Below are 60,948 nucleotides of genomic sequence, written 5' to 3'. Positions count from 1 at the left end.
TCACGGGCCTCAACACCCAAAATGTCAGTAACTCTATTAAAAAGTGGGCGGAGGATCGGAACAGACACTTCCCCAAAGAAGAAATCCATATGGCCAACAGGCACATGAAAAGATGCTCCACATTGCTAATTACCAGGGAAATGCAAATTAAAACCACAACGAGGTATCACCTCACACCAGTTAGGATGGCCACTATCCAAAAGACAAGAAAAAGCAAATGCTGGCGAGGCTGTGGAGAAAGGGGAACCCTCCTACATTGCTGGTGGGGATGTAAATTAGTTCATCCATTGTGGAAAGCAGTATGGAGGTTCCTCAAAAGCTAAAAATAGAAATACCATTAGACCCAGGAATTCCACTCCTAGGAATTTACCCAAAGAAAGCAAGATCTCAGATTCAAAATGACATAGGCACCCCTATGTTTATCGCAGCACTATTTACAAAAGCCAAGATGTGAAAGCAACCTAAGTGTCCATGAGTAGATGAATGGATAAAGAAGATGTGGTACGTAACACAAAAGAATACCATTCAGCCATGAGAAGAAAACAAATACATGTATGGAGGAGCTACAGGGTGTTAGGCTCAGTGATATAAGCCAGGTGGAAAAAGACGAGTAACCAAATGATTTCCCTCATTGTGGAGTATATAACAATGAAGGAAAACTGAAGGAATAAAACACAAGCAGACTCACGGACTCCAAGAAGGGACTAGTGGTTACCAAAGAGGAGGTGTGGGGAGGGAGGGTGAAGGGGATTGAGGAGTATTATAATTGCTACACATGGTGTGTGGGGGGTTCACGGGGAAGACAGGGTAGCAGAGAGAAGACATGTAGTGACTCTGTGGCATCTTAGTACAGTGATGGACAGTGACTTCAATGTGGTCTGGGGAGGACTTGAAAATATGGGTGAAGGTAGTAACCACAATGTTTTTCATGCGAAACCTTCATAAGAGCGTACATCAATGATACCGTAATGAAAAATAAATAAAATAAAATGCCACTTGGCACAGCACCCACCACACAGGTGCTCCTGAAGCCTTAACTGTTTTGCTACGCCTTCCAGATCCTTCCAGGGAGACCCCAGTTTGAGTGGCGGTCAGCCCTCAGACACCACACTGCTAGGTGAGTTGCACCGTGAACAGTATTTTGCCCTGGTGATTCTCAGTCTGCCCACCAAACGTGCACACAGATCCCACCCAGCGGCAGACGGATCTCCAACATCACTTTCCAAACCTAGGAAGGTGCTGCTGTGAGGAAATAGGAAATTTGTGACTGCAATCACCCATCACCCAGTCAACTGAACCTTTATGGCCGCTTTCTCATAGTCGGTCAATACAGAAAATATACTCTCGTGTGCTGTCCTGAAACAGTCACCATACAGATGTCCGCATACCAGAAGCCCCGGAGACCACTGCTCAGTGAGAAAGCCAAGCAACTCCCGCGCCTGGTCCAGGAGTGGGGCAAACAGAACCCAGAGCAAGGGCCTCCTGGCACAGCACAGCCGCTCCACCAGCTGAGGCAAGAGTCCCGGGGGTTCCACCCCCTCCTGGAGGACAAACAGCTTGTCCAAGTGGCACCACAACGAAGAGTCTGCGGAAGTTACAATGATTAAAACCTGCGAGCCATCCAGGAGGCCAATCCGCAGCAGGTGTTCCCGGAGAGCAGCGGCCGGCAGGCCAGGTGATCTGACAAATGCTGGGCACCTGTTACACCTGCTAAGTCACCAGCCACGCCCCGCTGGCAAATGCCCGTGTCTCATCACCCTGGCCCCCCCACTCAGCTCTGCTCTGCCCTGGGGTCGCCTAAACCTGGGTGCTGCCTAACTGCTCCCAAGGCCCAGGCCCCGTTACCCTCCGCCCACCCCATTGTTTCTGGAGAGAGGCTGCAATTCCCGAGGTCCCTCCCCGAGGCTAAATCTGCTGCCTAGGAAACGCCGAACAGAAGGCCCAGCGCAGACCAGGCCTAGAAAGCAAATCCCACTGGGCCTTGACTCCGGGGCCTAGGAGGGAAGGGGCGCCCCGCTGTCGGGTGTGCAGACGGTTTCCTTTCCCACCAGCTTGAGGAAAGACTCAAGTTCATCCTCTGAGCCCAGTTACTCTCCCACCCACAGGTCAGGCTCGCAAAGAAAGCGGGGACCTCGCCACTCACCGGCGGCGCCTGCGGAGGCCCAGCCTCCCCTCCTAACATGAGACCCCACAGAACGGGGGCGCGGGGGAGAGCGCCGCACACACCAGCCGGGGTCCTAGCCGCGGGGGTTCCGTGCCGTCCCCAAAGCCCGCGCCCCCTGCAGCGCAGATGCCTCCACCGCCCCCGGCGCCGGTCCCCTGCGCCCGCCGCGCCCCACTTACCGTCCGGGGCCCGAGGCCGCCCCGAGCCGCAGTCCGGCGGCACACTGTCAGGAACGCCCGGCGCCGCCGGCGGGAGCGACAGGCCTGGGCCCCGCGCACGGGCGCCGCGGGCTGGGTCCGCGCTCGCGAGAGGCCGGGCGGGAGGGGCGCGTCCCGCCGCTCACTGGGCGCCGCCGCGGATCGGTGCGGGGGCGGGGCCAGCGCCCCGGGAGGTGCTGCGAGCCGCGCGGGCTGCTGGGAAACAGCCTCCGCCGCCCTTTCCGGCGACCTCGTTGGGCCCCTCCCGCCGCGCATCCCCGACTCTCCCCGAGGCGTCCTGGTCCGGCTCTTCGGGGGGCAGGGCGGGTGGTCGGCCTTGTCCTGCACGCCAGGCTCCCGAAACCGCTTACAGGCGAACCGGTCCTGCCGGGCTGCGCGGGGCCGAGGGGCCACGTCCAACACTCTCGGAGCCGATGCTTCGTTGCTGGTCCTCCGACCCCACTTTGCAAAGCGGGGCTTCAGTGCAAGTCTCCGGGCCGGCCCCCGCCAGCACCCCCTCTCCGGCGACCGCGGCCCAGCGCACCTGGACAGAATGAGGCCTTCCTGCCCCTGGGTGTGTGCCCATAGCTCGGAGACCTCCGACCTCTTGGCTGGCGATCAGCAAGCTGCAGAAGGGTAGAGTAACAGCTCAAAAGCCCTAAAAAACACCATTCCCCGTCCAGATTGTCACCTTGGGGAGCCTAGAGATCGAACTGAGGGCCAAACCAGAGGCAAACATAATCCCTATAGGGTCAGAGCCGGAAATTCTAGAGATCATTTTATCGAAACGCTTTCCTTAGGGATGAGATGATGCGTAAAAACAAGAGACTGTGACACATTCTCCAGGGCACAGACCACCCTCCATCCCCGCACCCAGCTGAGTGGGACGTGCCTTCTTCCCAGCACACTAGGGAAGTACGGTCTGAATTTTGGAGAGAACACCGTGCAGCTAGAATGTGAAGGTGGCAAGGAACAACAGTGCTCAGGAATGAAAAGGGGCAATAAAACAGCAAGAAAAAACTGAATTGCAGGGGCCTTCTTAGGTTTTATTTGCAACACACAATACTCCGCAGCTCTGTCCTCTACCCTGCGTCCTCAGCATGGCCACTGTGGACCCATCAGGACCATATTTTGAAGACATCACAGTGCCATATGCTCACACCGCTTCTTTCAGTACATGGTGTGTTTTAATTGCACAAGCCAAGTAAAAAGACCCTTCCATTTTTACTAAAATCTCCTAAAATATCATTGATTTCTGCTGAAAGGTTATTTTGCTTTGGGAAGAGATTTTTCAGCTCCTTAACGGTGTTCAGTGACACGAGAGCACTTCAGGGTTATCAGAACAGAAACCGGTTCTCCTCTCAGGAAGGCACTAAGCTAGTGGTACCTAGAATTTCAGCGTGGTGGAGCGGGTTCCAATCTCAGCTACGTGAAGTTAGAGATGCATATAAATGACAGCTTCATTAGTGTTATAAACAGTGAGCATCAGCTCTTAACAGCCATACCAGCTGAGGAAGTCACGGACGTTGATGACATAAGGAGAGTAACGTAAATGACATTTACATGCCTCTAAATCACTATATTCTTTGACTTATTCTTTCTTCGTGACATGTGTTCTCCCTCACTCCCGTGTATCCCCCCACACTTGACATCTTGTCTTTAAATCTCCTTTGTCAGCCTGTGGTTAAGCAGATTAATGCCCTCACCACTCAAAATAGGTAACATTAGTGTATTGTTAAGTTACACTCTTCCATTAAACAGGCATATTCTAAAACTACCAGTGCGTGACAGTGAATACAATGACCACTAGCACAGTTTGGTGGCACCACCTTGATTCATGCCGAAGAGCCAGTGGCATTTCCACCCTTCCTGTTTGTTTGTGTGCTTGTTTACCATCAGTGCATATGTCAACAAAAAGGCAAATAATGGTTTGGTATTATTTTAAAAACAGTTTTCATCCTGTACACCCACTGGTGTCCACAGACCATCTCCAAAAAGTTTCAGATCCAGAATATAAAGAATCTCACAACTTCATAATAAGAAGCAAAATGACCACTTTTACATCGGTTAAACATTTGAGCAGCCACTTCACCAAGGTAGATATGATAGTCCAAGAAACACAGAAAGAGATTTCTGTATCCATAGCTGTCAAGGAAATGTGAATTAGAACCACAGGTAGACACAGCTTTATAAGCACTTAGAAAAGCTGGAATTTTAAAAATAAAATTAATAATACCAAGTGTTAGTCATGATGTACAGCAACCAGAATTCTCACCTATAGCTGGAAGTATCTGAAATAGAAAAACCAGTTTAAGAAAACAGTTTGACACCGCCTTGTAAAATTAAACATCTACCTAATGTATGACTCGGCAATCTGTCACCTAGGTTCTGACCAAGAGTAACGGAAGCATGTGTTCATAAAAAGACTAGTACATGAATTTTATAGCAGCTTTATTCACTCTAGCCCCAAACTATAATAACACAGATGTTCATCAAAGAAAAGAAAAACATTAAAAATCATAAAATCCATAAAACATTAGAATAAAAAGGTATGGGACCAATATTAAAACTATAAAAATTACCAGATTTTTTGGATATTAAATATATTTTAAATATGTTATATATTATGTTATAGTAATATTTCTATTAGTATTAATAAAAAGATATACATGTTTTTAGATAGAAAGATCTTAATTTCAATAAACATTAAAAAAATTACCTGAGCAGAAATAGACTCAAAATTGAAACACTTTCTTATATAGACAGTGACGTGCATAACTGCCAAGCGGGCAAATAATAATAAAATGAAGCAGTTAATTACGATGAAGCTTTGTATCAATGACTGACACTAAAATTATTGTCCCCGTGTGTATCCAATGGCTGCAGGGGAAATATGTCCAATGATAACATGCCAAGAGCTATTAGCCTGGAAATATTTCAGGAAAGAGGGGAAACCGAGGCAGCAAATTGAAAGAAAAAAAAACATCCATGGAGGATCATTTATGTGGCAAGTCTTTGCACATATGTGTCAATGCAGCGTCCTGCTCTACTTTCTCAGTTCCCAGGTCTGCCAGACATAACTTGAGTAATCTTGAAAAGACTTCACCCGTGAATCGGTGACACATACTTAGAATGTAATTAGGATTATTAAGAATGAGTTGGGAGGGAGCATCACAGGTGTGAAGGGCTTGAGGCAAGCGGTGGTGCAATTCCACATCGGTGATTTCACTGCTCCGATTACCTGGCTATCTGGACTCAGCTTAGGATAAATGCATGCCCAGAACTGCAACTCCTGAGGCTCGGCCTCCTCCAGCATCTTGAGTCTTGAGGCCGTTGTCGGCCTGTGCTGCTGTGGCAGAGAACCACCCTCGTGTCAAAAACAGATCCCAGCCTGATGCCACCCTTCTTTGCCCCTAGAAGTTCTTCTAGTTGGTCTAAGAATCAAATTGACATGAGACAGATTAACAAGAAAAAAAAAAACCAAGTTTAATTACGTACGTACTAGGGAGGCCATTCAGCGGGGTATTTTTACTCGCTGGACGTGGCTCGCTCCGAGGCTGCTGCGGCTGAGAGATTCTGGAACCTCAGATGACAGCCGGCAGGCGGCGAGCTTTCTTACCGCATCAGCCTCCTGGAATGCCTGTGGGGTCGATGGAGTGAGAATGGTGAGGGTCTTTTTCTCTCTTTCTAAACTTGGATCAGCAGGAGGAAATACTGTGGGCCTAGCTCCTTGGGCTTGGTGACTTGGAGAGTTCGGCTGAGTGCTCTTGGTTTTTGCTGACCCATTTCCTCCCAGATATGGTCCTTGGTTTTGGGTCTTTTGTGTCATCGTAAATGTTCGTAAATGTGCACGTGAGGTCAAGGGTAAAGCTGTTAATGCGCATGTAAGTTTCCCTTTTGTTTTGTGTGGGTGTCTTGAAAGCTTTGCTTTGTGGCCATTGAGAATATTCTCTCTGGCCTCTGCAACCCAGACGGAGCACATCCAGGGGTGCATCTGGCGGGCAGCCCCTAGAGGCTGTGGATCTGAAAATCTGTTCTTTGTCAGCTCTCAGGGAGTTTGTTCTAAGAGGTCCCAACCCCTAAGGGACTCTTACCATCTCAACCTTGGTTGCTTGTCTGTGCTGCAGAAGCTCCATTCCTGTATCGCCCACAGTTAGCAGGTCTGTGACGGGAGGCGACCCAGCATTTGTGAGACCGGAACACCGTTCCCACCACACCATCCTTACCACCTGTGCAAGCATATCTGCTTTCTTAGGCTATGGGAGTGAACTCTGTGGATTGTGGGGCCTGTGTCATCTATGCCCTCTAGGGACGCCCCTTGCATCCTTAGTTTAAGCCTAGAAAGTTCCTTCTGGGTCCTTCCATAGAAAGGCATATTGGTTTGAGTTGCTATTGAGATCCTACTCATCAATGGCCAGATAATGGATCCTTTAAATTGGCTGAACTTTAAAGAAAAAAAATTCCTTAGGGAAGAGCTCTCAATTGTCTTATTATTATAGCGTCCAACCTTAGGGATTCCCTTGACAATGAAGGAACTGAAATCAGGCTTCAAATAAAAATTAATGTCCACATACAACATAAATTCCCCTTAAAATCTAGCCCCATATGCCTGTTTTAACTTCCTTTCCCTACAGGGAAAACCAACCAAATCTCTCTGCCTGAAGAAGGCAGGTTACTCATGTAAATGCTGAAAGCCGGGGAGTGACTTTAATAGGCATCTGACACTGGCAGCAAGGCCCAGTTTGCTTCCGCTTTCGGGTGCCCTGTCACCCGGCTCTACCAGCGTCAGGCATTCCCACACAATGTCCTTTGCAAACGTAACCTCAACTTTCTACTGAGGAAAAAACTGGATTTTCATGTCCCCTGGACAGCAGCAATTTTAAATTATAAAGCCCTCTTACCTCCACTTTCAGAAGATCCTACCAAATTTAGAGGGGAGTTAAAAAGATCAGTGACTCAGAACCCCATCAAAGAGCAAACAGGTGCTAGAAAGTTCTGGTAGGCCCTCCTGCGAAGATCAATAGAGCACCAGTGTCTGGGGCTGGCTGAGGGCGGACATGGGATTTCCTGATGCCCCTTCTTTTGAAAATCCAGACCCACTGGAATAGCTTTTGCCTTCTTGCTCACCTTGGCTTCCTGCCTGCCAGGCACATGCAGGTTGTGGGTTTTCTTTGGGAGTAACTCAAGATCTTGCATCTTTTGCATCCCCTTTGGAGGGGTCCTTGGGGCTACTACTTCCAGAAATTCTTACTGTGTGTCCCAGCTGAAATCTGAGAATATTTTTAGGGGAATTTAGTAACTATGAAAGCATTTTTGCCAAACTGGAAATTGATATTCAGATACTGAAAGAATTTTTTTTTTTAGGCTTCTCCCTTAAGCTAAATGTCCCCAGAGGGAGAGAAAAACATTTCAACAGAGGCAGATGGATATATCAGTCCTTGTTAATGCAAACCGAGTCCTCAGAAGACATGAAATGGGGAGTCTAAAAGCAATTCAAAGCCCAGGTTATCTCTACCTAAAAATGAGGCCTTGCCTATTCATCTTAAAATGCCTGTTAATATTGTGAAAGATGAGGACATTTGCAAACAAGACTGTCTTGGACTTAATGAAAGGAAACATTCAAATACGAAATGACAGACCTCTGATAATATAGGCAAGTTAAGTCCCCCCAGCTTCCCCGTGCTGCCCCAGGCCTCAACCTTGAAAGGAAACCTGGGTACTTCCTGTACTTTTGTGATACAAATTTTCTACCTCCATCTTCGTAAGGACCTTTAAAATACAAACTTCAGGAAAAAGGTTCTCATCAGAGGAAAAAAAAGGAAGTACTCAGAAAATAGAAATTGGGTAAATATAATCTTCACACATATTAGCAACTAGAAAATCTTTGTTTGCCGCCATTTGTATGTCTGTGTATGTGTCCTTACCTCCGGATGGTATTGCTAAAATTAATTGATTTAAAGACAAGTGCTTGTAAGAACTGGGCATTCCAAAACTACCAAATTCTGATAGAAATGAACACAACTGTTTTTCATGTTCATATGATATGAATAGTCTCTGGTAAACTAAACTAGTTTACGTTTGTTTTAATTAAAATAGACAGGTCTTTAAGGTTATCAGCATTAGAATTTTAAAACTTTATTTTGCCTGGGTTTACTTAAAGTCATTTAAATTGATGTTATCAGTTAAAATATTTCAAAAAAAGGCTTATGAGGAAGGCTGACTTTGAAGACTTAGGAAGCTTTTATGAATAATCTAGACATAGTTTGTTGGGAGCAAAGAAACTAAATAGGTTTAAGAGGTAAACTTTCAGCAATAATTATGTGTTAAAGTATATGTACATAAAACAGCTTGAAAATCTTTTTTGGTTACCAGAACCCTTAAAGTTTTGGTATGCTAATAAGTTCAGAGAAACTAAAGATAATTTGGGTCTGTAAGTAAACATGTTTTGCAGGTAATGAAAGATGGTTCTGCGAACAAGGACGTTTCTAGATATTATGGACTGTATTCATAAATATGCCCATCTAAAGAATGCTCCTGTAACAGTTCACAATTGCTTACTTAGTTTTGGCCAGAAATTAAAGTTTCAAAGGGTTTTTAATTCTAATTAAAGCTATTCAAAATAATAAGGGAAACATCTCCATAAGCAAGAAAAGTTAGGGTATGGGCTTTAGGTATAGAAAGTAGTTTTGTTAATGGTCAAATAAGTAATTTTGTCTTAAAGATGAAAGCCTGGTTATTTAAAGAGGGAAAACTTAGGAAAAAATCTGAATATAAAAAGAAAGTTGTAGCTCTACCACAAAGCCACAGTAACCAAGACAATTTGGTACTGGCACAAGAACAGACCCACAGACCAGTGGAACAGAATAGAGAGTCCAGATATTAACTCAAACATATATGGTCAATTAATACATGATAAAGGAGCCATGGACATACAATGGGCAAATGACAGCCTTTTCAACAGCTGGTGTTGGCAAAACTGGACAGCTACATGTAAGAGAATGAAACTGGATCATTGTCTAACCCCATACACAAAAGTAAATTAAAAATGGATCAAAGACCTGAATGTAAGTCATGAAACCATAAAACTCTTAGAAAAAAACATAGGCAAAAATCTCTTGGACATAATCATGAGTGACTTCTTCATGAACATGTCTCCCCGGGCAAGGGAAACAAAAGCAACAATGAACAAGTGGGACTACATGAATCTGAAAAGCTCCTGTACAGCAAAGGACACCACCAATAGAACAAAAAGGCAACCTACAGTATGGGAGAATATATTCATAAATGACGGATCCAATAAAGGGTTGACATCCAAATTATATAAAGAGCTCACGCACCTCAACAAACAAAAAGCAAATAATCCAATTAAAAATGGTCAGAGGAGCTGAACACACAGTTCTCCAAAGAAGAAATTCAGATGGCCAACAGACACATGAAAAGATGCTCCACATCGCTAGTTATCAGAGAAATGCAAATTAAAACCACAATGAGATACCACCTCACACCAGTAAGGATGGCCACCGTCCAAAATACAAACAACAACGAATGTTGGCGAGGATGTGAAGAAAGGGGAACCCTCCTACACTGCTGGTGGGAATGTAAATTAGTTCAGCCATTGTGGAAAGCAGTATGAAGGTTCCTCAAAAAACTCAAAATAGAAACACCATTTGACCCAGGAATTCCACTCCTAGGAATTTACCCTAAGAATGCAGCAGCCCAGTTTGAAAAAGACAGATGCACCCCTATGTTTATCGCAGCACTATTTACAATAGCCAAGAAATGCAAGCAACCTAAGTGTCCATCAGTAGATGAATGGATAAAGAAGATGTAGTACATATACACAATGGAATATTATTCAGCCATTAGAAGAAGACAAATCCTACCATTTGCAACAACATGGATGGAGCTAGAGGGTATTATGCTCAGTGAAATAAGCCAGGCGGAGAAAGACAAGTATCAAATGATTTCACACATCTGCGGAGTATAAGAACAAAGGAAAAACTGAAGGGGCAAAACACCAGAAGACTCACAGAACCCAAGAATGGACTAACAGTTATCAAAGGGAAAAGGACTGGGGAGGACAGGTGGGGAGGGAGGGATAAGGAGGGGGGAAGAAAGGGGGTGTTACGATTAGCATGTATAAGGTGGGGGGGCATGGGGAGGGCTGTACAACAGAGGGAAGACAAGTAGTGATTCTACAGCATCTTACTAGGCTGATGGACAGTGACTGCAATGGGGCATGTGGGGGGAACTTGGTGATGGGAGGAGTCTATTAAACATAATGTTCCTCATAATTGTGGAGTAACGATACCAAAATTATAAAAAAATAAAAAATAAAAAAAAGAAAGTTGTAGGTTTCTTGTGAAAAAGGAATTTAATATGTGGTCAATCTCTGTGAGAGTGAAGTAAATGAAGTTTTAATGCCACAAGACTAGAATTCTGCTTTCTGTTAAAAGGACAAAGTTTCCTTGATTATTGGTCTACTTTTAAAATATCAATAGACTGTAAAGTTTTCCCAGTTGTTTTATCAGAATAACCTGTTGTGCTTCATGTTGTCTGAATCAGATCTTTGATACTCAAGGAAACAAAAATCTTAACGTTGAAAGAGAAAAGTTTTGCCCAGCTTAATGAATAAGTACTGATTTCATGATAATCTGTGATCTTACTTAGTACAAACCTTTTGATATTGTTGAAAACTTCACAAAATCAAATTCTAAAAGTCCTTTTTAGCTCTAGTTAACTTGAGATTTTCCATAGGGGCCCTGGAACATATCTCAGAATTTTCTTACAAAAGAGAGATTTTAACAAAATTAAGCTTATCTATTTGTTACCTTAAATTATATGGGAAACATTGTCAATTAAATGATGCTAAATTTTGGATTATATTTGTGTAGAAATATGTTATTAAAATGTGTTCTAGAAATTATATGAAGCTCCTAGAAATCTGTTTATGCCCTGGTATGTTACCACTTACAATTATAGTTACTGAAATGTTATATAATAAGGAAATAACCATATTTGCTTGTCAATTGATGATAAACTCCTACCAGATCTTTAACCACCAGTGTCAATGTTAAGTCTTTTGTCATTTACAGTTACTATTTTACTCCAGAAGTACAGGCATTGCAGGAAAATCTGAGGGCAAGTCCTTGGCTGGCTTTCCTGGCCTTTAGAGGCCTTTGAAAGTTAAATCTGAAATTCCTTAGAAGAGTTCCAGCAAAGGACATTTAACAGAGCCTGTATGATCATATTGCTATTCTTGCTGCACTTATATAAACAACAGACCAAGTGTTTTGAAGCTAAACATATTGTACAAAGTCGTCTTCACATGGCTACCTGTAATAAATATGTGGGTGATATTAAAGGGAAAAATTATGTCTCAATAATACACCTTTATGGATTCTCAGTCTAATCCTGCTCACTGTGAACTGGACTGGATCCTGAATTCTAGTTTCCTCCAATGTCTAGCTCTTACTCTCCAAGCTAATGTTTTCAGTTGTTCTCCCATCCTTGTGACTTGGAATCACTGAGAACTAAAACCGCCCTTTTTCCTGAAGCTGTGGAAACTGAAGGTGAATGTTTTGTTATGAAGTTTAGAGGAATCTCTGCAACAGCCTGTGATTAGACAATCTTCCTGCCTGCTGCCGTTTGGGCCATTCAAAACCATCACCAGAGACACTTGAACCACAAACCAGGACCACTGCCAGATCACCACTACCCGTGCTCAGTGTCTGAAGATGCTTCGAGCCTGTCATCCAGAAATCTCACTGGCCGCGTCCGGGACTCAGACACTGGGCTCATCATTTGCTCTAAACATTAACCTTTTTCTTTTGTTTCCATAGAAATCTCTGTTACTTAATACCTGATTACTTGAACCATAAGCCTAATTTAGGGAACATGCCTGCATCATCGTTCAACTGAACTGACCTATTCAATTCAATGAGATTGAACATCTGTCACCTCGATTTTTAATACGAAACTGCCAGGGAAGCTTCAGAGAAGGGAACTCCTGGGACCAAGGGCAGGCCACCCCAGGATGTGCCACTGGGACATGCAGATCATTGAGCTGAAAAACACCAAGGCCCAAAAAGACTCAGAAAGAAACTTTGACCTCCCACTTCCCGAACTGCATAAACAGAATTTAGATAGAGTCTAGCACCTTAGATAACAATATTATAATATAAACTAGGTGTGGTAGAGAGGGAGGGAAGTGGCCAGATCTGTTAAAATTCCTCTCTGTGCACCCCACCCCCGACAGTGTGGCCCATCATACATTTGTTTATCAAGCATTTACTTCTCATATTCCTGTGAATTACATTCCTTTTCCTTTGTAGTCTCATGCCCCTGCCCTCCTTCTCCTTGGTTCAGGATGACACACACACCTCATTCTTTCTCCCTGTCTTTGGAACTCACGTCTAGGGCTTCCCTGTTCTTAAACACATAATTAATTTTTTTTTCTCCTGTTAATCTCAGGTCAATATGATTCTTAGACCAGCTAGAAGAACCTCGAGGGAGGGAGGAAATTTCTTTCTCCCCAACACCAGATCCAGAGTGAATTCAGCATTTGCCAGAAGTCCACTACCTTTGTGTTCGCTGCTAGGTCTGGACAAAAGGCAAGACCCCTGACGCCTGCCTTTCCAGGTATGAGCTGAGAAAGCAGTGTCGTCTTTTCTGCATGCTGGCTCTGCTCCCTAGAGCAAGTCCCCTAACTCTTCTGGGCAGCAAGCTCTCAAAGGGCTGGTATGCGCTGCCAGCTGGGATGGAAATCTGAGAGAGGCGCAGCCCCAGCAAGGGCCAAGAGCCACCAGCCTTAGTGTCTCCTGGGCCAGGTTAGAAAATCAGTTTCAGGCCTCACCCAGACACACCCCCACCACATCATAATTTGCATTTGAAAGAGCACCCCAAGTGATATGCCTGCAATTTGAAGTTTGATACCCCAAAAACAAACAAACAAAAAAAGGTGATTTCAGGACACTGTGACATGATGTCTAGGGAATTGAACAGCTATTATCCCTCCCACGCCTAACAAGTGCACGCACTGCTTGTTTAGTTAGCTCTGCTATAGCTCTCTGTTGTCAGTGCTTACTCGGTGAATGTTCCTACCTCTGACTTGGCTACCAATGGTTTACTTTAAAGATGAGATTCAGTTCAGATTAAGACACCCTTAAATCAACCACCTGGAATTAGAGCGGGCTCTGCAGGAAGTTTAGCCTGGCTCACCGAACACATAGCTGCCTACCTGGGATTTTAGGCAACACTGGTACAAGAGGAAAAGATTTCCAGTCTCATCTCATGTGGAAACTGGTGCTTCTAGTTTTTTCAACAATAGACTTGGCTTTGCACAGAAAACAGCACGAACCTGAAAATAGAGCAATCAGGGATTTAAGTGGGGCTGGCTGGCTCCTTTTAGTAATCTTAAACTAAGCAGTGCAAAGATCTCAGTGCTAGATTTCAGAAACAGTGCTTAGGTAGCCAGGAAGTTGTTAGTAATGAATGATTAAACTCCTGGAGGTTGCACTGGAGACAAAAAAAGCTTTTGTGGGTATACTGAAACTCATCTTCAAATTGTAAGTGTAAATAAGATATATATATACACTGTACCTCAACTTAATGGGATTAATGGGTACCAAATATTTAATCTATAGTCCCCTATGTCCCCGGTGAGGTTGTGAAGAATACAGCAATATAGGGTATATAGAGAGAATCCTCTGGCTTCTAGGAGAGCAAGTCTAGCGTGACCTCAACTTTCACATCAAAAGTAAGTGAAAAAAAAAAAACCCAAATCCTATTTATACATGAAGAAATATAAATATGAATTAATCAGGTTATTTCATTCCATAAAAGCTTCTAAAGCTGCTGGTATTTGCATGGCTCTACCTTTATTTTATGAGCCTCATTCAAACACAGCCAGAAATATATTGATCTCCTGAGCATTTGCTTGAAAATTACACAGCAGGAAAAAGAAAAATGTGATTAGATTTGTGCAAAGGTCACCGGCACTTCTGAATGTGGTTGTTTCAAGGTGTTAAATCGTTTCTGAACCTCTATTTGCTGACTGATGTCTTCTTTGTTACTGTCCGGGCCAAAACGATGCAAAGTCACCCTTTCTCCATCTCCTTCCCCTAAACTTATGTAGGACCAGCCTGGCACTCCGCAAGAGGACCCCGATCCCTCTGGGGAGGAAAACTACAGGAAGATACCAAACCCAACCTGAGCTAACTGTCCGAGGAGTCTGGTTAGGCCACAGGAAGGTCGCCCTCCAAACCAGTTACACGAACGTGTCCTTTGTTCCGACTCCCAACGAGACGCTTCCAGCGACAAGGCTACAGACAAGTTCAAGATTGGGCCGCGGTGGGGCCAGTCCTTGTTCAGATGTAGCCCGGCCCGAGCGCGCCGTCTACAGGTCGGAGTCGCAGGGCAGCGAACCGCGGCAGGTGCCGGCGCTGCTCAAGGAGGCGCCGCTGGAGTCGGCCGCCCTCTCCCCGTGGAGCACGTCCGCCGGGTTGGCGTAGGCCTTGGGCGGCGGCCGCGGCATAGGGAAGCCGGCCCTGGGCTTGCGGGCGGCGCCGAGCTCGGCGGGCCGCGGCTGGTGCTGGCCGCCGCTGTAGTACTTGATGGCGGGCGGCAGCGCGGGCTCGGGCCAGTCGACCTGCAAGGTGATGACGCTGCTGCGGCGCGGGCAGCGCGGGGACGTCTTGCGGCAGCGGCGGCAGCGCTCCTCGCACCAGGGCGCGAAGCTGAGCGCCAGCGAGAAGCCGCCCAGCAGCAGCAGGCAGCTGCCCAGGTAGCCCAGCACCAGGCTGTAGCCGACCTGCACCGTGACCGGGCTGGCCGGCGCGGGCAGGACCGCGCGGTCGTCCAAGAAGTGGTTGTACCAGGAGACCGGGATGAGGCTGAAGAGGCCCGAGGTGAAGAGCACCAAGCCCGAGAGGCCGGCCAGCGCGAAGTGGGGCTCGTCCTGCCAGCAGCGCACGCCCAGCGACGCCAGCAGCAGCCCCAGGGCCGTGGTGGCCAGCGACGTGACCATGAGCCCCCGCGCCACGTGCACCGGCTCGGCCGCGAAGTAGCCCAGCTCGTCCGGCTGGCCGCACTCGCGCTCGCGGCTGCTCTGCTCGCGGCACATGTCCCACAGGCCCTGGTACAGCACCACGTCCACCGGCTGGTTGAGGAAGCCCTGCACCAGCCTCCAGCCGGGCGTCAGCGTGCCCGTCAGGTTGAGCAGCAGCCCGCAGGGCGTGAGCACCATGCCCAGCGTCATCACCACCGGCGTCCGCATCCCACGCACCTGCCGGGCGGTCTCAGGCCCTCACGCGCCCTGGGCTCCTCCGGCCCCGGGAAGTCAGTGCGGGCGTCGCCGCGGCCGGGGTCCTGCGCGCCGCTCTCCGTCGCCGGCGCAGGACCGTCCCCACTGCGCGGCTCGCCCAGCTGCCTGTTCGCGTCCCGGCCGCTCCGCGCCCCCCGCCGGCGGCCGTCCCCAGTCGAAACCAGCTTGTGGGCGTGTCTGACCGAAACCACGGGCCGGGTGCAGGCGTCCAGGGTCGGCCGCGCAGCAAACCTGCCCTGGTGGGCGTGGCGGGAGGCGCGAGCAGGGAGCGGCGCGGCGCGGCGCGGGCGCTCGCGGGGCTACGGGCTCCGCCGGCGCCGATACCCCGCGCCGTAACCCCGCTGCTCCGGGCCGAGCAAAGGTCGCCCCGCCCCCGGCTCTTGGGCAAGGGAAGAGGCGGTGCCGCCCGGACGGCCGCGCCCCGCTCCAGGCGGCGCCGCTTCCCAGCGTTCGGCGGATCTTGGTTGTCAAAAGTTTTTGTCCAGTCCCTGCCCGTCGGCCCTGAGGATGTAGCCTGTCTTCCCTCCACAGCCAGTGGGGATCCGATGGCACCTCGAAGTTCTGTGCTGTGGACTCGCAACCACTCGCGGCCGAGGGCGCGGCGCAAGCGCCCCGCGCCGAATGATGCGCCGTCAGGTGTAGCCGGAGGGCCCGCCCCGCGGCCGAGAGTGTCCCCCAGTGTGGCCCATGTTCGGTTTAATCATCCCTTTCAGTGTGCTTAGCAAGGCTGCGTACTCCGCATTAAGCTTGACTAGAAAGATGCAAAGCGAGTGTGTATCTGGAGTGAGGGGTCACCGAGAATTTTATTTTCTTCTTTTAGCTTTGGGAGAGATTTTGAAGCAGACGAAAATGGGAGCGGTGTTACTGGCTGGCCTGCCTAACTCACTTTTCAGGTTTATCTAAGTATACAGGGTCCTGTGACCTTTCAGTCTTCGAGCTATTTCTATAAACTGTAGAAAACTTGTAGCATTGCAAGTAACTCTGGTCCACAGGAATGCAAATGAGTTGCCAGTCGAATGTAAATGATCATCGCCCAATGGATAGTTACCAGTTTGACACTGATTTGTAAATACATTTTACCATGCCTGTTTGCCTAAACGGTGTATGTGTTCCTTGCATCTCTGAACAGCTTGTAACATCATACTGTTTCCTTTATTAATAATGTTAAATAAAATATTTGACAAATGTTCACGTTATATTTGTGTGAGAGTCATGATTTTACTTTTTTCTAAAAATTTTCCTTGAACAGTATTTTTCTCATTTTCCGTATCTCTTACAATGGAAGTCTATTGCCTTTATAGGTGGTTAAAATGAAAACGACTTCTAAAAGTCAAAGTTAATTAAGCATTGGTTTGAAATAATTTTGAACATTCTAGAGTGGACAATATGAAGTATAAGTATCAGTATGTTTGTTTTTTGAAATTTTTTAAATTAAAAAAAATCGTAAAATACACCTAATGCAGAACTTAGCATCTCAACCATTTTTAAGTGTGCAGCTCACTGGCATTAAGTACATCCATATTGTGCTACCATCACCACCATCCATCTCCAGAACTTTTTCATCTTCCCAAACTGAAACTCTACCCATTTTACTAGTAACTTCCCATTCCACTACCACCCTTATGCTTCCAACTCCTGGCCACCAATACTTTCTGTCTGTGAATTTGAGAAGTCTACATACTTCATGTAAGGGGAATCATGGTATTTATGCCTGCCTTATTGCACTTAGCATAACGTCCTCAAAGCTCATCCATTTGTAGCAAATCAGCCAAAGGGAGAAATAAGTTTGAAGTTTGAAGTTTGTATTGAAGATTAAAAATGGCAGTGGGAGAGGTGAGACAGAGACCTCCCCCTAAAACCACATATAATATGAAAATATAACTAATACAACTAATCCTGAAAGAGCAACAGGAAAGAAGGCTACGCCAGATTGCATATACCTGGAGAAAAGAAGAGACCTCACAGAACAGGGTAATGTACCAAAGCCATGACCCAGCGGGACCCAGGCCCTTCCCTGCCCCAGCTCACTGGCGGGAGGAAGAGAAATAGAACATGAAGGGAGTGGAGGCCTGGGACTGCTGAGCACATAGCCCTGGAGATCTGCTCTGGGAATATGAACCTACATTGCATGGTGCTCTGGTGATTAGTGGGGTTGGAAAGCTAAGACAGGCAGAATACCTGGAGAGACTGAGATTCCAGCTGCTTGTGGAAAACAGGGATCCATATCCAGCTGCTCTGTGAAGGCAGTCTAAGAGACTTCCTAAAAGCAAGAGGGCTGCTAAAGGGGCAAGGATTGCACAGAGCTTACTGCTCAGAAGAAAGGACAGGTAGACAAAATTGTCCAGGTGTACTCTGCCAAGCAGGTTGGGAACTTTCAGGATCTTCTGGCACTCCATTCCCCTGGCTGGCTACGCAGCTCCAAGGCCCCCCCACAGTGCTTTGCAGCCTGCTGCGCCTTCCTTCCAGCCAGCCCACACCTGTCTTGGAAACCAGCAAACCCTGTCCTGCCGTCAGGCCAGCCAGAGGGAAGTTCCACCTATGGCAGCTACAAACACAAAGCAGGTTACACCTGTGTGTTCAGCCCACTGGTTCTGGCAGCGGAGACAGGCATAACAGCCAGGAAATAGGAAACAGCTCTTTCCTCCCCCCAGGCACCAGCACCACTCTCCTGCGACCCCTGACACCACTCCAGGGGCTGAGCAGCTCCAGAGAGTAGAGATTCTGGGCATTACAGGGCACCACATACAAATATGAAGTGTTAAAGGAACCTGGTCAAAAGCAAAATCTCAACACCACAGAAAAGAGTGAGTGAGATTGAATTAATAAATCTTCCTGAGAGTGATTTCAAAATAAAAATCATAAACATACTTATGGAGGTACAGAAAAATATTCAAAAACTCAGGAACGAATTTAGGATGTTGATCCAATAGTTGAAGAGCACAATGGAGGGTATTAAAAGTAGATTAGATATGGTGGAGGAAATGATAAATGAAATAGAAACTAGGGAAGAGGAATACAAAGAAGCTGAGGCACAGAGAGAAAAAAGATCTCTAGGAACAAAAGATACTGAGAGAACTGTGTGACCAATCCAAACGGAACAACATTCGTGTTATGGGGTACCAGAAGAAGAATAGAGAGAAAAAGGGATAGAAAGTGTCTTTGAGGAAGTAATTGCTTAAAACTTCCCCAATCTGAGGAAGGAGATAGTCTCTCAGGCCATGGAGGTGCACAGATCTCCCAACACAAGGGACCCAAGGAGGACAATACCAAGACATATAATAATGAAAATGGCAAAGATCAAGGATAAGGACAGACTATTAAAAGAAGCCAGAGAGAGAAGTAAGATCACATACAAAGGAAAAACCATCAGGCTATCACCAGACTTCTCAACAGAAACCTTACAGGCCAGAAGGGAGTGGCATGATGTATTAAATGCCATGAAGCAGGGCCTGGAACCAAGAATACTCTATCTGGCAAGATTATCATTTAAATTTGAAGGAGGGATTAAACAATTTCCAGATAAGCAAAAACTAAGATAATTTACTTCCCAAAACCGTCTCTACAGTGTATTTTGGAGGGACTGCTATAAATGGAAGTGTACCTAAGAATATGAGACCTGATATATAAAGAATGGAGGGGGAAGAAAAAGGAGGAGAAAAAAAATAGAACCTTTAGATTGTATTTTTAATAGCATACAAAGTGAGTTAAATTAGATTCTTAGACAGTAAGGAAGTTACCCTTGAACCTTTGGTAGCCAAGAATCTAAAGCCTGCAATGGCAATAAGTACATACCGATCGATAATCACCCTAAATGTAAATGGTCTGAATGCACCAATCAAAAGACACAGAGTCACTGAATGGATAAAAAAACAAGACCCATCTATATGCTGCCTACAAGAGACTCACTTAAACACAAAGACATGCACAGACTTAAAGTGAAGGGATGGAAAAAGATATTTCTTGCAACTAATAAGGAGAAAAAAATCAGGAGACAAAGGAGACAAAATAGACTTTAAAACAAAGAAAGTCATAAAAGACAAAGAAGGACATTACATAATGATAAAGGGGTCAATTTAGCAAGAGGATATAACCATTATAAATATCTATGCACCCAATACAGGAGCACCTACATATGTGAAACAAATACTAACAGAATTAAAAGGGGAAATAGAATGCACTGCATTCATTTTGTAAGACTTCAACACACCATTGACTCCAAAGGACAGATCAACCAGACAGAAAATCAGTAAGAAGACATAGGCATTGAACAACACATTAGAACAGATGGACCAAACAGACATCTACAGAGCTCTCCACCCAAAAGCAGCAGGATACACATTCTTCTCAAGTGCACATGGAACATTCCAAGATTAGATCAAATACTAGGCCACAAAAAGAGCCTCAGTAGATTCAAAAAGACTGAAATTGTACCAACCAGCTTCTCAGACCACAAAGGTATGAAAGTAGAAATAAATTATGCAAAGAAAATGAAAAAGCCCATAAACACACGGAGGCTTCACAACATGCTCCTAAATAACTAATGGGTCAATGACCAAATTAAAACAGAGATCAAGCAATTTTTGGAGACAAATGACAACAATTCAACACTGCAAAAATCTGTGGGATGCAGCAAAGGCTGTGCTAAGAGGGAAGTATATTGCAATACAGGCCTATGTCAGGAAAGAAGAACAATCCCATATGAACAGTCTAAACTCACAATTAATGAAACTAGAAAAAGAACAAACGAGGCCCAAATCAATAGAAGGAGGAACATAATAAAGATTACAGCAGAGATATATAAAACAGAGAAGAATAAAACAATAGAAAGAATCAGTGAAAGCAGGAGCTAATTCTTCAAGAAAATAAACAAAATAGATAAACCCCTAGCCAGACTTATCAAGAAAAAAAAAAGAGTCTACACACCTAAACAGAATCAAAAATGAGAAAGGAAAAATCACTACCAACACCACAGAAATACAGGGAATTATGAGAGAATACTATGAAAAACTATATGCTAACAAACTGGATAACCTAGAAGAAATGAACAATTTTCTAGAAAAATACAACCTTCCAAGGCTGACCCAGAAAGAAACAGAAAATCTGAACGGACCAATTACCAGCAATGAAATCGAATTGGTAATCAAAAAACTACCTAAGAACAAAACTCCTGGACCAGATGGCTTTACCGCTTAATTTTATCAAACATTTAGTGAACACCTAATATCCATCCTCCTTAAAGTTTTCCAAAAAATAGAAGAGGAGGGAATATTTCCAAACTCATTCTATGAGGGCAGCTTCACCCTAATACCTAAACCAGGCAGACACCACAAGAAAAGAAAATTATAGACCAATATCCCTGCTGAACATAGATGCAAAGATACTCAACAAAATATTAGCAACCTGACTTCAAAAATACATCAGAAAGATCATCCATCATGATCAAGTAGGACTTATTCCAGGGATGCAAGGATGGTACAACATTTGAAAATCCATCAACGTCATCCACCACATCAACAAAAAGAAGGACAAAACCCACATGATCATCTCCATAGATGCTGAAAAATCATTTGAGAATATTCAACATTCATTCACAATAAAAACTCTCAACAAAATGGGTATAGAGGGCAAGACCTCAACATAATAAAGGCCATATATGACAAACCCACAGCCAACATTGTACTTAACAGTGAGAAGCTGAAAGCCTTTCCTTTAAGATTGGGAACAAGACAAGGATGCCCACTCTCTCCACTTTTATTCAACATAGTTCTGGAGGTCTCCTTGCCACTGCAATCAGACAACATAAAGAAATAAAAGGCATCCAGATTGGCAAGGAAGAAGTTAAACTGTCCCTGTTTGCAGATGAAATGATATTGTACATAAAAAACCCTAAAGAATCCACTCCAAAACTACTAGATCTAATGTCTGGATTCAGCAAAGTTGCAGGATACAAAATTAATATGCAGAAATCTTCTGCATTCCTATACACTAATGATGAACTAGCAGAAAAAGAAATCAGGAAAACAATTCCATTCACAATTGCAACAAAAGGAATAAAATACCTAGGAATAAACCTAACCAAGGAGGTGAAAGACCTATACTCTGAAAACTACAAGACACTCATGAGAGAAATTAAAGAAGAAACCAATAAATGGAAACACATTCTGTGCTCATGGATAGGAAGAATTAATATTGTCAAAATGGCCATCCTGTGTTGGTCCCCTCCCTGCTTCTGACCCACAGACAAGGGAGGAGACGCGATGAGATATCATAAAGACCTGAAAGGACCAGCCAGGGAACTCAAGGCGTAACAGCGCAACAGTGGTTCTGAGAGGGCACCCTTTGTGTTTATTGAGCAAATACATGTTAACAACAATAGAATTCTGTGTGGGGGACTTAATAGACAACCATTAACTAACTCTAAACTTAATCCTCGGAGTCTCCAGTCTCCTGGGGTGTGACGTCTTATAAGGTATTGAAACAATAGCAAGGGCAATTAGGTCACCAAAACTGTTTTGGTCTTGTTTCCTCTGTTTCTGATCACTTATCAGGAATTGCAGGAAAAATAATCAAGTCATATATGATTATACATTTGATTTCTATCCTTGATTTATATATTATTCCCACAATCCTGCCTAAAGCAATCTACAGATTTAATGCAATCCCTATCAAAATACCAACAGCATTCTTGAACGAACTAGAGCAAATAGTTCTAAAATTAATATGGAACGACAAAAGACCCCGAATAGCCAAAGCAATCCTGAGAAGGAAGAATAAAGTTGGGGGGATCATGCTCCCCGATTTCAAGCTCTAATACAAAGCCACAGCAATCAAGTCAATTTGGTACTGGCCCAAGAACAGACCCATAGACCAATGGAACAGACTGGAGAGCCCAGATATAAACCCAAGCATATATGGTCAATTAGTATATATATGATAAAGGAGCCATGCATATACAATGGGGAAATGACAGCCTCTTCAACAACTGGTGTTAGCAAAACTGGACAGCTACATTCAAGAGAATGAAACTGGATTATTGTATATCCCTATACACAAAAGTAAAGTCAAAATGGATGAAAGACCTGAATCTAAGTCATGAAACCATAAAACTCTTAGAAGACAACATAGGCAAAAATCTCCTGAATACAAACATGAGCAACTTTTTCCTGAACACATCTCCTTGAGCAAGGGAAACAAAAGCAAAAGTGAACACACGGGACTACATCAAACTGAAAAGCTTCTGTACAGTAAAGAACACCATCAACAGAACAAAAAGGCATCCTACAGTATGGGAGAACATATTTGCAAACGACATATCCGACAAGGGGTTAACATCCAAATTATATAAAGAACTCACACGCCTCAACAACCAAAAAGCAAATAACCCTATTAAAAAATGGGCAGAGGATATGAACAGAGAATTCTCGAAAGAAGAAATTCAGATGGCCAACAAGCATATGAAAAGATGCTCCACATCACTAATTATCAGGAAAATGCAAATAAAAACCACAATGAGATATCACCTCACACCAGTAAGGATACCCAGTATTGAAAAGACTAAGAACAACAAATGTTGGCGAGGATGTGGAGAAAGGGGAATCGTCCTACACTGCTGGTGGGAATGTAAGCTAGTTTAACCATTGTGGAAAGCAATATGGAGGTTCCTCAAAAAACTAAAAATAGAAATACAATTTGACCTGGGAATTCCACTCTTAGGAATTTATACAAAGAATATAATTTCTCAGATTCAAAAAGGCATATGCACCCCTATGTTTATTGCAGCACTATTTACAATAGCCAAGATATGGAAGCAACCAGAGGGTTCATCAGTCGATGAATGGATAAAGAAGATGTGGTACATATACACAATGGAATACTATTCAGCCATAAGAAAGAAACAAATCCTACCATTTGCAACAACATAGATGGAGCTGGAGGACATTATGCTCAGTGAAATAAGCGAAGTGGAGAAAGACAAGTACAAAATTACTTTCCTCATTTGTGGAGTATAAGAGTGAAGCAAAACTAAAGGACAAACAGCAATAGACTCAGACTCCAAGAAGGGACTAGCAGCTACCAAAGGGGAGGTGTGGGGGAGGACTGGTGGGGAGGGAGGGTGAAGGGGATTGAGAGGTAATATGATTGGCACACATGCTGTGGGGGGTTAATGGGGAAGACAGTGTAGCGCAGAGAAGGCAAATAATGACTCTGTGGCATCTTAGTACACTGATGGACAGTGACTGCAATGGGGTATGGGGGAGGACATGATAATAGGGGTGAATGTAGTAACTACATTGTTTTTTTCACGTGAAACCTTCATAAGACTGCATATCAATAATACCTTAATAATAATAAAATATAAATATCATCAGTGCATGAAGGACCTTTAAAGGCCCCGTGCCAGACCCTGTCCTAAGCACTGCGTGTGTATGAACTCATCTGTTCCTCATAACCCTGCGAAGGAAACTATTATAATAAGCTGAAGGAACTGACACACAGAGTGGTTAAGTAGCTTTTGGGGATTTGAACCCAGGCAGCTTCTTTAACACTGAAACAAGTAAGTTACAGGGCATTTACAACAGCACCACTTCTGTCATGTTTATGTCTTAATCTACCAGACCCAGATGTTTCCCAGGACTTACAGGTATTGTCCATTCCATCCAGTCTAAATGTAGTACTCTCTAGCCCCAAAGCACTGATTACAGAAAAGGATCTGTAATTCATTTCTGGAAATACACTGGAACTGGTTTTCTGATATTTCTACAAGAAAACACCCAGATCTGCTGAAATAAAGATAATAAAGTTCCTTTAAATGCTTGAGTGAGTGACTAAGTATAAGGAATATCCTGGGAACAAACGTGAAGAGGAATCAGAAGCCTGGGGAGGTTAGCTGGCACTGACCCTATGGGTACCTTGGGGCCTTTTGATGGTCAAGATGGATTTAACATGTGCACGAGGGCTTTAGGCCAATGTGAAGTGAGAAGTTAGAACAAATGTCTCCAGATAAACCCAGGACCTGGAAGGCTAGACATCCAGAAAGACATGGATGGAAACAAATAAGCCTTCATGTAAAAAACTGTGGCAAGGAGACTGGTCTTCACCTTAGCTCTAGATTGTAGGGAAAAATAATCTCCCCTGAGGATTTGTGACCATAGGCCTGCCTTTTCAGTCTGGGCTTTGAATTCACATTACCTTTAGCAGGAAACCCAAGCTGGGAAACGAACAAAGTTGTCCTAGGGTACTTGGTAAAAAAAGACACAAAAAACAAAAAGAAAGAAACAAAAAAACCCACACAAGTATTCCCTGTATACAAACATCATCAACACAGGCCCCACAAGACTCCTAGAGATGAAATCCTGCTGATTCCGAACACATAATCCAACTACATACATGAGCACCAGTCAGCAGTAAAAACAACAGGGTTCTTAATAAATAACAGAAGAAATCTAAAATATGAACAAGTAATGAAAGGCTATAGAAAAAGAAAACAGGCATATTTGAAAAAGAACCAATTCTATCTATTACTTATACATATACCAATACTACTATGGTAATGAAAATAAATACACTGAAATTAATAGTTTAATGGATAGATTAGACAGCTGAAGAGAGAAACAGTGAACTGGAAAATAAAATTCTGTCATTGTTCAAAACACTGGATGAAGACCACCTTCCAGATCTGAAATTAAGGCCCTTCTGGCCTTGTCCAGGAGCAAGTCCACCCCTCACAGGATGACTGGCAGATGTCAACTCTGACCTCAGACAGCAAAGGTGTCCAAGTCCTGTGCAGGGAGGGAGAGGGAGTGAGCCCCATGGACTCCTCCTGGGAGGGGTGTGGGTTGGCACTGCACCTGGTGAAGCCCCCAGTGCACGGGAGGTCACGGTTAAGGCCAGGTGATCTCTGGTGACCTCTGTGGTGCCCAGGATGTTGGTTCACTGTTGGGCACCCACATATGGGGGTACCAAGCTGAGCAAGGCTGCAGACCAGGAGGTCAGGTCCTCCCCGATCCCCGCACTTCAGACACTTGGGTTGAACTACACACACTGCCCCCTGAGTGATGGGTGTGAACGTGAACTTGCTTCCTGACCCACCCCCACTCCGTCCGGGTGGAGGTGTCAGCAGCGCCCCCAGTCCGACTCAGGATGGCGATCCCCGTGGCTGGCCCAAGCCCTCGTCCGCAGGCAGGCTACGCAGTCAGGCCTGTCTCTGTGTGGCCACCACCCCTTCCTGAGGGACCCCTGAGAAGTGCATGGGCACACACATCTTAGTCTGGGGACATGTGCTGCTGAAACCCAGACCACCACTGGGCTGAGCAGCAGACATCATGGCGGTGGTGCGCCCTTCCATAAACAGTGGCTGGGAACATGTTCACGTGACACCCACAGTGACCAACATGAGGAGGGAGCCTCGGCCGAGGGAGACGCTGGGACCCTGGTGGACAGCAGTGGAAATCCCTGAGGCAGAAGACAACGTAAGATCAAGAGATAGGGCCTCAGCTGGAACGTGGCCCAGCACCTCTGCCCTGACTGGCCCTCACACACAGAGAGGGGCCTGGCCTGGCCCTGTCGTGTCACCTAGGTCGGCCGCAGGGCCAGGTGGGCCTAGAGCGTCAGAGCTCCGGCTGGGCGAGGCCTTTCCCTCCTGCCCCGCGTGCCTGCGCAGGTGACATCACTTCCTCCGGCAGAGCAGGGAGGCAGAGCAGGGCTCTAGAACCGCCCTCCCCCACCTGCCCTGCCCTCTGGGCAGGGTCCCTGTTGCCCCTAGCGACGGAACTCTGCAGGGTTCTGAGCCATCCCCTCCGACCACAGACACTGGCACTCGGAGGCAGAGCTGCGGAGGCCCCGCAGCCACGGAGGGCCAGCTGCCTGCCGCAGGACCCACGTGCCAGCTGATCCTGGAGCGCCTGTGGGGCCTCTCCTGGCGATCGCTGGGAACTGGGGACGCCCAACAGGACTCCATGGGTTCCCTGGGAGACCGTGGCTGGTTGTGTGGGGCTGCTTTTCTTGGTAAGCAGAGGATGGAAATCGCGAGGCCCCAGGGCTCAGGGCAGAAGCTGTTCTGCCCACCACGAAGGACCTGGAGACGGTGGAGACACTGCAGAGACACTGCAGAATGAGTAACTCCAGCCGATGACACCGGCAGGCCACCTGCGCGGGGGGCCAGTCCTCCCACCGTACAAAGCCTGAGCTTGGCAGCAGTGGCCACACACCTGATGCTGGCCCTTCAGGTCACTCTGGGCCTTCTGGCAAAGGGACGGGGGAGCCAGCCTCCTACCCTTCCGAGGGCCACTGATGAGAAACCGACCCTGCGTGCATCACAGAACAACTTGGGAAGGAAAAGCTGTATGACTGCGATGGAAACACTGCTTTTCCAGAAAGGGCGGAAGTGCTCGCCCAGGACATCGCAAGATGCAGGCAGAAGCTGAAGGAAGAGGAGGAGGAGGAGGAAGAAGGACTGTTGGGGTCAAGCGCACGTGCGGAGCAGGTCCTGAAAGAGGGAGTCCGCCGTCTGCTGTCAGTGGCTGAGACCCTGCTCCATGCTGTCCCCGCACTTGCGCCCCCGAGACATCTCCTGGATGGCAGGAGCCTGGAAATCAAACAAAAGCGGGAACTGGGAAACCGCAAACACCCCGTCCCCGGGTCAGAAGCGGCACTGAAGGCTGACATGCACGATGCTGACTCCCCTGTGTCCCCACAAAGTCCTGAGAGAGCCAGATCATTGAGGGAACAAAAGCAAGTGAATGAAGAGCTGAGAAAACAAACAGCCGCCCTCCAGGCAGAGGAAACATCTCTGCGGTGTGAAATCCTACAGCTGGAAAGAGAGAGTCAACTACTTGAGCTGAAGCTCCAGATTCTGCTTCAACGACACCAGAACCGTCATGCAACCTTCTCAGGCTGTCAGAATCACTAAGGAGGAAAAGAGGTGTGCAGAAATTGAGAAAAAACTGATCAACTTGTTCAGAAATTGGAACTCCAAGTTTCAGATTCTCCAGCTGCACAGCAAGATAGCTGAAGACATAGGCAAAGGATTGGAGAGAACCAGGTCCTTCTACCAAAGGGAGTTCCTCTTGCATGAGAAAAGGCTCAGAAAAGCTGGCAGGCAGCCGTGCAGACCTAGAGAAACATCACGAAGCTAAGAAGAGAAGGCGACAGCATCAGACAAACGCTGGCCGACGCCCAGGCCCACCTGCAGCCTTTCCCAAGTGGCACTTCTGCTCCTGTTGCTCCACCTGCAGCCCACGGAGGCCACAACCTGTCCGGGGATCCCCTGAATCCTCAGGGCCCCCCAGGAAGGAGGAGGGTGTCACCGTGGGGGCCCAGGAGGCAGGGGTGACCTGCGGGTGTGATTCAGCTCACGGCAGCTGGGTCCTGACCACCCACAGCCATGGCACAGCTCTGCAGGTGTTTCTGTAATAAATAATTTTAATTTATCGCTTTTGGGTTTAGCTACTGTTATTTAACTGATATTACAATTCCCTTATCCAAGTGTTAGGGAGAGTTCGGTTCGGTGACACAGGGAAGTCAGAGGACAAAGTAAGGAAGGAATTCATTAAAGTGAGAGTGTTAGGGAATGACAGAATAGAATAATAGAGGAAGTTCATTGAGCAGCTACTCAGCATGGGGCACAACCCCTGCTAACTCCGTAAGCCAGGGTCATCACCTGGCGTCCAGCGTCTGCTCGGATCTGCATGGTGTGGGAACTGAGTCCCCCCCACTCCAGGCTTTGGGGGAGCCGCAGAGCACTGGATGGAGGGAGATCATGTTCTGCAAGCTTCCTATGGGTAAAGAAGGGAGACTTTCAGGCAGGTTACTAAAGAGCATGACTGTGAGCTGCAGGTCCCGGCCACCCAAGCGGCGGTAATCTGCAAGCCCAGGTCTGAGCTCTCAGCAGCCCCTCCTTACTGGTCTGAGGTAGGATAGAGTGAGTTAAAGCCAGAGTTCGAAGGATTAGGATGACACAGCAAAGTAACAAACCACTTACTACTGGAAAGGAGCAGAGACAGTGTGTTTAAGTGAGAAGTTTATTAAAGGCAAAAGGAGCACAATTGGAGAAAGGGAAGTGTGGGCTGCCCCAGAGAAGAGGCTCCCTGAAAGGTTGGGAAAAGATGAAAAGGATACACACCTAGACAGTGCGGGTGACCCCGGAGAGTGGAGCACCCCCTGAAAGGTTGAAAATAGAGAGTTTAAAGTGAAAAGGTTACGCACTCAGAAAGTGCAGGCGACCTCAGAGAGAGGAGCGTGAAGGAAAGCTGGGGGTTCCCCCTTTTAAGGATTCTTTAGGAATGTGACTAAGGGCTGGGGGTGCAGACTTGTTAGATGGTCTTTGAATACTTAGAATTAACACAAGGAACTTCCTGCTCTGATTTCTCCCTGGGATACAGGAGTCTTGGTCTGGGAGCAGATCAAACAGCTTGCCTGCCCAGCCCCCAAGGTGGGCTGTGTTATTGTCTGTTTGCTAAAGAGTAAGTTAAGAATCTTACATTTTTTATTTCCTGGGTATTTAAAATACAGTCCTTAAGATGGAATCCTTCCTGCCTTTCACTATGTTGTTTACGGCTGGGCCTGCATGCTAAATTAGGTGCCTAGGTTATAAACTACTTAATTAGGGCCGGAAGGAGAAAAAAAACAACATACAGGTAAAGGTTAAAAAGTAAACTGGGCCTGCATGCTTAACACAATAAAGACGTGGGCTATGCTGAGGTACCTTCGTTTATCTGGGAAATATTCAAACATTCCAGGCCAAGTTGCTCTTGGCTTTTTGAGCTTTGATTGATTAATTTCAGGTCTTTTTAGTGGACTTTCTGGCCTTTTTCTCTTTCTACCCTGCTCATTTCTATTTTCCTGCCTAACACAAGTAAGCATAGCATTATAATTTTAAGAATATTTTTCAAATAAAGTTTCATTCAATAAAAAAAAACCATGTATTGCTTACAAATGGCCATCTGGCATCTTTCTCTCTCCTGCTGCAGCAGAAGTGAGCGAATCCACCCCCCAACCTTTCAGGTCCAGATAAGCCCTTGCTTGCCCAGGTAATTACCCACTGATACGGAGATGCACTAAAGCTGGTTGAAAGATTCTAGAAATACTGCAATTTTACCCACACTTCCCAATCCCACGCCCCCTTCGGATCTTTGCTAAGATGCCATTTTCTCTGAGAGGGTTTCTCACCCACCCAGATTGCTCCCTTTCCCTGCTGTGTACTTCCACACACTCCCTCTCCTACCCTAACCCTTGCCACAGTCCTTCATTACCCCCATCACCTAGGCTGTAAATCTCTGTCTGCAGGGATAACTTCCGTCAAGTTCTGCTCTGCCCTGCCCTGGAATCCTCAGTGCCTGGCACACAGAAGACACTCAACAAATCAACTGTATCCACAGAATTCTGTCACCTATGACTGCTGGGCCAAAAGAGATGGTTAATGCATTTCAGTAAACAAGTTTGTTTTTTGTTTGAATGTTTGGTTTCCCCAGCATAGGAAACAGTATGATAATAGGTAACCTGCTCCAGGTATTTATGACCAAGCAGTGTAGTCCTTGGGGGTAACTCTCTATGGTAATAAGAGGGAGGGATGGTTGCACTAAGTATCCATCTGATTGTACACCAGGACTTTGCTCCAGCAGCCTCTTCTGAGTTCATGGTAAGGTGAGTGACGAACAGCACGAATCATGGTGTGGTGGGAATGAATTACTGCTGCAATTAGTACCTGTCTGTGTAAGCAGGTCTCCAGGTTCTCTATTAGCTTTCTTTGCTGCATCAACCCTTCCTGAGAAAAAGGCCAGAAAGCCCAGCTGTGGAAGAACGGCCCTATGGTAAGGCAAGAATCTGTTCACCATGCCCCATTTCCAGATGGACGGTGGCTCCCAGTGACTGATTTAAGGGGACTCCTGCTGGCCCTCTGGCAGCCTGCACAGCTGGGCTCAGACACCACCTAGTACAAACTCCCATCTCCTGCAGTCACTTTATGGTGGAAGTCATGTGAGCAACTTCGGTGGGCAAAGGGGCCCACAGCTCAGTGCGCTGCTAGGAGGCATCCTTAGAGTCTCTATATTAGGTCTTTGTCTTTAATTCTTTCCACAGAATAAGGTCCTAAACACTGTCCCTGGTCTTCCAATGGCAAATCCACTTTGATAGGTTATAGAACAAAATTTGACTATGAAAAACCATGGTACTATGATCATTCTCTATTTTAAAAGGGTATTGACACAGCCGGAATTAACTGAGGCCCTTCAACATTTCATGGGCTTCCCTTGTTGGCACAGGGCCATTTATATGGCTTCTCCCCCTGCACTGTAAGTTCCAAACACTAGGGACCTTGCTGGTCTTGTTTGAGGCTCTATCTCAGCCCCTGGAAGAGTGCCTGGCCCACAGCAGGTACTCAGTAAATATGAGTTATGCAAATGAAGGAAGTTTCATCAAATTTCTACACAGTAACACAAAAGGAAAATACAACATTGTTTTTTAAAAATCCTACTAAAATACACATAATGTAAAATTTATCACATTAACCATCTTTAAATGTGCAGTTCAGTAGCACCCAGGTCACTCACAATGTTGTGCAACCAATCTCCAGAACATTTTATCTTGCAAAACTGAACCTCTATTCTCATTAAACAACTCTCCATTCGTTACTCCTCAAGCCCCTGCAACCATTCTATATTTTGTCTCCGTGAACTTGATTTCTCTATGTGACTTATATAAGCAGGATTACACACTATTTACCCTGCATTGACTTAATGACTTATATATACATCCTGAGTGACTTATTTCTGCCAGCATAACTTCAAGTTTCATCCATGTTGTAGCATGTGTCAGAATTTCCTTTCTAAGGCTCAATAATATTCCATTGTATGCATATACCACATTTTGTTTATCCATTCACCCATCAATGGATGCTTGAGTTGCTTCCATGTTTTGGTTATTGTGAATAATGCTGCTATGATAGCAACATTATTTCTAATTTTTTCTATTTCATCTTGTATGGTGATGGGCCACCTACAGCAAGAATCTACTTGCCATCCATATCATACATACCAGAAAGTATCGTGATATCTATCATGCCACATTATTTTTAAAAAATTGCTTGAGTTTTACCTTCTAGAGCTTTCAAACCCTTCTTGGCATAGCATCACGGCTGCCTCCTTTATAAACATGGGAATGCACAGTGGGGGTGCGGTGCTCCCGGCAATCAGCTGCTGTCACTGTCTTACAGAGCCTGTTTCTCTTCAACTCTGTCCATTCCTGTCTTCTGTGGAGCAAAAATATTTACCAGGCCATAGACTAGGTTATTAAGGTCTTTGAGGCAGTTTTCAGTTTGATGCTTTCTTTCTTTACAAGTTTTTTCCCCCCAAAATGTATACTACATGGAAACTATGGCAAACTCCTGCATGGAAAAACCAACTGCTATTATGATAATAATGCCTTCCAATTAATGTAAAGATTCAATCCAATTCCAATAAAAAGTCATACTGGGAGAGGAGGGGCGGAAGATGGCGGCGTGAGTAGAGCAGCGGAAATCTCCTCCCAAAACAACATATATCTATGAAAATATAACAAAGACAACCCTTCCTAGAATAAAGACCAGAGGACACAGGACAATATCCAGACCACATCCGCACCTGAGAGAACCCAGCGCCTCGCGAAGGGGGTAAGATACAAGCCCCGGCCCCGGCGCTCCCGAGCGCCCCTACCCCCAGCTCCCGGCGGGAGAAGAGCAGGCAGAGCGGGAGGGAGACGGAGCCCAGGACTGCCGAACACCCAGCCCCAGCCATCCGGGCCAGAGCGCAGACACAGTATGTGCCCAGGGGGCCTGGGATGCTAGGTAAACAGGGCAGCAAGAACAGTGAGCGGGCACGGGAGGCCGGGTGCCGGAGGACACCAGAAAAACGCGAGACCATTTTTTTTTTTTTGCTTTTTTGCTGTTTTGTTTTGGCGAGCGCTTTTTGGAAGTCTTAAAGGGATAGGGACCCCAATACTAGGGAAACAGGGCAGAAAGACCGACCGGTGAGCAGAGGCCTGAGGCTGGCACTGGAGAATAAAGAAAAACGAACGACCACCATTTTTTTTAATTAAAAACTTTTTTTTTTTTTTTTAATTAAAAAAATTTTTTTTTCTTTTTTTTGGGTGGGCATTGTTTTGTTTTGGTGGGTGCTTTTTGGAAGTCTTAAAGGGGCAGGGCGGGTCACTTAATCCAGAGGTAGGGAATCCGGGATCTCTGGGCACCCTAACCCCTGGGCTGCAGGGAGCAGGGAGGCCCCTTACGGAGATAAATAGCCTCCCAGCAGCTCCTGCTCCAATGCGACTCCACCATTTTGGAGTAGCTGCCCGAGCCAGGCCACGCCCATAGCAACAGCGGAGATTAACTCCATAGCAGCCGGGCAGGAAACAGAAACCCTGTCTGCGCGCAGCTGCGCAGCACAAGCCACTAGAGGTCGCTGTTCTCCCAGGAGAGGAGAGCCACAAACCAACAAGAAGGGAAGTCCTTCCAGCCGTCACTCGTCCCAGTTCTGCAGACTATTCCTATCACCATGAAAAGGCAAAGCTACAGGCAGACAAAGATCACAGAGACAACACCAGAGAAGGAGACAGACCTAACCAGTATCCCTGAAAAAGAATTCAAAATAAGAATCATAAACATGCTGACAGAGATGCAGAGAAATACGCAAGAGAAATGGGATGAAGTCCGGAAGGAGATCACAGATGCCAGAAAGGAGATCGCAGAAATGAAACAAACTCTGGAAGGGTTTATAAGCAGAATGGATAGGATGCAAGAGGCCATTGATGGAATTGAAATCAGAGAACAGGAACGCATAGAAGCTGACATAGAGAGAGACAAAAGGATCTCCAGGAATGAAACAATATTAAGAGAACTGTGTGACCAATCCAAAAGGAACAATATCCGTATTATAGGGGTCCCAGAAGAAGAAGAGAGAGGAAAAGAGATGGAAAGTATCTTAGAAGAAATAATTGCTGAAAACTTCCCCACACTGGGGGAGGAAGTAATCGAACAGACCACGGAAATACACAGAACCCCCAACAGAAAGCATCCAAGAAGGGCAACACCAAGACACATAATAATTAAAATGGCAAAGATCAAGGACAAGGAAAGAGTGTTAAAGGCAGCTAGAGAGAAAAAGGTCACCTATAAAGGGAAACCCATCAGGCTAACGTCAGATTTCTCAACAGAAACCCTACAGGCCAGAAGAGAATGGCATGATATATTTAATACAATGAAACAGAAGGGCCTTGAACCAAGGATACTGTATCCAGCACGACTATCATTCAAATATGACGGTGGGATTAAACAATTCCCAGACAAACAAAAGCTGAGGGAATTTGCTTTCCACAAACCACCTCTACAGAACATCTTACAGGGACTGCTCTAGATGGGAGCACTCCTAGAAAGAGCACAGCACAAAACACCCAACATATGAAGAATCGAGGAGGAGGAACAAGAAGGGAGAGAAGAAAAGAATCTCGAGATAGTGTATATAACAGCTCAATAAGCGAGCTAAGTTAGGCAGTAAGATACTAAAGAGGCTAACCTTGAACCTTTGGTAACCACGAATTTAAAGCCTGCAATGGGAATAAGTACATATCTTTCAATAGTCACCCTAAATGTTAATGGGCTGAATGCACCAATCAAAAGACACAGAGTAACAGAATGGATAAAAAAGCTGCTTACAAGAAACTCACCTCAAACCCAAAGACATGTACAGACTAAAAGTCAAGGGATGGAAAAACATATTTCAAGCAAACAACAGTGAGAAGAAAGCAGGGGTTGCAGTACTAATATCAGACAAAATAGACTTCAAAACAAAGAAAGTAACAAGAGATAAAGAAGGACACTACATAATGATAAAGGGCTCAGTCAAACAAGAGGATATAACCATTCTAAATATATATGCACCCAACACAGGAGCACCGGCATATGTGAAACAAATACTAACAGAACTAAAGGGGGATATAGACTGCAATGCATTCATTCTAGGAGACTTCAACACACCACTCACCCCAAAGGATAGATCCACCGGGCAGAAAATAAGTAAGGACACGGAAGCACTGAACAACACAGTAGAGCAGATGGACCTAATAGACATCTATAGAACTCTACATCCAAAAGCAGCGGGATATACATTCTTCTCAAGTGCACATGGAACATTCTCCAGAATAGACCACATACTAGGCCACAAAAAGAGCCTCAGAAAATTCCAAAAGATTGAAATCCTACCAACGAACTTTTCAGACCACAAAGGCATAAAACTAGAAATAAACTGTACAAAGAAAGCAAAGAGGCTCACAAACACATGGAGGCTTAACAACATGCTCCTAAATAATCAATGGATCAATGACCAAATCAAAATGGAGATCCAGCAATATATGGAAACAAATGACAACAACAACACTAAGCCCCAACTTCTGTGGGACACAGCAAAAGCAGTCTTAAGAGGAAAGTATATAGCAATCCAAGCATATTTAAAAAAGGAAGAGCAATCCCAAATGAATGGTCTAATGTCACAATTATCGAAACTGGAAAAAGAAGAACAGATGAGGCCTAAGGTCAGCAGAAGGAGGGACATAATAAAGATCAGAGAAGAAATAAATAAAATTGAGAAGAATAAAACAATAGCAAAAATCAATGAAACCAAGAGCTGGTTCTTCGAGAAAATAAACAAAATAGATAAGCCTATAGCCAGACTTATTAAGAAGAAAAGAGAGTCAACACAAATCAACAGTATCAGAAACGAGAAAGGAAAAATCACGACGGACCCCACGGAAATGCAAAGAATTATTGGAGAATACTATGAAAACCTATATGCTAACAAGCTGGGAAACCTAGGAGAAATGGACAACTTCCTAGAAAAATATAACCTTCCAAGATTGACCCAGGAAGAAACAGAAAATCTAAACAGACCAATTACCAGCAACGAAATTGAAGCGGTAATCCAAAAACTACCAAAGAACAAAACCCCCGGGCCAGATGGATTTACCTCGGAATTTTATCAGACATACAGGGAAGACATAATACCCATTCTCCTTAAAGTTTTCCAAAAAATAGAGGAGGAGGGGATACTCCCAAACTCATTCTATGAAGCTAACATCACCCTAATACCAAAACCAGGCAAAGACCCCACCAAAAAAGAAAACTACAGACCAATATCCCTGATGAACGTAGATGCAAAAATACTCAATAAAATATTAGCAAACCGAATTCAAAAATACATCTAAAGGATCATACACCATGACCAAGTGGGATTCATCCCAGGGATGCAAGGATGGTACAACATTCGAAAGTCCATCAACATCATCCACCACATCAACAAAAAGAAAGACAAAAACCGCACGATCATCTCCATAGATGCTGAAAAAGCATTTGACAAAGTTCAACATCCATTCATGATAAAAACTCTCAGCAAAATGGGAATAGAGGGCAAGTACCTCAACATAATAAAGGCCATCTATGATAAACCCACAGCCAACATTATATTGAACAGCGAGAAGCTGAAAGCATTTCCGCTGAGATCGGGAACTAGACAGGGATGCCCACTCTCCCCACTGTTATTTAACATAGTACTGGAGGTCCTAGCCATGGCAATCAGACAAAATAAAGAAATACAAGGAATCCAGATTGGTAAAGAAGAAGTTAAACTGTCACTATTTGCAGATGACATGATACTGTACATAAAAAACCCTAAAGACTCCACCCCAAAACTACTAGAACTGATATCGGAATACAGCAAAGTTGCAGGATACAAAATCAACACACAGAAATCTGTGGCTTTCCTATATACTAACAATGAACCAACAGAAAGAGAAATCAGGAAAACAACTCCATTCACAATTGCATCAAAAAAAATAAAATACCTAGGAATAACCCTAACCAAAGAAGTGAAAGACTTATACTCTGAAAACTACAAGTCACTCTTAAGAGAAATTAAAGGGGACACTAACAGATGGAAACTCATCCCATGCTCGTGGCTAGGAAGAATTAATATCGTTAAAATGGCCATCCTGCCCAAAGCAATATACAGATTTGATGCAATCCCTATGAAACTACCAGCAACATTCTTCAATGAACTGGAACAAATAATTCAAAAATTCATATGGAAACACCAAAGACCCCGAATAGCGAAAGCAATCCTGAGAAAGAAGAATAAAGTAGGGGGGATCTCACTCCCCAACTTCAAGCTCTACTATAAAGCCATAGTAATCAAGACAATTTGGTACTGGCACAAGAGCAGAGCCACAGACCAATGGAACAGACTAGAGAATCCAGACATTAACCCAGACATATATGGTCAATTAATATTTGATAAAGGAGCCATGCACATACAATGGCGAAATGACAGTCTCTTCAACAGGTGGTGCTGGCAAAACTGGACAGCTACATGTAGGAGAATGAAACTGGACCATTGTCTAACCCCATATACAAAAGTAAACTCAAAATGGATCAAAGACCTGAATGTAAGCCATGAAACCATTAAACTCTTGGAAGAAAACATAGGCGAAAACCTCTTAGACATAAACATGAGTGACTTCTTCTTGAACATATCTCCCCGGGCAAGGAAAACAACAGCAAAAATGAGTAAGTGGGACTATATTAAGCTGAAAAGCTTCTGTACAGCAAAAGACACCATCAATAGAACAAGAAGGATCCCTACAGTATGGGAGAATATATTTGAAAATGACACATCCGATAAAGGCTTGACGTCCAGAATATATAAGGAGCTCACACGCCTCAACAAACAAAAAACAAATAACCCAATTAAAAAATGGGCAGAGGAACTGAACAGACAGTTCTCCAAAAAAGAAATACAGATGGCCAACAGACACATGAAAAGATGCTCCACATCGCTAATTATCAGAGAAATGCAAATTAAAACTACAATGAGGTATCACCTCACACCAGTAAGGATGGCTGCCATCCAAAAGACAAACAACAACAAATGTTGGCGAGGCTGTGGAGAAAGGGGAACACTCCTACACTGCTGGTGGGAATGTAAGTTAGTTCAACCATTGTGGAAAGCAGTATGGAGGTATATCAAAATGCTCAAAACAGACTTACCATTTGACCCAGGAATTGCACTCCTAGGAATTTACCCTAAGAACGCAGCAATCAAGTTTGAGAAAGACAGATGCACCCCTATGTTTATTGCAGCACTATTTACAATAGCCAAGAATTGGAAGCAACCTAAATGTCCATCAATAGATGAATGGATAAAGAAGATGTGGTACATATACACAATGGAATACTACTCAGCCATAAGAAAAGGGCAAATCCAATTATTTGCAGCAACATCGATGGAGCTGGAGGGTATTATGCTCAGTGAAACAAGCCAAGCGGAGAAAGAGAAATACCAAATGATTTCACTTATCTGTGGAATATAAGAACAAAGGAAAAACTGAAGGAACAAAACAGCACCAGAATCACAGAACTCAACAATGGTCTAACAGGTACCAAAGGGAAAGGGACTGGGGAGGATGGGTGGGTAGGGAGGGATAAGGGGGGGAGAAGTAGGGAGGTATTAAGATTAACATGCATGGGGGGGTAGGAGAAAAGGGAGGGCTGTACAACACAGAGAAGGCAAGTAGTGATTCTACAACATTTTGCTATGCTGATGGACAGTGACTGTAAAGGGGTTTATAGGGGGGACCTGGTATAGGGGAGAGCCTAGTAAACATAATATTCGTCATGTAAGTGTAGATTAGTGATACCAAAAACAAAGCAAAAAAAAAAAAAAAAGGGGAGTTCCTGTGTGGTAACCTCCAACGAGTTCTACACAAGGGTATAAAGGGCATATAAAAGTGTAGGCAAAGGGTCTGTTTGTGTTTATACAGAGGATCAAAGCCTAATTGGGCTACCCCGAAAATGAACTAAGATACAATATGAAAAAGAACTTCCAACATCTGCACTCTCTGGAAGACTCATGCCAGAAGATGATCATCAAAAAACCCCAACAAAGATCCACGCACTGCTACAGCTGTAGATGCACTCATCCCACCAGTTCCTGGACTTGCCATGGGAATGAGGAAGGAGATATCTAAGCTGGCCTGTGCATACAGTAAAACAACAAATTTGACTGGATCTATACTGTTGGAACTCAACCAAGAATTTGGAGAAGTGCAAATTGTAGCGCTCCAAAGTCTTACAACTACAGACTATTTACTGTTAAAAGAACATATGGCATGTGAACAGTCCCCAGGAATGGGTTGTTTTAATTTGTCTGATTTCTCTCAGACTGTTCAAGTTCAGTTGGACAATATCCACCATATCATAGATAAGTTTTCACAAATGCCTAAGGTGCCTTAATGGTTTTCTTGGTTTCACTGGAGATGGCTGGTAATTACAGATATGCTTTGGTTATGTAACTATACTCCTATTATGTTAATGTGTGTGCGCAATTTAAGTAGTAGCTTAAAACCTATATATGCTGAAGTTACTCTACAAGAAGATATGTCAAAGAAATAATCAATCTTCCCATGTTTTCTTCCGCCTGCTACTTCTATAGCTTTTCTTCTTCCTTCCTAATTACAACCCTTAAATAGAATTCGTGCCTCATATCAAATTTACCGAGAATCATAACTCCTCCAAGTGGTAAAGATACCTCAAGACAAATGCAGGGCATAGAAGCCACAGGGCATAAATATGCAAAGAAGTAAAAAGCTAACCTTTTCAAACAATAAAGCTTCCCTCTCACTTACCAACTTCACATTTCCCTGTATGGCCCCGGAAGATGACTGTTTAGCCAGAGGCGGGTAAGATTCCTCAAGGGAGGAACAACCTAAGACAGGCACAGTCGCAGGGGGGCCAGCAGGTGAGAAATTGGGGATCAACAGAGGTGAGGCTTAGAACCTCACCCCCCTGTTCTGAGAGAAATCTTCTGCATACGTGGATGTTTTATTGCCCTTGTCTAGCTTGGATTAACACATAGTCTACAGGCACACACCTGATCATCTACATTTGTTCTCTTACAACACTAAACTATGTTTTCTACCTTTATCTTGCATCTACCTACCACTTCAGCATTTTATTAAAAATAATAATAATAAAGAGAGAAATGTGGTATCCACATATAAATCAAGTATAAAAACCAAATGAGTATTCATATTTGAACTGACTGTTTAGAGTTCATAATGCATGAGCAAAACCGAAAGTTTCTGTGATGACTGCCCTTGTACTGTTCACTATGTAACTTATTCATTATGTAAGAATTTGTTCTACATGTAAGAACTTGTTTGTTATGCCTCAGAAGATTGGAGACTGACGAAAATTAGGCTTGGGGTGGATTAATGATTGTGCATTGAGCATTGACTCCCCTATACAGAATTTTATTGTCGTTAACAACCATTTGATCAATAAATATGAGAGATGCCCTCACAAAAAAAAAAAAAAAAAAAAAAAAAAGGACAGACTTCCAATGGTAAAATAAATAAGTAACCGGGATGTAATGTATAGCATAAGGAATATAGTCAAGATATTGTAACAGCTTGGTAGGGTGATAGCTGGAACCTAGAATTATGTATATAAATGTTCTACCACTGTGTTGTACACTTGAAACTAATGTAATGTAATACTGTGCGTCAACTACCCTTCAATAAAAAATAGTTATTTAAAAAAAAAAAATAGAGAGAAAAAAAAAAAAGTCATACTGGGATTAAATGGGTAATTTCAAATTTCATTTGGAAAAAAATGAATGCCTGAAACACAACAAGAAACTTTGGACAGGCGCAGTGAGTAAAGGGCACGCACACTCCAGCTGTTAAATGTAACACAAAGCTGTAATAATTTAAACTGTGATATAAGCACTAGACTAGGAAGGTAGATCAATAAACACAGTTGGGACCAGAAAGTAGACTCTTATAATATTGAAATTTATAACATAATAAAGTAGAATTTCAAATCATGGAGAAAGGCATGAAAATTCAGTAGTGTTGGGTCAATTGCTTAACTTTGGGAGAAGAAAAAAATATAAGTCTCTACATCACAAAATACGGTGGAGTGCATGCTTACATATAAAAAAGAACCCTAGAAGAATTAGAAGGAAGCAGAAGGAGAGATAAATACATAGGATGTGGAAAGGTTTTCTAAGCAAATCATCAAAGACGGCAATTATAGTAAAAAGTTTGATAGACTTACCTATATGGAAGCTTGACATTTTTTTATTTCACAATGCCTCAGACAAAACCAGGATAAATTTTTTCAGCGGCAGAAAGAGGTTAATATTTCATATCAATCTGGCAAAGCAGGAAAAACATTAAATATCACAGTGAAAAATGGGCAATGAAAATGCACAATCACAGAACAAAATAAACATCTAATAAGCTTACTAAAAAGTGATCAATTAAATGACCCTTTCATTCACCTAAATGCAAAATAAAACAAGGAGAGTGGAGGTAGGGCAAATAGTATATTTCTGAGATGGTATCACGATTTATTTTTAAAAGCCTGAAATACATGCCCTCCCTTTGATTTCTCAATTACCCTTCTAGGTATTTGCTCCAAGAGTACATGGAAAGATTTATCTATAAGGATATTCACTGTAGTGCCCTTTATAGTAAGTAGACTATAAAATAATATTGCAGCATGAAACAAATTAGGTTAAAAATATGTCTATAGAAATATTAGAAGGAGATACATCAGAAAGTTTACTGTTTTTGGAGTGATGGGATATGCAATTGATTTTTATTTTCTTTGACATTTTATAAATTTTCAAAATCTCCTTTCCTGAGAATTTTTAAAATTTGAAAACATTACTTTTGTAAGATCACAGCCAGTTAAGTTTCTCATTTTCTCTGACTTTGAAGTCAAGTTCCATATTCTTATCACACAAATTTTTACTCCATAATTATTCATGTATAGTCTTTAACAGCCACCATCTCAGGTGGAAAGTAAAAGAGCTGAATTCTCTTCTGATATAACTTCAAGTCAGTCAGAAATGCATGCACAATAAACAATAGGCACATCTTCCAGGAAGAAAATTGGGCCGTATTTTTCTGTACTGCCAAGTATTTTTCATGTTTATTCATTCTATAGAGAGATTACTTTAGGTAGAAACAAATAGCAAGGGCAAAATCCAGCATATTAATCAGTCATGAGTCTCAAAGTTCACCTTTGGCATTGATTCTGAACTTCAAGAGTGTGTTTGGCAAATACATTGTAAACTGGTAAACAGAATGACTATACATCCCTTTTTCTCATTTGTACATTATTTCTTCCTTCAGAAGGTCATTTTTAATAATATCATGTTCATACTACTGGTGATGCCATATACTTAAAAATATTAAGAAACATATTTTCTCTTTTTCTTCCTGTAACTCTAAACACACTTCCCCATGGTTGCTAAGAAGGTAACAAACACATTACTATGAGTGGCATAACGTTATGTTTATAATGTCATGCTATGTGAATTCTGAATATATGTATTAGACCTACTGACACAGGCAAAAACTATATACTGCTAGTCCATAAACTTCAATAAGGAAGTTTAAATTAGATTAAAGGAGAAATTTTAGTCTAAAGAGAACTAGTTTAAAGGGAATTAGTTTAAAGGGAACTATAGCCCCAACCCCAAACCCATAGGATTTAATTTTTTTGGATAAAGTTAATATTAATAGATTTAACAAGCATTTGTTTTGACTGATGGACCCTCTGAACTTGAGAATGAAAAAGGAGTATTAAAAAATGTGTTTCCCTCCTTATTTTCACAGCAAAGATGATCCCCCTTGGCTGGAGAGTTACAGGACATGTTCATTCTCTGTCACTTATTACTAAGAGTAGGAAACAGTGTAGACTGTGCTGGAAAGTTCCTTGGGCTGTCTCACCCCTGTTCACAGTTCTGTTTCCCATCAAACGATAAGAATGGGGTGAAGTTCACTGAAATAACTACAATATGAGGAACAGGGGAGTTGTACATCACTAGTATCTAGATAGTGATTTCACATGCACAGCCTACGGAAACACACAGAAATGCCTATCACTCACTTCACGGTTGGTGTGAGATTTGTTTCATCTAGGAGCTACAGAATGAATGTCAGAACAGACAAATGTCTGAGCCTAAGCATTTGGGAAAGACCCTGTTTTCATCTCTGTATTCTTTGCCACCTCTGTCTCGCAGAAACAGCTCAAAACAGAACCTGTTCAACTTGCAAAACTTGTCAGTTGTTTCTCAAGTTAGACGCCATCAGTCAGGCATTTTATCAGTTTTTCGGTTCACCTGGATCAGCAATAACATATCGTGTAAACAGCAATGGGCCTGCTGCATTTCCTGACCCTGTTACACCTCAGAGAGCCCTGGACAAGAGCCAACAGTAGAGAGATGTGCAGACAGACAGACGTTGGGGCAGGAGGGCCATGAGAACATGGACTCTAACTTCCTTCCTCTCCCGGTGTGACTCAGGAGGCGCAGGTGGGAGCAGCGGCTCTCAGACTGATGGCGTGGAGGTGATCAGCGCCAGCTCTGCCAGGAACAGCCCTGAAGGTCAACCTGTCGCTGCCTCGTACCGCTTGCCCTTGGGCCAGTTGAGTGCTCAGGGTCTTAACTTTTTCCTTCGAGTATAAAATGGAGCAGTTTGTTAATATGCAACCGAATTGTTATGAGGATGAATGAGGTGACCTCTATAAAACAGGTAACATCGCAGGCACTTAAAATTGGTGACTTTTATTAATATTAATTAAACTGGATTAATCTATATTTGGGTGATACGGTGCTTAAACCTCATCATACACGCTTTAGTGTTTCAAAAATTTACATTAAAATGAGAAGCTGTAAGAGTGTGATGGAGAGTAGTGTGTCCATGTTGGTGATGTGGGAGTGACTTGAAATGAAAGGCAATATTTAGGTGTACCTGGTTTTCTGTCATTATGGGGTTTAAGATAAAGAGACAACAAATGACGCAGTGGCCTGAACACAAGCCCATCTGGCCTACAGATCAGTGTAGAGCACGGCGCAGTAACAATACCCGGAACAGTTGGTTCCACGTGTCTTTAGACCTGAGCTATACATTCTGTAAATTGGATTCAAGTGTTGCAAGTCTAAATGGTTTTTAAATTGATTTAGTTTTGCAGGAGTTACCTAAAATTTTAGAAGTTGGTTCTGGCCAATTATGATACAGAAGTCTGAAGCTAAGTAAATTTTTTTTCTCAGTCATAGAAAATATAATGGAGCATTTCTGAAAGTAGGATGCTTATAGGCAATTGGATGATTTGAATATAAAATTCCAAATTGGAACGACACTGTGTTAAAGTACAGCCAGTATAATGAGGAAGACAGAGAATCAAAAGAAAGTGAACACAGTAGGATTAGAATCTCTCTTTAAGAAGCCAGGAAGGATAACCAGTCCATCCCCTGTGCTACTATCAGACCCCAGCCACATGTTATTTATGTTTTTGATGTAAACATGTTTTAAATTGCCTGGACAACTGATTTTATTGGAGTGCAGTTCATGAACAGTTCTAGTCATCATGTTCCTTGGCTGCCGGCTCTGCTGAAAAAAACAGATTTAGTTAATTGCAAGCTGTTCCCCCTCTTCTGCCAGGGGAATACTTTCCACTCCCACTGGGATGAGGCCGGCTTCAAAGGATCACTCAGCCGGGAGATCCGCAGGGGAAGCAACAATGGCAGCATTCGCAAGTCCTGCCCAGGCCACTCCTTGGCCACATCCCCTCTGAAAAGTTACTTTTTGCAGGGACAATAAAACTTAGCTCCCGTAGGCAAGGGTGCTTATCTGTCAGTGCTCAGGGGAGAAGGAAGTGCCTTGAGAGAAACCTATAAAGTCTGTGAATTTTGGATTGCATGATAAGGCAGGTGAAGGCGAGGAAGGACACTGGTAAGAAACAACATTCTGGTGACCGATTTGGCTAGTTTAAAATCCACTTGTAAGAGACTTTAGAGCTTTTGGCAATGTGTATTTTTACATGTAATTACATCCAATGATGACCACTCTTCACCATACACGTAACTTGGTTTCTATCTTAAAGTACCAAATCAGTTGGCCTTTGCTGCACAAAGATTACATCAGAAGTTCATGGCTTCAAACAACTATTTGTTATTTCTTTGAATTCTGTGGGTGGGCTGGGTGGTACTTGCTGATCTTGCTTGGGCTCTGTCCCGTGGCAGTGGCTGTGTCTGCAAACCTTGGGGCTCCGGTGGCCGCATCTGCGAACCTTGGGGCTGGGGGCTGGGCTCGGCTGGGAGCCTTCCTTAGGGTCCCGGATCCCCTAGGGGGCTGCCTGGGGCTGCTTCACAGGGGGTTTCCTGGTTCTAGCAGCAACAAAGGGAGGCCCTAATGCACAAGCCCTTCCCAGGCCTCTGTTCATTCACATGAGCCCAGCCACCCGGCTGAGCCCAGAGTGGGTGCTGACGAGGATCTTCCCAGGGCAAGGGTAGAGATGAGAACCAACCATCTATTGCAAGTCTGTTCGGCTATCTTTGAATGGGATTATCAAAATATCTGAGGAATATTTACAATCAAAGAATAGAATTCATCTAGATCAGTGCTGTCCAATACAGATACATGTAATTATATATGTATATATGTATTTATAAATATAAAAGTAATTTTAAGTGTTCTAGTAGCCACATTAAAAAGAGAGAAAAAGAAATAGATGAAATTAATTTTACTATCAGATTTATTACCCCAGTATATCCAAAATAGTACCACTTCAACATGTACTTGGTATAAAAATTTTTAGTGCGAGAGTTAACATTTTTTTTTTGTACCAAGGCTTCAAAATCTAATATGTACTTTATACTTACGACACCCCCAGGTTCAGGCTTGCCCTGTTCCAGGGCTAGGTAGCTGTACTGGCTAGTCGGCACTGTACTGGAGAGCACAGATGCACATGTCAGGGAGGAGAAGGGGGACGGGAAGGCTGGGCTTGACTGACAGTCTGTATGCAGGGCCATCACCCCCTGCCAGCCACACACACACGCCTGGCACCACACCCACACACACAAACACACACACACATGCCTGGCACTGGAGCCTGGAGGGTGGGGAGAGAGGCTTTGGAGATGAAATGGAATCAGTGCTCATTCGTGGGAATCTATTAATATAAACCATTGCAGTAATAAACCAAAAGAAAACAGTCATACTAAGAGATTCTTTTTTGTTAACATTCAACATGAATTGCTAATGAAAACAAATAACATCAACAAAAACCCTTAAGGAAATAAAAGAGAAATTTCCTTTGATGGTAAAGAGTATCTCCTTACATCAGTGGCCAACATTTTAAGTGATGACACAACAGAAGCATTCTTAATAAGCTCAGAACTATTTTTCAACATTGACCCGGGCAGTCTAACCAATGATATTAGATAAGAACCTAAATTTAAAGGTAGAAATATTGCAAGAAGGAAGCAAAATAGGAAAAAATAAATCCAATTCACAAGAGTGGCAACAATGTAATAGCATTTCTATCATGTTGTAATGGGTTAGAAATGACTACAAATTCTTTGTCGCTTTGTCCATCAAGAGCTAGAGTCTAAGTCCCCCCCTTCCCTCACCGAACACTGACTGGGTTTGACCACGTGACTTACCTTGGCCAGTGGGACCCTGGCAGGTACGACATCGAAGGGGCTTGATACGCACGTTCACCGGCCCCATTCAGGTAAGCGAGCTAGTCTAGTGCATGGAGGACGAGAGGAAGCTTGCCAGAGAACCAGGACACCCAGGTGAGAGCTGGCCCTGGGCCGCTCCCCGTGAGAGAGTCCCTCCTGGCCCTTCCGTCTCAGTCTGGAGAAGGCCGTGGTGTGAGCGAGCCCAGACACAACCAGCAGAGAAACCACTAACCGACTGTACAGGAATCATTAATAGTAAACCATTCGTTCTTGGCACGGTTTGTCGTGCAATGAACTGACACAGAAGAACACTGCCGTACAGTCCTAGAGTGGTAGTTATTTTAATAATTATTTCATCGCATTTCCTGCTGAGAAAGGGATACGTGGAGAGGTTAGGTGAGGGGTGACATCGGCAGGCTTGTGTGCGAAAATGTAGTTTCCATTAACGCATCAGTGTATTCAGCCCTTCACCAAGCATTCCTGGAGTGCCGAGCCCAGCGCTGGTGACAGAGAGATGACACAGCTCAGTTTAGAGGGAGAGAGAATTAGAAGTACTCAGTCATGCAGAGAGAGAAACCCTGTTAAGAAAGGTTCAGGGTGCTGTTTCTGGGGACATGGGGTCACAGTGGGATGGTCACAGAAGTGACATTTGTACTGGGCCATGGAGGATTAGTAAGATATTTTTGAGCCAGAGAAGGTTAGGAAAGAACATTCTAGGCAGAGATGGAAGGAGCAAAAAGCTCAGAAATGTGCCGGCCGAGCCTCGCCTGGGAGGCGTGAGCGGTCTCCTGCCTGGTGATGGCCGGTCTTGGTGGGGTTTGCCTCTTACCTTCTGTGGACCGAATCCTTCCAATCCGTTTCGGACTGCCTTCCTCCAGAGAATCCCAATTGCTGCTCTTCTCAATCCCAACTCCTTACCATCCTTTTTGCAAGAAGTTCCAGCTGCAGTCTGTGACGTTTAAAAGGACACCTTTTGTAGTATTTCGCTAGAAGGGTTAGAATTTAGACTTTGTCCCCTTTCTGCTGTTTTCTCTTTAATATGATATAAATTTCACTGCTGATGAATTTTATACTAAGGGACAGGGGAGCATAATCCCCAACAGGAGATGATCTGCCCTTGTGAAATGAACTGATGTATTTCCTTCGGGACAGAAGATGGCAGAAGAGGGCTCTACTGCTTCACCCCTGGTCTGCTTACCACATTCCTGCTTGTCATGGAAATACGCCCTTTAACTTGCTTGCAGTGTATCTGAATATCATTTGCTGGAATTTGGCCCAGAGTCAGGCGTTCCTCATTGTCTACATATGTAACTAGGAAGGGTGTTTCCTGGGAGTTTTAAAATGCCAGCTTGCAGTCTAGCTAAGCTTTTCATCCCTGCAGATAAATGGAAAAAAATGTATCAAACACTGTTTTTATTTTTACTAGCCCACATCCTCATTCAGACGTTGCACTGTTGAGAATATTAAGGAAATCAGGTTCTTTTCTGAACACCTGACAAGCTACTTGTTCCTGGTGAACTTGGACACAAATGGCCCTTTTTTAAAAGGCTTCATTGTGCTATTCCAGTGCTTATAGTAAATTTGGATAGAATGTCACAGCAAGCCATTTGGAAAGAAAGGATGTGAAATCACCTCCTCTCCTTATCTTGTGAGTTACAACTATGTCCACGTTGTCATACCTGCTTCCTTCTTCTCATTTCTATGACTATTTTCTTCTCCATTTAGTTTGCTTCCATTTAAAACATTTGTCCTGCAGTTTCTTTGGTTTTCCTGAGTGGCACCACCCACCCACCCACCACTGTCCTGGACACACACGTGTATTCTGTCAGGTGTCCCTAACACCACAGTGCTGGGAGCCCCGTTCCTGGATGCCTACCACTGCCTGATGCCTACTGTGTGCCAGGCACCGTGCAAAACACTTGCTCACACCAACTCACCCGATCCTTTCCAAACAGGATGCTGAATGTGAGTTTTCCTGTGCTCTCCATGTATTTGGCAGAGGCTTCAAAGCTTGAGAACAGTAGGTGCCAGAAGATCTCTGCAGAACCAGTTCTGCCACCTGCACCCGCCCCCCAGGCTACACCAGACCAAGTGTTGAAGCAGGCGGGGCGCGGAGGGCTGCTCCCCCCGCCCGGCCATCCCCAGGGCCCCTCCTGCCAGCTGGACTCTTCAGGGGAAGAGAAGCCACCTTGATTCTTCCCAAACACTGGCTATCCTCATGCTTTTCTACCAAACTGCTCATCCTGGCCCCTGGATGGATTTCCGAGTCCCCTGCTTTTCTTGTCCTTTTTGGAAATGAACCAGTCCAACACAGCCCATTATCAGAGCGCCTCCAACACCCCTGATTTACAGCTGTTTGCTTCCTTCCCTCCGTCTCGCCCCAGGCTGGGAAGCAGGCTGCCTGGCTGGCCAGGGCTGACTTCCTTGCATTCCCCCCACCCTGACTTTCTACTCCTCCTCCCCAGACTTACTGTGCTCCTTTAGGGTCCAGGGAAGAGAAGCCGAGGGGCTGAGGGGCCGAAAGCTTGGCTCTGACTGGGTCACGACCTGTCCAGTGAGGTGTGGCAGATGCCCAGATAGGGGCTGGCGTCTCTGGGGGCCCGTGGTGGTCGTGGAGACGTCTGCTGGGCACTACACTTACACTGCCCTGCCCGGCCCTCTGGTACCCATTCTGACCCCCAGTAGGTCAGGGCACTGCCATCTCCCCGCTTCCTCCGGGTGGTCTTCTGGGCAGAGTCCTCAACCCCCTACCCCCACTCCCGGGGACCCCTCGGCCTTGGCAACCACCACCCCAGGACGCTGGGATGCAGTGCTGCCCGCTCCTGCTGCGCCCCCACCCACACGGGGCCCCTCTGTGAGGAAAGCTAAGGGCCTCCGAGCCGCCTCCGCTGCCCTTGGGAGATGCGGCCTGGGATCCCTCCCTGAGACACAGGGATTTCACCCATTGCTAGCCTCGAATTACTTTGGCTATTCCTCCTAGAATTTTAGCCTTTTAAATGTCAACCACTTGACTTGAGCTGAAAGAAAAGAAGGTCAGGACAGAGCAGAGCCAGAGGAAGGAGCAGGGACATGAGGAAGGTGCCTGGGATGCCCAAATGCCAGGGGAATACAGCCAACATGGTGCCCGCCGGCTTCGTACAGAGCTGACAGAATGCATGCTGGTCACAGCCACACTTTAAGAGCAAGTTGTATAAAGCCACTCCTGGTGGCACACCCTGTCTCTGTTGAGTGTCCCTGAGACGCACACCATGGAGCTGCACAGAGCAATCCCAGCTGTGTTCCGCCAGGGGGGCCAGCAGCTGGGAGGGGCCGAGTTTGGCAGCCGTGGTCCATTGGAATTCCAGCACTAGCGGTTTGTGGCTTTTTGCCAAAGATGACTGATTTAAGTTTATTATCTAAAATGAAAACTATTTAATATAAACAGTTATATATATAGCTTATTTGTATTATGTTCTGTATGGTTATAGGCATATAATTTTTAATGTAAAATAGTTATAGAAACTCAATAAAAAAAATTAATTCTAGGACAATTCTGAACAAATGAAAATGTTATTGCCTTCAGCATGTGTAATGAATCTATTCTTTTGCAAGGAAATGCAAGAGAAGGATCTTCTCAGTTCATACCGAACAGGCCACCGTTTACGCACTTTCAGCAGACTTTCTCTGGCCCCATCTTCCTGGGCGCTCGCAGGGCATCCTGTTCACATCCCGGCAAGGTACTAGGGCCTTCGGGGCTTCCTCCAGTGCCCCTGGTGTGGAGCAAATGATTGATGAATGAATCAATAAATACTGAATTTTAACTTCAGCAAAATTAATGATTGAGTCATGCCTCGTAAGGGAAATCTGTCATGGTCAAACACACAACTGGACTTTCCAAACCTGCATGAGTCTTGAAATCTAGAGTGTTACTGAGCTTACTAATTTTAAGGATTTAAGCAGCAATACAACAAAAATTTCTGATGACCTAAAAATGCATGTCACTTCCTATGAAAGATCCAGGAGGTAAAGCTAGAAGGAAGACGCCAGCTTAAAACCAGATTCTGGCGTGGTCAGGGCAAACAACCGAATGGCGATTTAATGTGACCAAAACAAAAAACCTTTTTGTATTTAACGAAAGATTCAAAGTAAACAAACAACATGAAGATAAAAATAAGGCCATTTATACTGCTTGGCATTCATCTTGTGTCATTGTGTTGAGCAGGAAAACAGAAGCACTTAAGCTTTGTTTTTTTGTATTTTAATAGGAGGCATCAGGATCTAGAGGAAATCATTCAGGTCTAGTAAATATTAGCATCTGTTAGTTTTTAAAAATTTGATGTGTGGGGAGTTAACGTTTCCGTTTTCAGCTTTCTTCGGCATAAAATGAGGACAATATTATCTGTATCACAGCGCCACCATAAGCACTGAGGTAATAAACGCACCGTGTATATCCCCCTCAGGTACGGCCCCAGGACGGGGCTTCTTACCAGTCTCAGAAGAGCTGCCCCCAGGCCTGCCTTCTCACCCATTCCTACCCTTGTTAGTCCCATCAGCTCTCGACGCTCGGTCCTTAGCGTTCTGTGGAAAAAGCTCCCAACAACCAGTGACTTGCATCTGTTAAGTCCTGGTCAACCTTCTGTCCTCAGAGCAGTGTTTGTACAGTGAACACTCTGTCCTTCTGGAACCACATTCTTCCCCAGGCAGCCAGGACTTCACGGCTGGCTGGAATTCCTCCAACCGCTCTGGTCTCTGGAGCTGTCAGGTAGGAATAATGACACCACTTCCTAGTAAGCATAAGCGAATTAAATGAGATAATATATGCCGGCACTCAGCATGGTACCTGGCTCACGTACATGCTCTCCAAACAACTATTATTATTACTATTATTATTGGGATCAAGTGGTATGTGGAAATGCCTGGAATACAGCAGATACAATAAACATTACTCCCTTTTCTTTATTGTCAGCAGGGTTGAGGGAGAAGTAGCACCTGTGGGGTGGAACACTGGTATTTTGATACCTTGATTTTGGCAATTTTAGGCCGAGACTGGAGGGAGACGAGGTGGGGGCAACCGAGAGGGAGGCGCAGTTCAGGAGGTGGGAAGTCTCGCTGATACACAGCGAGGTGCTTTTGGTGGAAGAGTAAGTTATGAATAAAAGGATGGCTGATGTGGGGGGACTATGAATGAGGTAGACGGATGTCAACTCCCTATCACCTTGTTCACCGATCCCAACAAATGTAAAATTTGTCAAGGGCTTGGAAAGCTCACGTGAAATACGCTTTACTGGTCTTTTGGCTCCACCTAGTGGAATCTAATGGTACTGCAGTCTCCTGAAAACCCAGCCGACCAGGTGGTTTAGACCCAATTGTTACCAGTAGAAGGGATGGCGTTTTTGTGTGTGTGTTTGTCATTAATCTAAACATACCTTGTATCAATAAGAATTTAGTCACAATTACTCTAAAACGTGTCCTGTATATCTAAGTCTGAGTGCTACTGGAAAGTAGAGGCCAAGAGGGGGAATAATTTGCTCAGTTACTCAGTGACTTTTTTCACCCGCATTGTTAGAAATGAATCATCTTTTTCCCTGCAGCTCAGAACACAGAACATTCGACCTTGTGTCAAGTCAAACCACCTGATGGGTCAGAAGAATGTTTATGTAGCACGAATGCAGATCCTGTGCCTCTAACTGCCTAGCCTGAGACCTGCGGGCAGCCTCAGCTCTCCCGGTGCCGTTTCTAGCGTTCCCTGATTTTATCTTCATTGTCTCTGGTGAGGTTTAGGTGGGCCTCCTCTGCCCCGTAGCTTTTGCCCAGCAGCACCCCAGGGCCTTTTACCGAAAACGTACTCAGGACGGCCCTTCCATTTGTCAGCAGGTGTCAGCAAAGCTCACGAAATGAAATATATATATTTTTTCATTTTCTAATTTTTATTATCCCTCTTGACCTTTATTTTCCAGAGGTTTTTATATTATTGGCTACCAATGGTTTCAGAGAAAAAAAATAGATTTCTTAATAAATTAGTGAAAAAATTGAGAACTGAAAAGTAAATTGAGAAATACATATTAATGATTGCAATTACTTATGGGATTAGCATACAATCATATTCAATATGAAGTTTCCTTTTAAGATGCAGTGTTTTAATTCAGGTCTTCTGAGAAGCAGTGCCAAGATGGAATTTATGTGCAAGAGGTTTATGGAGGAAAGGGGTGTGGAGAGACTTATCCGGGAGGAGGCAGGGGCAGGCAGAGACCTTCAGACCCTAATGCAGGTCTGACACCTATGGAGGTGGGTAGAAGGACTCTCAGTTCACACCTCTGAGAAAGTTTTGGCCAGGCTGGTGGGCAGCCGCAGAGCAGAGACTGACCATCGGAGGATTCCCAGAGGTTGGGCAGGAATGGCCTGGCTCCAGAATACCCTGCCCTGCTCAGTTATTCTCTGGGCTCAGACTGAAGGTGGCGTGGCTTTGGTAGGAAAGCTGAGGTGGGTCAAAGGTGTGACAGGTATGGGCTATCCACCAACTATACTCCTTGCATTAAGTATGTTTGCAAAGATATATGTGAGTGATACCTGGTTACTCCCCTAAGTATTTTTGAGTAATATGTATGCTTGTTAATGGAGTTAACATAACCATTAAATTATTTACCTTAAAGTCAAAACAGAAAGCTCTTCAAATCATTAATAGCTAAGCAGATTTTGCCGAGGAGCTGGGAGTAGAAGAGCAGTGAATGAGATGCAGGGTAACTGGGCTTTGACCCCAGCTGTGACAATCTTCTGCATGTGTGAGTCCCTTGAGTTCTGAGCCTCAGATTTTCTTGCATAAAACGCCAAGATACCTGCTTTCCTATTAGAATTCTCCCAGTATAGTCTGAAGCCCGAGACTCTAATCCCGAATCTGCCGTCGACCTGCAGAGAAATCCGGCCACACTTTCCTCATCTCTACAATGGAAATGACAACACTGTCTTGAGGCTTCTAGCTCATGCTGCTTCTCCCTATGGTTTGCTGTGGGGCTCAAAGAGATGACAAGGTGCTGAAACACAGTAAGAGTTGTTAAAGAAATACAAACTAATGGACATAAAATTTGTTTGAAAGAATAAGGAGTCAGCTGTTGTCTTGTCATTAGTGGGGGGTCCCTGTAGCCCTAGAGCCCACAGCTGCAGCAGGGGAGGGTGGGGTGCCCCACCCAGCAGCACCCCTGGGGTCCCTCCCTTCCCCTGGCCAGGCCTCTGGCGGCCTGCAGCCCTCTCGTTTTGAGATGGTCTCGGCACTTAGCATCTGTTCAGACATGGAGTACCTAGACTTTCTGTTTGAAACAATGTTCCGGGTAGGATAAAAGTGCCTTAGATTTTTGTGGCATAACATACTACCACAAAAACAGAAGTAAAACAACAGCACTGATTGTGTCACAGTTTCTGTAATTGGGCCATCAATTGTTGAGAGCTGACCCTTGAAACTGCAGACTTCCCTCACTTCAGACTTCAGAGGCACTGTCCTGTTCTGCCACCTCCCAGCTCCTCACCACTCAAGGATATGCCTTGATTTTAATTTCTTACAGTGCCCCTGGACAATTACTTGCCACATTTAATTGAATCTAAAACGCCCTCCTTTTAAAGTCAAGTCATTCTTTCATGTACCACAAAGAGAAGAAGAACCTGCCCTGATGACACGGAGACACTGTCTTGATGACACAGTGTATTAATGACAGTGCTGACCGGCAAGTGGGCTGGTGACAGCGGCCTTTCCTTGTGCTGGATCCATCGGATTTCCTCCGCCTTCATAAAGCTGCACGGCTTGGCTCTGAGGAGCATTCCCTTGCATGTGTCTCCATAATTCCAGGTGACTCGGCTTCACCTTATGTCCTCTGAAGCAGTGCTCTTCAAACTTCAGTGTACGTCAGTCACCTGGGGATGCGTGGGTAAGGTAGGGCCTGAGATTCTGCTTCTGCATTTCTAACAATCTCTCGGGTGACGCTGCCGGTCCACAGACCACACCTTGAGCAGCAAGTCCAAAGCACTTGGTTTGTTTTCCAAGACATAATGGAACTGCATTCACTCTCCTCTAATGAATATTCACCTCACAAATAACCAATTTATGCCCCAGGGCTCTGTCTCCTTGTCTTTCTGAACACATTGTACATTTTCCTTTCAACACTGAGTCATGGTGTAACTTTGCTGGAAACATTTCACATGGTACTTAAAGCGGGCCCCTGTTGCACCAGCAATGCATGTAATCCCGTTCAAGCGATGACAGGACAACAGCTATGAGCACGTTGGCACAGGTGGACAATGACAGTGTCACACTGATGCCCGCAGGGCAGTGCCTGTAAGATGCTCTGGGTCATAAGCTGCATCTTAGTTTCAGAGAGTTAAAATGTGGGGGGAGAATGCACCTTAGAATCAGTGCAAAATGGTAAACGATTTGACAGTTCTGGTGTTTATATTTCCCTCTTCCCTACTCCTCTGCTCTTAACTAGAAGAAATTCCCATCAGGGGTCGATTGAACCTCAAGTCTGCTACAAATCAGCTTTGCTTTCTAGGCGTGAATCCTCCCCCTCCTCCAGGCCTACCCAGGGCCCCGTCTCAGCCGTCAGAGCAGCTTTCTCCCCAGCACTGGGCCTGACTGTCACTTCTAGCCGGGTGCCCATCGTCGTCCCTGGAAGTGCCCATGAGTTGTCACGGCTCCTGGATGCCTCTGTGGTGTGACCACACCTTCTGTGACCTTACAAAACCAGTGTGCGGCCAGCCTGCTGGTAAGGCACAGCGCCTACACTGAGCAGGTGCTGAGACGTCTGTTGAAGGCTGTGCGGTGATAAACCACGACGGATGAGTGACGCCTGGAATTCTTGAGTTTCAGGGGATGCGTTTTATCGCAGGAGACTGTGGACCGAATTAGCGCTCTGCATCAGCTTGAGGAGAGGCTGGGGTGGCAATTTCTATAGGAGAGAAGTTATGCTAGGAATTTTTCTCACCAATTCACATGTTATCAACCTCTGACCTCGAGTGGAGTATCATCAGGAAGAAGGAACAGGGTAAGTAGACACACAATGCATGTAAATCTCTAGATCCACATGCCCCAAAATATTTTCCAAACAAAAACGTTTGAGTTTCCAGGCACTAACAGGTGTGCCAAAGATATGGCTCTGCCTACTGTGTGAAGTGAACACACACCTCTTTTAACCTCCACTGAACTCCATTATGAAACTTTGACAGGATACACAGCAAATAAGTTTGGAAAAATCTGCCATAAACTAGATCAACAGGTTTCTTACGGCCCAAACCAGGATTGTCTTTTTTTTTTTTAATTAAAGTATCATGGTTAAGCAATCTTATAATGGTTTCACATAAGCGCCAGGATTGTTCTTTATTACATGTTTAAGCATCAAAGAGGGGCGGCTTCTATCTGGTGTTTCTTAAACAATATATTTTTCTCTCAAAGAGCATCCCAAGAGATAAGACCCCTGTGGCCCTGTGGCCCATCTCCCCACACGCGGATTAGGGGGGTGTGGTGCCTCTCCTACCCCACCAGGAAATCACGCTTTCTTTTGACAACTGTCACATCTGGGGAAAAACAGCCTGTCAGTTCATGACGACATTAACGTGGCCTGATGGGTGGCTGTATGTGGCTGCTGCCTCGAGCTGACTAATTATACCAGACTTGCTATTTGTCCAAGTTTGGTGATTCATGGGCAAATATTAATGTAATAATATAATCAGATTAACTTCCTTCCCTAAAACTCAGTGAGCCTGATGAACCAGAGGGGAAAGGAAATGAAATAAGGAAGCAGAAGGTAACAGCATGGAAATGAGTGGCCACATTCAGCAGGGCTGGAAAGTTGGTGTGGAGCAGATTTGAAACTTTGAGGTATTTCTCTAATTCTGTACTGGGAATTCAGAGAAAGAAAAACCAACAAAGAGCTTTGGTAGAAAACATTCTGAGATGGTCTCGGCACTTAACATTTGTTCAGACATGGAGTACCTGGACTTTCTGTTTGAAACAATGTTCCGGGTAGGATAAAAGTGCCTTAGATTTTTGCGGGTAACATATTACCATAAAAACAGAAGTAAAACAACAGCACTGACTGTGTCACAGCTTCTGTAATTGGGCCATCAATTGTTGAGAGCTGACCCTTGAAATTGCGGACTATCATTTTGGGTTTTTTTTTTTTTTTGGCTGTTCTGTCACTTTTTGCTTTATGTGGTTTGAAGCTCTGTTATTTATAAGCCTGTTATTAATATTACTACTCCAACTTTCTTTTGACCTGTCTGTGTCTCCATATTCATGGCACATTTCTTATAGAGAGCACTCATTTTTGTCTTTTTTAGGCAAACTGACAATCTCTGCCTCTTAATCAGAGGTGGTTACGTGATTTAGATTTAACGTGATTACTTGCGTGGTTAGGTTTAAGTTTACTATCTCGCTGCTGGTTTTCTATCTGTCCCAAGTTCTTTATTTGTTTTTCCCTACTTTTTGCTATCTTTTGGATTAACCGATTTTTGTATGATTCCATCTATCTCCCTTGTTGGCTTATCAGGTGTACATCTTTGTTATTTTAATGGCTGCTAAAATATAGTGTATATACTTTATAATATATAGTATATAGACTCTAACTTATCACTGCCTTCCTTTAAGTGATAATCTACCACTTCATGCATAGTAGAAGGACCCTAAAATAGAATATTTCTATTTCCCCCTTCTGCTCTTTTTCTCCTTCCTTCTTGTTGTCATATATTTTACATATATGTGTATTATAAACTCCACAATACACTGTTATTGTTTAAACAATTATCATATTAAAAGATTTAATAAGAAAAAATAAGAAAAAAAATCACACAGTTATCCTTTCTGGTACTCTTCTTTCATTTGTGTAGATCCCTAGTTCCATCTGGTATCATTTTTCTCCTGCCTGAAAGACTTTCTTTAAAATTTCTTGTAATATGGGTTTGCCCATTAATTTTTAAGTTTTCGTATGTCTGAAAACATCTGTATTTCACTTTTGGTTCTGAAAGGTAATCTTGCAGGTGTAAAATTCTAGCTTGAGAGTTTCTGTCTCATGGTATTTTAAAGATACCTTCCGGCTCACATTGTTTCTGATGAAAAATCTCCTCCTTTGACTCTGTGCAACGTCTTGATTTTTTTTTCTGGCTGCTTTAAAACTTTCTGTTTATCAATGGTTTCTTTAGCAATTTGATTGTGATGGAACTTAATGTAATTTTCTTCATGCTTAATTTGCTTGGGAGTTTGTTGGGTTTCTTGGATCTGTGGATTTACAGATTTAATAGCATTTGGAACGTTTTCAGCCATTATTTGTTTAGATATTTGTTCCATCACCTCTCTCCCCTCTCCTTTGGCAGCTCCAACTATACATATATTAGACTGCTTGAAATGATACTCTTTCAATTTTTTAGTTTTTTTCTCTTTGTATTTTATTTTGCATAGTTTCTGTTGCTAGGTTTTCAAGTTTACAAATGTAATTTTATGCAATGTCTAATCTACTATTGATCCATCAGTTTATTTTTCATTTCAGGTATTGTAGTTTTCATCTGCAGAAGTTCAATTGAGTGTGTTTTTAAATAAACAATCCTTACGTGTGTTATAAGTATATAAATATAAATATATATATATATGTATAAGCATAAGCATATACTTAACTTTTTGAATATCTGGAATACAGTTATAATAACTGTTTTAATGTCCCCATCTACTAATTCTAATATCTGTGCCAATTCTGAGTCAATTTTGATTGATTGATCATTTTCATTATAACATATATTTTCTTTATACTTTGAATGTCTTATAACCCTTGACTGGATGCCAGCTGTTGTGATTATTACCTTCTTTGGATGCTGGATATTTTGTTTCCTCGGAGCTATTCTTGAGCTTTCCTCTGGGATGCAATTATATTACTTCAATAGTTTGAGCTCCTCAGGTCCGTTTTCTGATTTGTAAGGCGGATCTGGAGCAGCATTTGCTCTGAGTCTTAAGTATTTCTCACTAACTGCAGCTGAATGTTCGTGAGTATTCTGCCCAGTGTCCTGAAAAGCCTGATTTTTTTTCCAAGCTGACTGGTGGGAACAGGCTATATTCTTGGCCTTTTGCGAGCACTGGATGCTTTCATCTAATCCTGTCTGACTGTTTTTGCCCCTGGCATTGAGTAGTATCTTCACATACACGTAATGATCAGAACTCCGCTGAACACATGGGGACCTCCTCCAGAGCTCCAGGTTTCTCCTCCTGGGCAGCTATCTCCTCGCGGGGGCTCTGTACGCTCCAGCTGCTGTGGCCTCCCTGGGCTGTCCCCCCCACCTCCTCACCTGGGGGTGTCTGCCAGCCTCTGCCCCGCACCCTGTGCTGCAGCTTGGAAATTGTCAAGGCTGGGGCGACGGCTGAGCTAAATTTGCTTCCTGTCTTTCAGAGATCACTGTCCTCCACCATCTCATTGCCAGTGTCTTGAAAACTGTTGTGTCATATATTTTGCTGTTTTTATTTGTGTGTGTGTATGTCGTAGGAACAGGCAAAATCTGCCCTTGTTACTCCATCTTAGAAGCAGAATTCCTCAGCCAGTGCATCTTTACCATGCATACTGAATAGTCACACAGTGTTGCGCTGATGGGAGGGACATGGGGAGGTTAAAAGCCGCAGAGCCAATCCGGCCCCGAAGCATGGTGCTGCTCCTGGCAAAAGGACGTGTGCTGTTCATGTCTTCCCAAGAGAAATTTCAGTAGAGTCTTTCCAACATAGTCCAATAATGGCTCTAATTTTATTTATAAACACTAATAAGAGTTACAATCACAATTATGCTAATCTCTGTGTTCAGTGCCTACTGTTGCAAGCGATGAGTTCAATTCATAAATTGGAATTTATTAAATCTAGCCACTTAAATATACATTCTGTTTAGGCAGACTGCATATAACATTTATGACTAAAGCTGTTTACTTTTAAAATATCCTAATAAGACATAAGTGCTCATAAGAAAGCTTTTCATCTTTATTTTCCTTTGATAGAACAGAAAAGGAACACACACTTGGAGGCAGATTTCTGGTCTATCTGCTAGATAAGGAGAACTCTGTGAAGCTCTTCAAAAATACTTCAGAGAATGTTTTCTAAAGAAACTGCCCAGCTCCGGGGAGCCTGTGTGAGAGCTGCAGAGGCACCGACGGGGGGAGGCTCACGCCTTGGACGGCAGCAGATGGAGATGTGGTACCATGGGCGGGCCATGGAAGACAACCAGGACAGAACATTAAACATAAACAATATCTCTTTCTACTTATTTTTCATATATGTATTTGGGCATCCATAAAAGGCAGATATGTTAAATGTATTTAAAACTAGATTTAGGCAAGATTCTGAAGTGTAAATTTTTCTCACTGGTAAAATGAAAGATATAACTGAGATGGTCTTAAAGGCACTTGTTTTTCCCAAGAGTTTATGACTCTGATCCCCAGGTCCAGCAAGACCCACCACAGTGGAGCTTGGCTTCTACCCCTGTCTGATTTCCCCAGTTATCAGCGTTTACCCTTCCTGCAGCCCATTTCCTTAAGGCGTGATCTCCTCTGGCTAATCTGATAAACTAACACAAAGACACATTAGGAAAAAACGAATAGAACTCTTATTTGTATTTATTTTTACTTCAACCTTTTCTTATTTATATATTGTTTTATAATGTGCATAATATTAGTTATGATAGTATACGTATGCAATTTAAATATATCTATATATCTATTTAATCCTAATTGTTCTCTAATTGTGTAAATCTCCCTTCTCCGTATTCTATCAATTCATCTTCTTGAAGACATCTCTCTCAGAGCCTTCTAGCCTGGGTTGCTGGTTGCTGGCTCTCTAGGCTTGCTGTACACCTGTCACCGTAGGCTTTCCCGTAGCCATCCTCTTGGGACTTGCCATTGTTTCTCTTTTCCATTGGTTCATCTGTTCCCTGGACCTTTTGCTTTCCTCTTTCTGGGTATGTTTCTAGTGTTTCTAGCTTCCGAGAGCTCCCAGTAGCTTGCTAAGAAAAGGTAAAAGGAAGGCAAACCTTTAAAGATTGCACATGCCTGAAAATATCTTTAGTGTACTTCGGAATTGATAATTTGGCTAGATATGGAAATCCCTTTTCCTCAGAAATTTAAAGGCATTGCTTCATTGCCTTCCAGTTTCCAGTTGCTATTGAGAACTTAATGCCATTCTGATTCTTGATCCTTTGTATAAACCTGATTTATTTTTATTATCATATTGGAAATTTGGAAGACTTTTCTCCAAACTTTTCCTCCAAAGAGTAACTGCCATGCTGACTTCCAACACTGTGGCCTTTTTTGCAAACATTATATAAGTGGAATCATGGAGATGTACTTTTCTAGTGTCTGGCATTTTTACTCAACATCATGTTTGTGAGATCCATCACTACACAGCAGTAATTATTCAGTCTCGTTGCCGTATGTAACTCTATTGTACGAATAAATAATTTTTATAAATGTTCATTTTGCAGCCTATTTATTTTTGCTTTATGGATCTAATATATTGCTTTATCTCTGAGAATGTTAATGTTAAATACTTTTTTTCTTACCCTCCACATAGTCTTTACCTCCTCCAAGTTGTTTTAAAACATGGATTAAGTCTTTGTATTTTATTTTATATGATTTCCTCAAATGTCTGGTGATCCTTGGCTTTCTGCCTGTACATACTTATGCATGAGGTACAAAGAGCTGATTGCTAGGGCTCTGTGGCCATGGCTGGTCTTG

General features: G+C 44.1%; 1 protein-coding gene and 1 long non-coding RNA gene across 2 annotated transcripts; one reads left to right on the top strand and one right to left on the bottom strand.

Moving 5' to 3' along the window:
* The first annotated feature begins 7,516 nt into the window (after nt 1-7,516).
* On the top strand, nt 7,517-29,312 carry LOC130684423 (uncharacterized). The gene is made up of 2 exons (XR_008998704.1): nt 7,517-7,656; nt 29,082-29,312. It is a non-coding gene; the product is annotated as an uncharacterized LOC130684423 (long non-coding RNA).
* Nucleotides 14,222-16,214, bottom strand: CLDN23 (claudin 23). The gene has a single exon (XM_036894133.2). It carries the CDS (start codon nt 15,635-15,637, stop codon nt 14,759-14,761), a length of 879 nt encoding a protein of 292 aa, XP_036750028.2. The 5' UTR covers nt 15,638-16,214; the 3' UTR covers nt 14,222-14,758.
* Nucleotides 29,313-60,948: the final 31,636 nt, after the last annotated feature.

This window comes from Manis pentadactyla, chromosome 7 (genome assembly GCF_030020395.1).
Source record: "Manis pentadactyla isolate mManPen7 chromosome 7, mManPen7.hap1, whole genome shotgun sequence".
Taxonomy (NCBI): Eukaryota; Metazoa; Chordata; class Mammalia; order Pholidota; family Manidae; genus Manis; species Manis pentadactyla.
The sequence above is the reverse complement of the archived record's forward strand: the minus strand, read 5'-3'. Positions and strand labels throughout refer to the sequence as shown.

Bases quoted from the DNA above. Each gene is read 5' to 3' on its own strand.
- CLDN23 (XM_036894133.2), bottom strand. From the start codon at position 15,637: ATGCGGACGCCGGTGGTGATGACGCTGGGCATGGTGCTCACGCCCTGC.